General features: G+C 41.3%; 3 protein-coding genes across 5 annotated transcripts in view; 2 read left to right on the forward strand and 1 right to left on the reverse strand.

Annotated features, from left to right (window-relative positions):
• Window positions 1–17,283: 17,283 nt before the first annotated feature.
• On the forward strand, window positions 17,284–27,794 carry tbx20 (T-box transcription factor 20). 3 transcript variants are annotated; one of them, XM_070912259.1, is made up of 8 exons: window positions 17,284–17,413; window positions 18,302–18,539; window positions 19,617–19,781; window positions 21,217–21,325; window positions 23,692–23,850; window positions 24,265–24,341; window positions 26,849–27,000; window positions 27,466–27,794. In XM_070912259.1, exons 1-8 carry the CDS (start codon window positions 17,284–17,286, stop codon window positions 27,792–27,794), a joined length of 1,359 nt encoding a protein of 452 aa, XP_070768360.1. The 3 variants fall into 3 exon arrangements, with proteins under 3 accessions (XP_070768360.1, XP_070768362.1, XP_070768361.1); XM_070912261.1 differs by having other exon boundaries at window positions 26,888–27,000; XM_070912260.1 differs by having other exon boundaries at window positions 24,265–24,340; window positions 26,881–27,000.
• A 9,754-nt stretch (window positions 27,795–37,548) lies between these two features.
• On the reverse strand, window positions 37,549–46,058 carry herpud2 (HERPUD family member 2). Its single transcript, XM_070911685.1, has 9 exons — window positions 45,980–46,058; window positions 44,174–44,563; window positions 42,630–42,707; window positions 41,761–41,868; window positions 40,763–40,923; window positions 40,065–40,190; window positions 39,547–39,885; window positions 39,249–39,354; window positions 37,549–38,441 (listed from the first exon to the last, which is right to left on the reverse strand). Exons 2-9 carry the CDS (start codon window positions 44,318–44,320, stop codon window positions 38,238–38,240), a joined length of 1,269 nt encoding a protein of 422 aa, XP_070767786.1. The 5' UTR covers window positions 44,321–44,563; window positions 45,980–46,058; the 3' UTR covers window positions 37,549–38,237.
• A 25,182-nt stretch (window positions 46,059–71,240) lies between these two features.
• Window positions 71,241–72,089, forward strand: part of ankmy2a (ankyrin repeat and MYND domain containing 2a) — an 8,398-nt gene continuing 7,549 nt past the window's right edge. The window contains exons 1-2 of the mRNA XM_070912306.1: window positions 71,241–71,307; window positions 71,770–71,834. Coding sequence (XP_070768407.1) covers window positions 71,241–71,307; window positions 71,770–71,834 — 132 coding nt within the window. The remainder of the gene's footprint in view (window positions 71,308–71,769; window positions 71,835–72,089) is intronic.

The following is a 72,089-nucleotide window of genomic DNA, read 5'->3' on the forward strand; positions in this document are numbered from 1 at the left end:
AGTGTGTCTGGAGGTGGTGGGTTGTCCTAGGGTTGCCGTGACAACAGCATCATCCAACCCACGGGACGGAGAACTGGAGGCTTATCACTCTGAAAAGCTTTTAAAACAGAAAAAAAAGAGAGTTGAGGCTTTGGGAAGCAGAGCCTGATGGGTAAATAAGTTAACCAGGATCCATCTCCGCCATTTAAGACCAGTTCCCGTATTCCCTGATTACTAACCGAATACTGTGTGAGTGGGCGTTTGTGTGTCTTTGTGAGGTCCAATTTAAAAAACAAACCAAATGCCACAGTTTTTAAAGGCCTTGCTCGCCTACAGCTGTTTGCAGTTGTAAGTTGATTGGACTTTTGCTCAAGTTGAAGTTGAATGGAGCTTTGATGGCAGTTACATGAGATCACCAGACGTGCATTGATAAAACCAAGTAAAGTAAAATACCGAGTCCAACTAAGGACCGAAATAGATCAAACGTGCTACATGTTTTTCCCGAAGGCACTTTACATTTGTGCGATTCTGAAAAACAGAGGTGCAGATTTTCTGCTGGAGCTCTATTTTAACTAATTAATGCATAGTGCATTTTTGAAATCCCTGCACAGTCCCACATGTGTTATTCTGGCCAATAAGACCTCTGCTCAGGTTGAAGTTCACGGCCACCAAACACCATGTACTACATTAATAAGACAAAGTACAGTCAGACCGGGTCTCACCCTGTGAAATTAACTAAATAAATGTAGTAAATGTTAAATTAAGTAAATGTTAAATTAAGTAAATGTTGACAATAATAAGTAACGACAGTCTCGTAGTTTCCAGAGTAATCAGAGTACTTTCTCCGTGTCGTTACCCCAGTCATCGTTTGCTCTCTCTCTTCCCTTTCTCCACGTCGCCTCATGTCTCCTATCCAGCCTGCTAATGAAATCAGGACTGACAGCGCGCCATGACAATCTGCAGCTCTGTCGTCTCATTGGCTGATAAACAGGAAGTAATTTATGCATCGAGTTTTTACAGAAAAAACTGCATTAAAGTTCAGAGCCCTGATTTTGGGGTTATGGGTCATACGATAAAAAACACCTTGAGTATGTGAACAGACACACACACACACACACACACACACACACACACAGTTTGTTAAAAACACACACACCATCCAGACCTCCCTCCTTATCTCTCAGCTCCTTGGCTGCTTCTTGACACAATAACCATGTACAAATATGGAGTGAGCAAAGCACTGTCAACACCATCCCAGTCATCCCAGTATGGACCAGAGCAACGGGACTCTCCAGCCTGCACACACCCACATAAACACACAAACACAAACACACACACACACACTCTCTACAAAGACATGTACATGAGGACAGACAGGTGCAGACAGGGACAAAGATTTTTAAATACTCATTAACTGATTATGAATTTTCACACACACAAACTCGAAATATAGACAAACACACGTGCACAGAGGCCTTTCCTGCTTTAAACACACACACACACACACACACACACACACACACTTGTGAATACACAAAAGCACTCACTCACTCGGGTTGACTCGCTCATACACACAGCTCTCTCTTTCCTACTTAAATGCTCAGACACTTTCACTCTCACAGTTATAAACACACACACAGTGATCCAGACCTGCCCAGTCCTCCCCCTCCTCCCTGGGAAAGGGGTGAGAGGACAGCAGGCCGTCACTGTTAGCGTTACATACCACTCAGAGCGCGCTCAGATAAGACAAGCAGAGGAGCCGAGTCCTTCAGAAGACCACGACCAGATCCTGACCGAGCTGCTGACGAGTCAGCTCAAATATTAAATAACTGTTTTTTAATTCAAGGCACATAATTGATTTATTTTCTTTGCTTTTCAGTTGTAAATCTGCTCACACTAGACAGTCCTGCCATTTATGCCCGCTTGTCTGATAAAACTCGACACCCCCTCTCGGTAAACTGCCTCCAAGGACTTTCCTACTATTAGTCTGCGTTTAACTCCTGTCGCCATTTTTTATTGAACCTTTGATGCGTCAGTTACATCAGGCCCGTTAATGTCCGATCACCAGAAGAAAGAAACATGTAATGTCTGTCTCAGCATTGTTGGAGCGTCAGACATTACGTGTGATTAAAAAAAAATAAAATACGCTGGATACAGAAGTACAATGTCAATCAGACATCTGCATGTTTTGCCTGTTTTTCTGAAAAGGTAAATAATAATTATTTTATTTTGAAATTGATCAACACTATTTTGGCCTCCAGAGGAACTTTTCCTGCAGGGACCTGATTGGGTTACTGAGGGAGTGTGTGTGTGTGTGTGTGTGTGTGTGTGTGTGTGGGGGGGGTTGTTGACCAGAGTGGTGTGCTGATAACGGAGGGGAGACGTGTTGTGTTCACTTGTTCACTAATTTAAGACGTTCTCTAATTGTGGCCCACTAATGGGATGTACAGCTATTATTAGCACCTGTGAGATAATTTATCTATGAACTGACCTGAGACACTGATACACAACCAGTGGTGGAATGTAGTACAAATACTGCAAAAAAAGTACAAATTTGAGAAATTTCAGAGGGGAATATTGTACTTTCTTACTCCCCTACAAGTATTTGACAGCTGTAGTCAGATTTTTACATATAAAATATGTTTAGTTATACATTAAACTACAACTAACAGTTTATACAAGTACAACTGAAATAATTAGTTGATTGAGAGAAAATACTTTCAAGACTAAGTACATTTTCAATGCAGGACTTTTACTTGTAAGAGAGTATTTTTACAGTGTGGTATTAGTACTTCAGTAAAGGATCTGGCCTTTCAGTCTGAGTATCAGACTCTTAAATCTGCCTCTCTGGAGGTCCAGCGGTGTGGAGCTCTGAGGGTTTATCAGAGTCCAGGGTCCTGCGCAGGGGGGTCAGCAGGTCACAGTGGGAGGCCTGAGGGTTCAGGGACAGGCTGTCTGTCTGTGAGCTAATCCTCGAGCACACACACACACACACACACACACACCCTTAGACGTGACCTCTCTACCACCAACAACCTTGCGGACTGAACCAGGAAGCCAAGTGTGCGTTTATATCTGCGTCTCGATGTTTTCATAAATCTGTCCTTTGTGTTTGTGCATCTGTGTGTCACATCTGAGACACATATTTCACTGTGTGTGTGACAGTGTCCATCATCCATCGCCAGGCCGGTTTCCAGTCTGCAGGCTGCTGCTGCTGCTGCTGAACGGCTACAGACAGGGAGGCAGGGCCGGGGGTCAAAGGTCGCAGAGAAACAGAAGTCCCTGGCCACATCTATCTATCATCACTCCATCAGTCTGCACCGTCTTCTTCAGGGCAGTGCAGTAATGACAGAGCTATCAACACTTCATTTCTTCATTTTAAACACACTGAATACACTTGGCAGCTCAATAAAGTCGTACACAAAGTTTCTGTCTCTGTTAGAGGCTCGTTTTTAATAGTTTTTGGACAATAATGGAGCTCTGTGGCACAGAGGAATAAGATATAACCGGCTTTGATGACACAGACAATAGTCAGTACGATCTATTCATTGTAAGTCATCATAGAACTGTTGACAATAAGACAAATAAAGAATATAAGAATATAAACTTATCTTTTAACTCAAAACTGAAACAAAGCTGCTGTTCTGCTGTCAAAAACTGACCTCATGGCTGAAACACAAATGCAACTTGCAAATCAAAGCGTTCACCTGTGGCTGAACTTCATCTGAATTTTAAAAACTACACAGGACTGGGCACTAAGTGTGTTGCTGATGCTTTGATTTGATGTTTGTGGTGCGTTTCAGCCACAACATTGTTGAGGACGTCGCCTTCTTGTTTGAATAAACTTTATTGGAATTGTCAATAGGCAAAGCCAAACAGGGGTTCAATGTGAGCCGTGCAACGAGGCAGATTAAAACATGTAGCACGAGTTAATATAATGTACAAGATTATATAAACAACCCCACAGGCAGGAGGGAAGCACATTAAGTCATTTAAAGGCATGAAATGATCAGAAGTCTCCCCTCTTACACTCACCGTCTCTGCATCTTTGGAGGTGAAGCTGGAGAAATCAATCGCGGATGCTTTTAAAACCTGATAAAACACGATTCTTATGTTCATGATTGATTTTCATTCCTCTGCTCGGAGAGACGGCGAACGCATCGGCTGACAAAATGTACACAATTTTTATTTGTGTCGGGAGTTGAGCTGCAGGGATGTGTGACAGTGTGTATGTGTCATCCGACAGACTGAGTTACAGTGTGTGTGTGTGTGTGTGTGTGTGTGTGTGTGTGTGTGTGTGTGTGTGCAGATGGGCGACCATTCAGAGGTGACACTGTGTATGTTCAGTCCTCCATAGATTTTAGCAGCAGTGTGTCCGCTGGGCATCGCTCGGTCTTTAGCAGTTAGTGTTTCTCTGGGGGGTTGGAGACAAAGTGTGTGTGTGTACATGCATGTACAGTGCAGTGTGTACAGAGCGTGCACATGCACATCCCACCGGACTGTGAGGATTTTTATCTTTTTATGAGCCTGTAGTTACACACTTCACTCTCTAAAATAAGAGAGACCCGATCCAAAGGGGACCAGAGCCGACCCGAATAGGACAATTAGACCCGATCCAGCGACAGTAATATAGCTTAATAATAATGTCCTGAACAAATAAAGTCATAGAAGCTAATAACAAAAATGAGAGCAGATACCATGCGGACATACATACACAGACAATCAGACCTTGCTGTCATATGTGATCGGGAAGGAGGTGCATGGATCAACGTTACTGTACCAACAACATGTTTACGTGCTGTCTGTCTTTAGTCTGCAGAGCGGGGTGAGGGCTACAGGCTACAGTTTGCAGTTGTGCATGGAAGAGCGCTCTGTGCTCCTGTGCAGCGTCTTTTTGTTGGGATGTCGTGAGGCTCAGAGAAGGAGACAAGAAGGAAGTACACGCAGGAGATAGAGCATGGATGTGCTGCGTGCCGGAAAAGCAAAAACAAAAGAAGGTGATGCAGGTTGGATGTCGGCTGCCGGAAGGGAGAGAGTGAGCACATGAGCCAGCTTTTGCAGCTGGTCAGGCCCAGGTGAACCAGATCAGCCGACGACCCCCCTGTGTCAGCCGACGGCCTGCTGAGTTTGGCCAGGTGAGCCTCCAAGACAGTGGGAGGGGCGTTAAACACGACGCAGGACACAAATCTTTGCTCCACGTCTGTCAAGTTGAATTCATCATTGCGTGTCTTAATATAACCTGACAAACGTTCTCTATTTTCTTTTACTCTTTTAAATCTTATTTATGTGTCTTTTTATATTGTCTTAATATCTTTTTTCTGTCTTACGTAGAGCCCTTTGAACCGCCTTGTTGTTTAAAGGTGCTACAGTATTTTATAGACTCATGTAGCTGCTATTGCTGCTGAGGAGTGAACTTGTTGACCTTTGGTCGGTCACTGTCGGATAGAAACACGGTCCGTTTGGTAAATAAAGAGTTTTAGTTTGTTTTAGTTGTAGATCTAACTTCTAAGGAGTTAAATGTTTAAAAAGAACTGTTGGATGCCCTTTCTGTTATACTGAAACTGTATTATTTCAAGTTCACCTTGTTTGTATTTATGTGTGTATCTGTTCTTTGTGTACTTTTATATAAACACACACACACACACACAGATTCAGGTCCACCCTCGTGGGACGGCAGCAGTTCTTAGCGGTTGTTTGGTGTTTATGTGACACCTTTTCAGGGGTGCTAATGCTGGAGAGCCGTTTAACAGCCAAACAGCCAGGAAACAGTAATGGATGGCTGGACAGCGACTCAAGGGCGGGGGGGAGAGGAGAGGAGGGGGTGGGGAGCAGTGGCGAAGAAGGGTGAGGGAAGATGTTGTTATGAGGGGGTGTTTCTTATCCCGATCCCATGGCGGCTCCCCTGCTGCGCTGGATGAAAGCTCCCCGACCAGCCGTCGTCGCGGTAACTAATTTGCTGAGATTTTCTGCTCGACTGGAGGCACGAGGAAGAGGCTCCCCTCCCCGCCCAGACCCCCGCCCTCCCACTCGACCATGAACCTCCCCTCAGCTCTCCCTCCACACCCACAATCGCCTGACTCCTCTTCAGCTGGAGAGCCCTTCAACTTCATGAAAAAGAGTTTTACAAGGATAAATATCTGTTCTCTGTTTGTGAAACTGCCCTCTTTCCTTACTGACGTCATATCAGATTAACCTGAAATACGAGCTGCCGAATGTTTGCTGATCTTTATTTTCCTTATGTTCCTTTTCCTTTTGTAAATGTTAATATTTAGATTTTATTTTCTTCCTACAAACAATAAACACATTTAGGAAGAGAGCAGTTTCAGCCAGTAAAGAAAAGTTAAATCATCTTGACCTCAAACTCTACTTGAATATGAATATGCATAATATCTAGTAAAGTTTCCTTTCTGATACATTTCAATTACTGTATCTCAGTATAATCACAACACCCGATTTTGTAGCAGCTGTGTGTCTCTACCAGGAAAAAAAAATCATGGCAAACAGTGATTGTTCAAAAAGTACAACTGGGTAAACTCCATTTGCTGATGAAAATCATGTGAGATAATCAAGAAAGTCCAGAACAGCTACTAAATGGAGCTCGTGGTGAGATTTGTTTTCTCAGCTGCTGTTTGAAGAATAAACTCAAAAGCATTTCTGTTGGGAAAAAACGAAAAGCAAAAACAATAAATGATAAAACAGGTTTGTTTTTGTTCATGTTTGTTTATCAATAACTTTGGTTTGGTTGGTTTGTTGTTTTTTGGTTTTCTTGTGCTGTTGACGTTTCTTCAAAATGTATATATACATACAGAAAATGTATATCTATAGATTTCTTTCTATTGTAAATGTCAACATCCATTATTTGTGCAGTGTTTTGGCGATACTGTATTTCACCAATAAAGCTATTTGGATTTAAATTTGATAAAAGCTACAGCTCTGTTAGGCTGTAAAGTCAGAGGATCACCAAAGCGATTACAATTCATCCTGAGGGGGACATGAATGTGTGTACCAAACTTCATAGCAATTCATCAACGAGTTGTTGAGATATTTCAGTCCGAACCAAAGTGTTGGACATCCCTGAAGCTAGCTGCTAGCATGGCTAAACATGTACATACAGCAGCTCTCTCTCTCTCTCTCTCTCCCCCTGTTGAGTCTCAGCCACGTCATCTTGATAATATTCCCTAATCACCGCTGTGGCACCCTTTAGGGTTCAAACGGGTCATTGGCAAGAAGCCATAATCCTCTTCTTGAACTCTGACCCGCGACAGCCATTTTAATGGGGTCAAATACTGAAAGCGGATCACATCACATCCTGACCAGCGCCCGAAAAACTCTGACGTATCGGCTGCCGGAGGTGAGAGGACGCGGGGCTCTTTATGCCTTTCACACTTTCGGGAATTCAGCAATTATGTACCTGAAGCGGATAAACATGAGGATTAAAGGCAGGAGGATCGATAATATTGACGGGGACTCAGCGGGAGGTGATCACTCGTCGTCAGTTCATGAGCCGTATGAAAACCCTGAGGGAGCCAACATCTGCATTAACAAACGCATGGGAACGAAACTTAGCACTTTGTGGCGTACAATGTCGTGCTTGTATGTGCACGAGTCTCTACGTGTGTTTGCGCATGTGCCTGCGTGTGTTTAACTGTGTGTGTATGTGCATTATGGTGAAACTAAGCGCAGATAATTCCAGGCAATAACAACACTTGGACAACAATAGACCTTTTCTTGGGGCAGTTTGGCTCTCCTCCAGTTTCCTCTGTGTTGTTTTAGCAGTGATGCTAATCCCACTTCTGCCAGCGTTCAGTCTGTCCAGCAGCCAAGACGAACACGGGCCTTGAGACCACAAGACTACAGCTTATAGAATGTTTTTTCTATCCCCCACGTAGTCCATAACATTTCTGTAGTTCGCGTAAGACAAACGTCTGTCCAGTACTTGACCCAGTTTGGCCGTTGATTTCACATCTTTAACTTTACTCGGGCTCGCTTTGGCCACTACTGTTATCTAAAAATGGCTATTTTATTGATCTTTGGTTTATTTTTCCTCCCTCTTTCATATACAGTTCACTGAGCTCAGGATTTAAACAGATCACAGAAAACTGGAGAACGAGAACAAGCCTGAACAATTTGGGCATCGAGGTCTTGTTTCTTGTTTTCTCTGACTCGGGTTTAAATTGTGAGCACCAAACTGATGTGAGTTTAAAAATAAAAAGTCTTCTGAGTGAACTTGCAGACCATGAAGAGAGTCTGGACAGAGTGGGGGTGAGGAGTAGGGGGTGGCGGGTGAGAGAGGGTTCTCGGGGTTGTTGGGGTCTTTAAGTGAATAAAGGTTAAAGTCAGCTCTACTAACAGGGGCTCTTTGCACTTGCGGCGCCTTTGCCTCCCCTCGCTGCGCCGGCTGTTAGCACCCTGCATCCCTCTGCAGCCTGCAGCCCCCAACCACCCCCACCAACACACACACACACACACACACACACACACACACAGATTTATTGACACAAAAAGCAAACTAATCTGGAGTGAACAAGTGTGATCACAAATTCAAATTATTGCATGATGCAAATATTTGCAAACTTTATGCATCAATACCCAGAAGTCAACTGATGTCAACCCAGTAAGAACAACATGGTCAGGTATATAACTCATGTGGTACTGAGAGGAAACTAAAAGGGCGCGTTAACGTCACCAACCATCACCAGAACTTTATTTGAGCTCATAAAAGCAAAGTTGCCGCAAATTGTGGAGCTAAAACCACCAGACTAAATTTACCTGGGCAGGTATCGTGACGATTTAGAAATGTGTCCCCCAAGTTTGCATTTTATGTGTTGCAGTAAACGTGACATAAAACACTTTGAAGGCTCAAAGATTTTCTCTGGATAGGATTGAAATGAAAATTAGTATCTTTGAAATGTTTGATGTGATGGATTTAAGCTGACTCCTATTTCTCTCCATGCTTAATAGCGACTGTGGATGAGTTCTCGTCTGTATTACAAAACTACAAAATTACATTCTTCACCTGGAAAAAATCCTATATTTTAATTACTATGGTACTGAATCACTTTGGACTTATTTCTATAATCTAGACTGTAAAAGGCCACGACAAAAGGGCATTACAAAAAGGCAAAGATGCAGTACATGTTTCACATATTCAGGACCAGATACTTTCACCTTGAAGGTACAAATAAAGTAACGACACAGTTAAAAGAAATACTTCCTACAACTTTATAAGTTGTACAATGACCTTGACTTTGACTTGGACTCTTCAGCCTCGGTGAGCAGATCTCCTTCTCTCTCCTTGCCAAAGTGAAAATCTGTGGAGCTGAAGTGTGGAGTTCTGAAGCTGAGGTCAAACTAATAGAAGGACACAGAGGTGAAGTCCACAGTCTAACATGCAGAGATGACTCCCCCCCCCCCCCCCCCCCCCCCTCGCTCTGGCCATATTTAGAGATGTGACTCTCGGCACATCTGAGAAACAGCCTCCCCCGGGGGTCAAGAGGGTCGATGCGGTCTGCAGAATCACAACACAATTACAGCACTCCTTCTTAAAGAGATGTACAAGGAGGCTGGAGCGCAGGGTGGAGGGGTGCATTTTGTTAGCTTTTAGCACCACAGCCCCCCCCTCCCGGTCGCTAAAATCTCGTGGTTGTCCGTGCTATGCTGCAAAAAGGGTTTGGGTGTCGCAGTAAGCGTGTTATTAGCCTCTCGCTGTCAGTGTCTGTCACGCTCTCTCAGGACGCCCGTAGATGTGCATTAATCTGCCTTTTCTTTAACCACCGAGCTCCTCAATTATTCAGAAGCAGTGTGGAGTCAAACATTCCCATTTAAAGATCTAACACTTGTTTGACCAGCTGAATGTCCGATAGTCGTGTAGAGACAGACAGGGCAGATGGCTGGGCGAGGGGCGGGGAGGACGGACACGAAATCAGTGTGTTTAAAGACATTTTTGCAAAAGAATATAAAGTCAAGAAAAGCCATGTCTACTTTCTGATGGAATAAAGCCTTCTCCTGACTCACCGCCTCCTGTGGCGATAAAAACGTGTCGGTCAACAAGAACATTCATATTAGACAATTCTGCAAAATCCAATGATGATGATCCGATGTTGAAGTTGCCTGGCAGGTCGGAAATGTGTCTAAAATGTTGTGCTTTTGTAAAACAGTCGGCTGTGTGATGTCGTCCTTCAAAATTAAAGTATTTCGAGTCATGAGATCGTCTCGTCTCTGAGAGTTAAATGACGTCTCCTCTCTTGACTCCCTCCCAAACCTCCGTCTCACAGCATCAGCAGTGTTTGTGGCTCATCAGTCCCCTGATCCATCACATCCTCGTCCCTCTCCTCCGCCCACCCACCCCCCCTCTTTCTTTTTTCATTTGACCTATCCTTCACCAAGGCCCAGTGTAATCCCATTGAGTTTGGGCAAAACAGAGTTTAAGCTGGAAGGAGGGGTTGGGGTTGGGGGGGCGTTAAGGAAATCTTCTCTATAATCCAAAAGTCACAGACGTGATCCTGCAGCTATAGAGGAGTGTTTGACAATCTTTAATGGCAAACAAGGAACTAAAGGAATAAAAATAGAAAGTAAAAAGTACATAAAGTTGATAGGATCATAGTTTTGAGTTATAGCAGTTATCGGGGCTGTGTTGGTGGAGGCGCGTTGCTTGAGGTCAGGCAGTCTGGCTTTCCTGACTGGAGTGACGTTGGCATCCTGTTCGTAGAGATCAAACTTGGTGTGTGAAAATGAGTAACTTTTGGTTGTTATGCTTTTACAAATGATGGAAGAAACATCAGTTCACCAAAAAACAAAACGCTGAAGAAATAATGTGACTCTGGTTGTGATCAGCGAGACTCTGAAAGAAGATCAAACCACACCTGGATGGATTAGCTGCTCAGCTGATCTGTAAAGCATTTTGTGACAAACCTGTTTGTTAAAGCTCCTCATGGGGGAGACGAGTAGAGGTGGGCAGGGGTCTGGCAGGGCGAGGGGGGGCGGGGGGAGGGGGGGGGGTCCTGCATTTGAACTTAACCTGGCTGTGGCCCGGGACTGACGCAGCAATTAGCACCAGGGATCAGCATCAAAAGGAACGGCGCAGTGTGAAGCTGGTCTAATTAGTCATATGAACGGAGGCAACAGACCGACCACTGCATGCCTCAAGTTCTGGAGGGTGGGAGGGTGTGTGTGTGTGTGTGTGTGTGTGTTGAGACTGACTCACTGCAGTCAACGGCAGGTGAATAAGAGTCCACGTTAGTGAAGACGTGCTTCAGATCAAAGCTTTGTTATGTCAGCTAATGTGTGAGCTGATATGATCTGTTTCTGAAATAAAAGGAAAACATCCCTACTGCTTCTCTGCATGTCGTTTATTTCACATACATCAATCCCGCAGCTGATCCCATTAACAATAAGAATCCATATCAGAAAGTGTTTTAGCAGAAGACGTAAAACTGATTGATCTGTTCCTGTTCACTAGGAGCTTTTTGAAAACATTCTCCAAAGTCAATAAATCTGGAAAACGTGTGGACGTAAAAACAAATTGTTTCCAGGATGATGATGCATTGCTGCTCGGACAGAAATGTTTTTGTTCCTCTGCAGCTCTCAGTTTAAAGTATTCAAGCCCTCCTGTTATTGGCAGGCTTTTAATGTGAAAAATCCACGAGCTCACAATGACGATGCTGACATGCTGATGTTTACCGTGTTTGCTATCTTAGTTTAGCGTGTTAGCATGCTAACGTTTGGTAATTAAGACACAAATAAACAAATACTAAAATATTTTTGTTATAAACCAAAGTATTGGACAAACTAAATGAAAGTCAGTCTATTTGTTGTTGAGATGTTTCACTCAGAACCTCAAATGTCAACCTCATAAAAGATTGGCTGAGTGGTGGAACGAGAACGTAGTTTACATCACAACAAGCAGTTCGGGCTGGTTTATTAGAATATAAGGAAATCCATCAGTCAATAAAAAGAAAGGTGAGTCTGGGCCCGTGAGTTAATTTACAACCAATGAAGACAAAACATTTCAATGTAAAAACAATAAAACATCATCATTCCAATTGTCCTAACATATAAATATTAACAGTATAGGTTGTTTAGGGTACTTTAAAAAGACGAAATGATTACCCCCCCCCCCCCCCCCCCACAGATCTATTGGATGCAATAAATAATATGGTATGCATAAAGTTAAGGGGTGACCTTAGTCATTAGGATAACCATGAATGTCTGTAAAAAATGTTGTGCCAATCCCTCCAGTAGATGTTGAGATATTTCACAGGATATGTGTAAACTTTGACCTGTTGGTGGCGCTACAGGAAAAGTCAGGGGATCCCCAAAGTCTTTCAAATTCTTTCTCTGGAAACCACGAACGTTTGGACCAAATTTCACGGCAATCCATCCAGTAGTTCAGCTTGTGTGGCCGAAAACTTGTTTTAATGAGCCGCCGTTAAAGTGCGATCGTAACTGTAAACCCCTCGGTGGCCCCCGTCAGCCCCGCAGGTGAGCGCAGACATGTAATATGCAGAAGTATCTGTGATAATGGGGATTTACATTGGCAAAACAAACCTATGCACATATATTAAATGTATTCCTGTAGGCAAATAGTCGCCCCTGCTGCCTGCCCTGTAATCTGGTAAAAAATCGTCGGGGAGGTGAAAGGGTCGGGTCACGACAACAGCCATTTCATTACTGTGGCTCAAATGTCCCAGGATTCAATTCAATCACGGGGCGATTATTTTTCCTCAGATTCCACTCTGCAGGGAATTGGCTGTCGTTTGTTGCTGACCTTTTCGCGCTGCAGCCATTTATCCAGAGGAATAATTGTTCAGATGGTTTGGGCGTCATATCCCTGAGTGCTGCAGCTTGTAGGCTCTCTATCGCCTATCCTGTTATCTCCTGCTGCTGAGAAATACTGATGTGCGGCGGGAAGAAGCGCCACACGCTGCAAAATACAAGTCTATTGTAACAAGTCCTTTAATCCACTCAGATAGAAAACAGTTTTTCTTCAAACAAATGTAAAAAAAACTGAATATAAATGATTATTTTCAGAGGTTTTCTTGAATCAAGTGTCTTAAATGACCTGAACAAATCAATATTTAATCACTTTTAATGATCTGGCATAAAATAATTTGACCTACTTTGAATTTAAGTGTTAATTAATTTCCTTAAAGCTGGTGTCTTTTTCCTGATGGTAATGCATTATCATCAACATTTATTCCTATCAATCTTAGAACAAGTTGAGTCATCTAGTTATCAGATGTACATCCAGAGAAATAATACTTCAAGACTTAACACGAGCAAAGCCGACAGAGGAAAAGTCAAAATGAGGATATTAAAGCTCATAAGGATGAAAACTAGAGTTAACCAGTAAAATGTTAAAGGCCCCATCAGTGTTTTATACATAAATTACAGGCACTTCCACATTTCTGATTGTAAATTGTTTGAATTGTTGATGACATTTCTTTGTTTCTAAACTGCTCACGATTTAAAGAGCACGTTACTAATGTAAACATACATTTAACAGCATCAGTAAACACCATGTACACAGTAGTTTACAACATCTGTCAGTTTGGGAGTGATGGCAGCTGTGCTTCGAATTTTAATTAGGGTTCAAATATTTAAATATTTCAAAACTGATCACTCTCCTTTAAAAAGTAGCCCAACATTTGTTTTGATTTTGTTATTAATCGTCTATTTTTTTCTGTGTCATTTTTGGCATCATTGGACAGCTGCTCTACAACAAAGGTCCAGAATCTAACGGGAGACATTTTATGGTCTGTGTCTTATCCAGTTGTCCACCAGGACACACTGCTGTCATCAAATTAAAAAATGTATTCAAATGAAACTTTTGACTTTCTTACAAAAAAAATGTAAATAGTAAAAGACGAGGAATTGAGGTAGTTAAATATCTACATTAGCTGAAGTGAATGAATGGAACATGTTTTATTTATTGTAACATAACTTTATTTATACATCATGTAGAGACAAGCTGAGAAAAACAGTCTGTAAAACATTAAACTAAAATTTTGATTTAGAAAGTTGACAGTAAATAGACTGTATTTTAATTTATTTCTTATATTTTTCTGTTGTTTAAATAGTGAAACAGTATTTTTATTTTTTTTTACAACCTTTAACTGTTCTATAATAATATTTGAGTGATTATCACTGAAGATTTGTACATTTTTAAAGGCACCTGTGTGATTTTTTTTTTCTTGTATTTTTGGTTCCTGGGAGCTTTAAAGTTAAATTGAGAACAAGCGAAGTCAGACCTGTGAAGGACAACATGCATGTGGAGTCAAGGACAGTTTAAAACGTGCTAAAGAAAGACAAAAGAACTGTCTTAAAATGTCTTAAATGTTGTTTAAACTCATTAAGGAAAACTGAAACACATTAGTAGGTTTGAACAACTTATCCAGTACTTATTATAAAAGTTTTTTTCATCCACTCTCAATCTCACTGTGTTTTTGAGTCAGTTGGCTGTGAACCATCAGTGATTACTCAACTTTTACTCCTCAGTTTTCCTGTTTTTTTTATCTGTGACTCATCCTGTATTCAGCTGTGAAAGGCACCAACACAAACCGCCATCTGTTTCTTTAAGGCTGCACCGGCCCCTCAAAGTGTGAATAATATTCAGTAAGGAGTAACGCTTAAGTGGGAAAGCTTTTAGCACATTATCCACTGGCAATTGCGGGGTAATCTCATTTGCCAGCGCAGGTCTCTTATTAAATATCTGCAGCAGCGGATTTGCATTCAGGAGTCTCCTAATGGGTTTAGCTGCTCCGCGGATCTCTGGCTCGGTGTTTATGTGAGCCTCCATCTCAGAGAGAGGAGAGAGAGAGTGAGAGAGAGTGACATTGAGGACACACACACACACACACACACACACACACACACACACCTCTGGAAGAAATCTGAAGTCAGCGGTTTTGTAAACATGATGCCTTCAGGTGCTGCTCGTAAGATTCGACTTGTTTCTCAGCATCAAACATTTTGATCACAACAAAAACAAGACATTTTTAAATGGGGTCTGTCGTGGAAAGCGGCCTCTCTGATTGGCTGTTGTAAACTAAGAATCCTTATCAGTCGTGTTGAGGAAGAAAAAAACATTTTTATCGTGATAAAGACTCTTAGGTGACGTCTAGACCGGATTCAGTTCCTATCGAGTTAAAAGGGAAATTAAAAAAAGAAAAATTCTTTAATCAGTCGTGAAAGCTTTCTTCTTTGATATAAGATTGAACGACGGACTAAAGACGGTAATAAGATGATAACAGAGAGTCTCAGCCTGGAAAACTGCAGTACAGACTGCAGGCTGGTCTGCTGTCACCATTAAAACCAGCTGGGCTGCTACTATTACTGTTACTGGTAGGCCTCGTAAAAATAATGTGCATTTCCTGTTGTCACATGAGAGCTGTGTGTGTGTGTGTGTGTGTGTGTGAAAGATTAGGCGCTCACTGGTGTGTGTCACAGAACGGATTAACCCAAGACTGCTGCTCAATATGGTTCCCGTGTGTGTGTGTGTGTGTGTGTGTGTGTTGTAAAGGCATTTCTCACAGTTTCTGAGGGCCTCACACACCTCACATCACGTAATGAGGGCAGAGTCGCCCAGTGTGTTCAGTCTCAGTCTGTTCATGTAAAATAAACCCACAGATGTAAATATCAGCCCGTCTCACACACACACACACACACACACACACACGCACACAGACTCGCTTTTCACTTGAGACGGTCATTTTAAAGCTAATGTAGTCACAATAAAGATGTGTGTCTGCTCAGTGTGTTCACACCAACACTAGAAAGTTTTTTCTAGAATCCTGCACGCTGTCCATCACCTGTTCTCACATTATTAGTTAAGTCAAGTCCATTTTATTTATGTAGCCCGATATCACAAATTTGCCTTCACAACCTGCACAGCGTGCACCACCTTCTGTCCTTACACCCTCGAACCCTTCACCACGTGTTAGAATCCCCCTCCCAGGACGGACAGACAGGAAGTAGATACACTAGAATAGCAGTAAATTACAGTTTGGACAATCGGGGTGACAAACGTATAGATAGAAACAAACGCTCGAGAGGGATGTTGACGACGTTCACGACGTCCTCAGACCTTCATCAGGCAGAGCTGATGTAGACAAACGGCTCCATACATATCTACAGGCTGTAAGTTCTCACCCAGGAAAAACACGCCAATCAGAGGGCCTCTAGAGGGTCCGTATTGATTGATTTGATTGATAAGACTTTTGGTACAACAGGTATCTGGCAGCATCTTCCTCAAGTGCCCTTGAACAACATGCTGAAACCTAAATTGCTCCTGATGTGTGTAATTGGACTTAATACACCTTTACAATATCAGAAATGACCAAGTTGCATCTTTTATTACACACGATAATAATGTAAGCTTCACCTGGATTGTATTCATTATAATGAAATAAAATGAACAGGCCAGGGGTCTGTATGTGTTCGATCAGAAATCAACAGCTGGTTTGACTGAAACGCTTCAATTTCTAAACATTTAAGATTATTCAAGAGATGATATTGAATCTTGAATGTGTGAAGCTGTCATCACCATCATCATCATCATCATTAATTATCAGATAGCACCATCTTGGGCAAACCTCTCTTATGTTGACATTCTGGGTTTGTGATTCCCAACATGTGGTCTGGGGGCCCTCCAGGGGTCCATGAGAGGGCTACGAACATAAAGTCAGTTTCACTTTTTAATATTGTTCAATGAGAGCAAAGAATTCCATTTTCCTATCCATGTGTTGGTCACTTCCCACTGTCATCACCCAGCAGAGACACAATGAAGTCATGAAAACATCACGTCTTATTCCTCTTCAACCACAAACTCTCTTCAGAGTCTTTAGCCTGAAAAAACAAAAGCTCCAGGTTTTTTAATTGGCTGCTTGGTATCAGAGCTGCTGTGGGACAGTGGGAGCGTGACGTGGAAGCAGAGGCCGTGATTGGAGGGCAGACTGGAATTATAAGGGGAGGGTGAATCGGACCGAGGCTTCCCAAAGAGCAGCCGGCCTCAGATCTGACACCGCAGGACGCGCGCAAGCCAGTGGAGTCAGTCGTCCCGCTTCCTTCAACATGCATCCAACGAGACTGACAACTCGGCAGTGACAAGTGCTTCCGAAGTGGCGAGTATTTATCCGAGAGAGCGAGCAGATTGTGCGCAAAGAGCGAAATCCAGGAGAAACTGTGCGTATTTTCTTTCCCTCCTGCGCGTCTTTATTTCCTCCGCTGGGAGACAAAAAACAGGCGGATTTGAGCGTTTCTGGAGGATTTTTGGTGGAATATTTTGGTCCAAGCCTTTTCACCGACATGGAGTACACGTCCTCCCCGAAACCGCAGCTCTCATCCCGGGCAAATGCTTTCTCCATAGCCGCCCTGATGTCCAGTGGGAAGTCCAGTAAGGACAAAGAGACGGAGGAGAACACCATCAAGCCTCTCGGTAAGGATGGAGGAGGGCCGGACCGGGGAGTAAAACAGAAAACTTTACGCGAGTTTGATTCAGGTGAAATGGCGCGTCACATTACAGCTGTTCAAGCTGTTTTACGCAAACATCCCGAGAGTTAAAGAAGGGCTGAGGAGCAGAGGAGAGAACAGATACAACTTGAACAAACAAGTCCGAAAATGCAAATAAGTGAATTAGGATGAAGTGATGACCGTGAGGCAGAAGACGGAGGGTCGAGGCTTTATACAAAATGACAGCAAAAGATCGTAACACCCCCATAATAAGTAGCTCGTTGTGTTTACGTGATTGTTTAATTTGGAGTCTTGTTACTATTTTTTAAGCTACCGATTCTGATTTAAAACACGACGTGGAAATTAGAAAGGGGGGGGGGGGGGGGGGGAGAAGGTGTCTGAAGTGTCTGCTTTGGGATCATTGACATTTTACATCAAATAAACGGGAACACACGGAGCTCCACAAACCGTAGATATCAGCCTGAGTGTTGTTTTATTTTATTCGATCTCTTATGAACGTGTGTGTTATTTGGAGCTTTCGTTTTGCAAAAAAAAAAAAAAAAAAATCAACTGATCATGTGTTTTAATTTGTATGTCTTTTTATTTTTAGAATTTGAGTGAAATTGTAAAACGGGTTTACCAAACACCAAAGAATAAAATAAAATGTTATTCCCTTTTATTTTCCATTGCATTGGAGACAGTCTGGATAATGTAGTAATAATAATGACAAGAATAAAAGGAAATATAAAGACGCTATTTTATTAAATTGGTAACGTCTGCATGTAGTTTACAGTTTCTCTTTGCTGCTGCTGCTTTCACTGATGACAACAAGTGAAAATAAAATGAAACGCTTCTGTTTATTCATCAAAACCAGAACAATTTGTGGAGAAGTCCTCCTGCAACCAGCAGTCTCTGGCTGACCTGTCCTCCCTGGACGGCCACGGGGACTTCGGCGGGAGCGCGCCCGCGGTGTGCACGGAGCCGCTCATCCCCACCAATCCCGGCATCCCTAGCGAGGAGATGGCGAAGATCTCGTGCAGCCTGGAGACCAAAGAGCTGTGGGACAAATTCCACGAGCTCGGCACCGAGATGATCATCACCAAGTCTGGAAGGTAAACGGTCTTTATTTCAGTTTAATTATTGTGTTTTTCTCACGCAGCCTCATACAAGAGGATTTAACAACAACAATAATACCAATCAAAATAAATGAACGTAACATAAATGCTTGATTATTGGATCCCATAGGTGATCATTTACTGTTACAACAAGTTTATTTTCGTTAAAGAGTTTTTGATGAAAGTCCTGCTGTGGCGTTCAGGGTCACCGTCACATCTGCAGTGTGTTTGTTTGTTGTTGAGCCTTTAAAAACATATGAAATGAAGAATAAAGCTCAGCTGCAGCTCTCCAACCTGTGAACTGTGAACTGCAGACGACCTAATGCTTTACTCACCTACAGTCCGGTGAACAAGCTGTAGGTTGCGGCCATATAAGGCCACGCAGCACCGCGGCTTGAAGCGCACTTCAAATCATTTAAGAATTAAAAATAGATAATGTGTTTATGTCCTTAGAAGAAAGCATATCGCTAAGACTGCATAAATATGTAGTTCTGTAAGTATTTCTGTGATAAGCCTATCTTTCATAAAGTTATATAACATTATATTCCTGCACAACGTGGCCTGTCTGTAGCCGAGCTGAAGGCAACGAGGTCCTGCAGTTTAAGCGACACACAGTTTAAAAGAAATGCACACGACAGGTATTTATTAGGCTCATTGCAGTCTTTTTACACTTTAGTTATCTGACTGATGATAGATTAAAGATTATTGTCCCACCAGAATTTTATCCCCGCGAAGGTTTGAGATTTTCGCCATTTTAGGAAATAAAAGTTGCAAATAATTGAAGAAGAAAAATATGAAAATTCCAGGAAACTAAAAACATCTGGAAACGTTTCTATTTGTGTCGCAGAGCGACGACGTGACGTCAGTATTTCTAGAAATTCTGGCTAATAATTATTTGATTTGATTTGATTTGATTTGATTCTATAAAACAACACACACACTTGATTATCACCGAGTCTGGAAATTAATCGCTTGGTCTTTATTTTATTTTAATTATATTTGTCCAGTCCCACATAATAATAATAATAATAATAATAATAATAATAATAATATCACCTGTCATTTCTCCATCAGGAGGATGTTCCCCACCATCCGGGTCTCTTTCTCCGGAGTGGACCAGGACTCTAAGTACATCGTGTTGATGGACATCGTTCCAGTAGACAATAAGCGGTACCGGTACGCCTACCACCGCTCCTCCTGGCTGGTGGCCGGCAAGGCCGACCCCCCTCTGCCCGCCAGGTACAGAGACTCACCCTGCACACCTCTCAGAGCCCACCTGAGCAGAATACTCAATGAATCCTCAGTGAGAGACCACGACCCTGGTTTTAACACCATGGTCTTACAGGTGACAGAAACGCGTTAGTCCTAAAAGGATTTTTTTTTCATCACTGTAAAGAAAAGCAAAGAGCAAGAAAAAAAAATCGAAAACCTCCAAATCAAAATTCAAACGAGGCAAACATCATTTGTAATTATTTATTTGATCTCTATTTAACAGGAGGTCTGGCTTTGAAGATGAAAAGGTTGATATTTCCAGTTAACTCACACAGTGTTCAAAAGCTGGTAATGTGAGGACCAAAGCTTCCTCTAACCTGAATAATAATAATAATAATTAAAAAGTGACAACTGTGTGAATTATAGCTGAAATACATGCGTGCTATCTCGTTTTAATGGAGGGATGAAGTCGACATGATGTTTATGATATAAGGGCCGTCGTGATTCTGCACTCCGGTATTTTGTTACCTGGCTGGATTACTTTGCCCCAGATGTTGGTGTTCAAAACGTGTATTGCTGGCAAACACATTCTTCAACCTTATATTATTAGTATTAGATTTTTTTCTTCTGTTAAAATGAACATCAACAGCTCGCGACGAAAAAACTGGAGACCAGCGAGCTGCGCGAGGCCACCACCGTGACTGAGACGAATGAAATAATTGAATCTGTACCAGGAAGCATCTGGGAACATTCATACCACGCTGACTGGTGTCATGAACGTGTCGATTCAGGCGGTGGACCAGCTGAAGCTGTCGGTAAAGGCCCTGCACCCAGGCAGTGACCACGAGGTCAAGTCAGTGGGACGTTTACGTCCTACAATTAAAACGTTTCCCACGATGGCGTCTTATTTATTTATAGATATTTCTTAGACCCAATACATTCAATTACAAAAAAAAAACTATTACTACTCCACCAAAATGTTATTCCTGGCTTTATGTTGGGAAATCAACTACAAAGAAAAAAAGAAGGAGACTCCCTTTTTGTGTGTCTGGGTGGGGTCATATTATTAAGGGACTCCTGACCTCAGTTTTTCGAAAATCCTGGCTAAGGCCCCGCATGCATGTGGTCTAAACTACAATTCCCAGCATTTCTGGTACAATGTTCAATATTAATCACCACAAGCGGAGTGACAAAGAATTATGAATTCATTTAGTCAGAAATGATTTTAATCCTCATCCTTTTCTTGCTCTCCGATACCGAAACACGCTCAAAACCCCCTAAAAACCCTGAAACAATGTTTTCCCCGCTCCGCAACATTCACGCGTTGTTTTACCGGAAGGCAGAACGCCGTTGCTAAGCGACTTGTAACTTTGTGCGTTGATTGGGTGGCGAACGTTCGCTTCGAACGCCTCTCAGCCAATCACAGCTGAGGACGTGAGCCGCTGTTCTTCTTCTCCTGCAGGCTGTACGTCCACCCGGACTCCCCGTTCACCGGAGAGCAGCTGATGAAGCAAATGGTTTCCTTCGAGAAAGTCAAACTGACAAACAACGAGCTGGACCAACACGGACACGTGAGCACTTCCTACTTCCTGGACTTTATTCCTCTTTTGTCTCCAGATTTAAAATCGTCGCGTGTTTACCCGCAGTGTTGCTTGCAGAGGCTTTATTCTGACGAAACTCACGCAGAGTTAAGCAAACTGCATTTCAGGTGCAGAAACAGACTCAAGGCAACGTTTATGAACGTATCCGGCAGTCAACGCTAGCTTGGACATGCTAACACTTAACTATACAGCTGTATCTGAAATAACGTTGTCTTCCGGTCAAAGGTTCTTGTCTGGATTTGTGAGTTAGTCTGTTACATTTAACAAGTTGTAAGTCTGGATATCGACCAAATTGCATGTGAAAATATTTAAAAAGGGTGATTCTGCAAAAACATGTTAAAGTTAGTGAGTCATGTAGAATTTCCATGAAAAAGCTTAAGTCTCTCTGTCAGGTTTTAAAGGCCTGTGTGACGTTATAATTACGCGCCTGACAGAGCAAACTGCTCTTTTAATCCTCCTTTCACTGAAGGCATCATGCCAAACACAAGCAGGGAACAGAAACCCCCCCCCCCCCCAAAAAAAAACCATTTAACTTTTATCCATTAATTAGCCAACAGTAAGACACAGCCTGGGAAACAAGGTCATTATTATCCTGAGGGGTGTGTGTGTGTGTGTGTGTGTGTGTGTGTGTGTGTGTGTCCAAAAATAGCTTCCTGACACTATTTATATGCAAGTAACCAAAACAAATACACAACGTTCAACTGCTGTATATCCCTCTATTCTTTTTACTTTTGTCAGATACATATTCTTTCTCTGATTGATAGTAATACCTACAGTGAATATACAGTAGGCTGTACAAGAGACACGTAGCAGCAATATTTTGAATTAATAAATACTAAAGCTGCTTGTTTTAAGAAGAAATAATGCATTCATACCGAAAAGAGATCACGACCATCTGTTTTTAGCCGTTTTGAAAAATAAAAGTCTGTAATTATTATAATATAATAATATAAATGAATAATATTTCCATTATTTGATGACCAGACAGACATTTTTTTCTTTGTGTAATCGTCAGTGCTGCCGAAGCCTTGACATTTTGAAAAATATAATTCAATCTTGAGGCACAATAACAATACAGGCAAGACGTTTACAATTATAATAATTTATAGGCCTACCAGTCATGTATGAATAATTGAAATGAAATAATTGTGTACTCCAAAGCTGCACATTTTAAAATGGAGGTAACCTGAAAGCAGCACAAAATAAAGCATTACTGTGTCCAGAATAAATACAATCAAAAATGTGTATTAACGTTCAGAAAAACAAGCAGCTAAATCCTTTGATAAAGGAGAGACACGTTTGTTAATACTAAAAATAATATTACTCTTTTTATAATAAACAGAACGTTTTTTATTTTGCTTTATCAGCTGAAGTAATCAGTCACATTAGCAGAAATGAAAGTAGTGCATTTGGTGCAAACATGTTGCTGAATTTCATTTAGCACTCATTTGTGTCTGTATTTCACTTCAGATTTAGCGTCCTGAGTCAGAGGTTGAGAAAGATTAATATGAACTGTTTCCTGGGCTGCAGCCAGACGGGAACTATTGTTGGATATTGGAAACTCTCACCTGCAGCTGCTGCAGTGTTAACAACTTTATCTGTTCACACTTGTCTCTCTCTCTCTCTCTCCCTGTATTCACTCTGTTCCTCCCTCCGTCTTTTTATTCTTCTCTCTGCGCTGCATCCCCGTCTCTATCTGTCATTTTACAAGATCACTTGTTTTTTTTCTTTTTCTTTCTCTCCATCTTTGTTGTCCGTGCCTTCCCTTTCAATCAAACCAGTGAGGCGGTTTCGATATGTTGGATATTTTCATTTCAAAATACACGCAAAGCCGCACAAAGTCAGGATCAATCAAGAAACGATGAGGCATTATGCCATACTCAGAGTAAAAGGTCCCTAATTTAACATCTCACTTACTGTTACTGTTGTAGATTTATTTATAGATTTATTTCTTTTCTTTTATTTGTTTGTTCATTGATAACATTGTGATAAATGTGTGTGCTAAATATCAGGAATAAATTGATAAAGTCCTGGACCAAACCTTTAAATGTTTTAAAGCAAATTTGAGAAAACGAACTCAACGCAGGGTCCATTTAGTTGTCATGGGATTGTTGTGCATTTGTTGGAGACTTTTTTCAGCCGCAGATCAGCCTTTTTCTACCCACGTGAGTTCGCAGCTATGAAGATTATACCAGTTGACCAGACCTGATGTATTTATGCCGGTTAGACTGTATGTCATTTCAGTCTGTTGCTTGTCCCTGACAGTCTGACTGTTGAACCTGCGCGTTCACCCTGTCTCATTGGTCGTCACTGATTCTGGCCGTTTACCTCTGCAGATCATCCTCAACTCCATGCACAAGTACCAGCCGCGGGTCCACATCATCAAGAAGAAGGACCACACCGCCTCGCTGCTCAACCTCAAGTCTGAGGAGTTCCGCACCTTCGTCTTCGTTGAGACCGTCTTCACAGCCGTCACGGCCTATCAGAACCAGCTGGTGAGTGATTGACGGCAGACGCGGGCCAATGGGCATTATAGGCCCACGTGTCTCGTCTTTGTCTTTAGATTAAGTGCCAAACTCTGCTGTTGGCTCCCATGAGACTTAAAAACACTGTAGCTACGAGCTCCATTTAGTGGAGCTTCTGATTGTATCACACAACCTCCATTAGGAGATTTCCCAGTTGACATGGACGTGTCGATGTTCAAATTCCCTTTTTTTTGACGGCTTAAAAGTTGAAATTGAAAGTTCATCCTTGACCTGAGGAAGATCATGTGAAACAATGTGAGAGCCAATCAAAATCCAACAGCTGATCGCTTCAAGTCAAGAGTCAAACATTAATGGCTGTAAACAAACGGCTGGGTGAATAAAACGTTACAAACATTTACAGTTTTCTCTCCTGCTGTTTCGCAGATCACCAAACTGAAGATTGACAGCAACCCGTTCGCCAAAGGTTTCCGGGACTCCTCGCGGCTGACGGACATGGAGAGGTACAGGGGATTCTGGGTCCTGCACAGTTTGTTTACCCTTGATAAGATACACAGGGACTGTCTATGCGTGCATATATTACTCACATTGTGGGGACTCGCCTTCCCCATAATGTAAATCATTACATTTCTGGGTGAAGACTTGGTTTGGGGTCAGGGTTAGGTCTAGGCAAGGAGTGGTTAAGGTTAGGGTAAGTGTGTAGGAAATGGATGTAAGTCAATGTAATGTCCTCTGAAGTGATGGAAACATGACTGTGTGTGTGTGTGTGTGTGTGTGTGTGTGCAGAGGGGAGTGTTAGATATCCTGCAGCTCATTAGTAAATACAGTTTACGTCTCCGTGTTTGTGTCAGAATGAAACAGATAACAGCTTCATCATCCGTCTTTCTTTCTTTATTGTGTTTCAGTATTTCCATCTTTTCTCGTCTTTCACCATTTTCTCCTTAGTATTTCCTTCCCTCTTTATTTTCCATCCTTCTTGTCCTCCTTTCTAACCTTATACTTTAATTTTTCCTTTCATTGTCGTTCCTTTATTTGCTTTTTCACATATTTTCTGTCTCATCTTCTTTCTTTCATTTTAGCCTTCTAGTCTTCTGATTTACTTCCTTCCTTCTTTCCTCTGTTGTCTTTCTTTGTCTTTTATTCTTTGTCTTTTATTCTCTTCCCTTTAGTCCCTTCAATTGTTCTTTCCTTTTCAGTCTTTCCTACTTCTCGTGTTCCCTTCTTTTCTAATTGTCTCTCCATTTTTCTGTCATTCTTTCCTTTGTTGTTTCTTTCTTTCTTTTCTCCCATACTGTAGTTTTATTCTCTATTATATTATATTCTCAGTGTTTTATGTATTGTACCATAATGTGCATGAGACAGATGCCTCACACACACACACACACACACACACAGTTCAGAGGACATATTGTTTATATTTAGAGGAGTTTTATATTATTTTACCTGAGCCTGTGCTCCGCAAGCTACACCCTTGGGATGTAGACCGCCTCTCTTTTTAACCTAACCGTACCCCAAACTAAGTCTTCATATGAATTTAATGATTTATGTTTGGAATAATTTACATTTTGGGGACTTTTGTCCCCAAAAGGACGGTGAGTCCCCACAATGTGACTGTGTAAGCAGATTTGTCCTCACAACATGAGTAATACACGCCCTCACACACACGCGCACACACACACACACACATACAAATCCCCATCCAAAGAATTTTTATGGACGCTGCCAAAACACACACTTCTCGTAATTCCTGATTCCGGCACTACGGCCAAAATCAGCTGACAAAATCAAACCATCTGCCCATTTCCCTCAATCAAACATCCCAAACCAGAGACGTCCGAAACACAGCCAGACACCCCTCCTCCTCCTCCTCCTCCTCCTCTCCTTCTTCTTCTCTGTCTCTCTCTTTTTGAGGGCTGTGAATTAGACCTGATCAATTGATCTTCGGGGAGCTGCAGAAATCACATTAGTCTGGAGTCGGCCACTGCACTAAAACACACTGTAATTCAATTGGCTGCAGTGACTGATTGAAACCAGCATGCCCCGCCCCGCCCCCCCCCCCCTTTCGCCTCCCTCCTGCCCTGCCGTGCATTGTGGGAGTTTGCTGTGGCCTCTGTGCCGGAGGGGGCCGCCGCTGATAAAAACACACACATTTGTACTCCTCTGCTGACAGATATTGCACTTTCCTAACCTAATTGGTGGGGCTGCAGGGGGGAGGGGGGGGCTGCTAATGTGGACGCATGGCTCTCATGATGCAGACCACTTGCCTGTCCACCCACACACACACACACACACACACACACGCTCACTACCTCCCCCCAACAATTTGTGTCACTGTGTTTGAGAAGTGCGATCTGACAAGACTCGAATGAGCTAATGCACTTTGTGGGATAGTGAACACACACACACACACACACACACACACACACACAGGCCAAAATCTACATGCATAGTTTACACAAACATGACAACAACTACACAAAGAGTGGACACACACATTTTCAGACATGTAAACCAAAATACTACATGAACGCAAGGAGACACACTAAAGTGTTCTACAGGTAGCTGTAATAACAACTATCAAAATATACGACTTTGTGAAAACATGAGCCTGTGTAATGTGTTTAAAACATTATTTTAAATATTTCAAACATGTTTTTGAAAATATAAATAGGTTTAAATTGTGGAAAAAAGTATGTAGATTTAGATAAATTTCTTTCTATTTATTTGTGATTTTTACCGTTTTTATTTGTTTAATTCTGATCTTGCGACATAGAGATATTTCTGTTATCTGTGTTATTATTAATCTCAATGAGGCTTTCATGAGCAAATAAAGGTAGAAAAAAGTAAAAGTCACAGAATTTGACGGGTCACAGATTTCAGTATAACGTTGGAAGAGCAAGAAAATGAAAAGTGTTTTGTGTTTTTAAGTGCTGGATGCAAATATTCTGATGTACATTTAAAGTGTGTGTACTGTTGTTGTATTCGGGTGCCACTACAATGGGAAAAAAAGAGATTTATTTTGGGGCTCTCTCTTCGGCTTTTGCTGCAGGGAAAGTGTTGAGAATCTGATCCACAAGCACTCGTACGCCCGGTCGCCGATCCGAACCTACACCGGCGACGAGGAGAACCTGAGCGAGGACGGACTCGCCGCACACGCCAGAGGTGAGCGGCCGCCACACCCACGACAGGTCATGTCAGCGTAGATACAGGAGATGAGCGGGATCCTACAAAAACAATCAAATAATAATAATAATTATTATTATTCTGTCCCATAAAAAGACCAGAAATCTGTTTCTTTCTCACTCAGTTCCAGGCCAATGGTTCCTACTGAATCTTTAAGTACAGGCTACAAATATATGTCCTGTTTAAAAAAAAAAAAAAAGAAAAGAAAAGAAAAAGGCTCAGTAATTTCCTAAAACAGCTGGGCACTGTACTTTTCTCAAACAGAAGGAAATAGTACATTTGTTGGGAGCATTTGTCTGCAGATGAATCCACATTTGGTGCTCTGTCGAGTATTTCCTGCAGCAGTGGAACACGTTTGTTTTGGTCTTTTCATTGGATTTGGGGACAAAATAAAGGATATTTCCAGCTTTGTCCTTTAACCTAATTATGTGTTTACTTCTGCAGGCTCTGCGTTCACAGCCTCAGACAACCTCTCCCTGAGCTCCTGGGTCACCACAACTTCAGGTTTCTCTGGCTTCCAGCACCCACAGACCCTGTCGGCCATGGGCACCGGCACCGCCTCCCTGCCCCACCCCATCCAGGGCTCCCTGCCCCCCTACAGCCGGCTGGGCATGCCGCTGACGCCCACCGCTCTGGCTGGAACCATGCAGGGCAGCGGTCCGTCCTTCCCTTCCTTTCACATGCCCCGCTACCACCACTACTTCCAGCAGGGGCCCTATGCCGCCATCCAGGGACTACGCCACTCCTCCACAGTCATGACGCCCTTCGTATGACTCCGTCCTGGGGAGGATCCTCGCTCTGATGCTCATCCCCAATCCAGTGCAACCAGTTACGTCTCCACTCTGGCTCATCACGCCTCATCCTGTTTGTATCTGTCCCCCTGGTCTTTGTAAATAGTTCCCCTCACCCCTGAGTGAGGTGAGGAGGATGTGCCATACTGATCCAGAAAATCCAGAAAAAAAAGAAGGACTGTGGCGTCTCCACAGGACCTGAGGACACATCGATAGGTCCTGTGGTTTCTATGAACTCTTTAGCGACATTGTACAAACACTTACAACCTCAATACAAACTATAAAACCTAAAGCGAGACGCTGAAAGGAGCATGTGTGGTCTTGGCCCTTGAAGAACAGAAAGTGGATCCTCAACTCAAACTCATTTTAACAAATATTTAGAAGACCCTGTCTCCCTCTAAACGCTTGACAGTCCCTACAGGGTCTCCACCGAGGCTTTAAAGATGGCAGGTTGCTGTGTGATCCTTCAGAATGAGGATTTTTGGAGAGACTCATCTGTTGGGACACCAAGACTCTTGAGTCTGTGGACATTTCAGCGCATCAGAGTGGCCGTCTCAGCTCTCCTCTGTTTTCTAGAAAGGCAGCCATATGTACAGTTCAAACTTCACGCTCTGTTGAAAATAATGTCAAAAACAAACGTTAAAATGCATTGTACAAAGATGAAAAGGCAACATTTACTCATTTAAAATTCTCACTGTAGAGTGCAAAAAAAAAAAAAAAAAAAATCATAGGACGCATGCTGACCGCAGTAGACAAACACGCTGGGTGAACTTTATATGGAATAATATGGGACGAATAAGCTGACCTGCAACACGGTGAAGGCTTTTTGCATACTTTAAAGGCTCGGTCATACCAGCATGTGATACGGCTAAAGTTTGCGGCGAAATAAATAAATAAATTTAAATGCAATCTGTGGATTGTAAAATGTTTCACTTTGGTGAACTTTGACATGCAAATTCATGCCACATTGAACAATAGCAAGCCACCAGGGAGGCTTGAGAGTCCAAGATGGAGGAAGCTATCGTAGCTTAGTGTCTGTGGTGCTCCATACGTTTTTATTTAACTTCCTCTGTTGGATGGATTACCGACCGTTATGAGACGATATGGAATTGATAATGCAAATACGTCTTTTGCATAAACTGTGTGAGCTCACTGTTCCGTCAGCATCCCAGCTAACCAGCGACTGAACTGACAGTTAGCATGCTAGCTAGCACAAAGAGCTTTTTATCCCTCAACAGAGAAAGTACAAAGAGTCCCCGGCTTGTTAGCATGTTAGCCGTTAGCTCACAAGCTACAGAAGTTCATTAATCAATTTCGCCGTTACTTTCTGGTGCGACTGGGCCTTCACTACCAAAACGTGTTGAGTTCAAATCATCCGTTTTAATATTTGAATTCACTGTGTGAAAGTGGCCATAAATCTGTTCCCGCCGGTCTTTTATGTCACGACATCCAGAAACATTTGAAGGAGAACAGCATCGACAGTGTTGTCGACTTGTCGACTGCAGCCTTGTAGCAGTTGGTCTTTAACGGGTGTTACCGAGCTGATTCATGGCAGCATCGGAGCGTGTCGACAGGGCATCCACACCTGGAAATAATGGCTCTCTGCTGTCTCATTTAAAACACGCAGGGAGGAAGACGGAGGAAGACGCTGGAAGCTGCTGGAGTCGACTCAGTAACGGCGCAGGTGCATAAAAATGGCAGCTCACTGGAGGAGTAGTTTATTTGACAGTTATAAAGAAATACAAATAAAATAATAATAAAATACATTTTATTATGAGGAGCTCCACAACAAAAACTCTCCATCTTATCAACTGAGTTCTTAACGTATGTCGGAAGATAAATAACAACAAATTACAGGACAGAAATAAAAATATGTTAAAGGTAGTTTAGAAACGCTGAAACATTATACAGTTTGTCTTTCAGAGAGAAGTTTAGTTTTCTTTTGGTGCTGCAACAAACTATTGATTAGTTTTTTAAGCTAAACGTGACAAATTAAAATTGTTTGTTGTTTTCAACCATCTGTCCAAAACCCCCCAAATATTCAGTTTACTATCACATAGAAAAACATAACATTTGAGAAGTAGTAAATTAATAATTTATCAAAATACCTGCTGATTAGTTTTCTGTTGATGGACTAATCGATTTAAGTTCGTAAATCTTTACTGAGCAGATTTATGGGATCCTTATCAAACATGTTAGTTAATGCATTTATGAAACAAATATCAGCTGACACATCCTTATCTGATTGTTTTTAAACTTTAAGATATTGATATCGGTATCAGCCTCATAAATCCAGTATTGATCAGGCTACTAAAAACCTTTTTGTATTTTCTAAACGTGTGAAAAAGTCGACCATTACAGTGGGATTTATTATATAATAATATAATATAATATATTATAATATATATTCAACCTGCTTCCAACACAAATCTGCTGGAGTCTCTATTCTTGATTGTGGTGCAGTGAGAAAATAACTCATTCAAGTGGGATTATTTTGGAAATACGCAGTAATTGATGAAATGACGGGTTGTGATGGAGACTTTTTCCAGTGAGGATGTCACGTTTTATGCACAAAATCCAAAGAAACACGTTGGTAAATATTTAAACTTCTTGCACCATGAAAGAAACCTCTGATGTATCAAAAGTGGGGCGTTATGTTGTTCCAGGTGTGTGAAATCGATGATGAAGACACTTTGATTGCTGCTCTGTGGAGGCAGAATTCAAACAAATGTATAAAAGTGACACACAAACACTGTAAATGTCCCAGTTTGACTTGTGCCACATGATGATTGTTCTGCTCTGACCCCTTGCATATCATTAATGTGCAAGCAGTTCATTCGATCTCATCCGTTTATTGAGGAAAGTCAAAACATCTTGTACTTTGACCTTTTTTTTCTTTGCATTGGAAATCAAATCTGGGTCTTTTACTGATGTGCACCCTGAGCTTTGTTTGAAAGGTGCGCACAAATGAACTGAATGTTGAATCAGTGTAAATGTAAAACCATACGCACAGTCCCGATTTACCACTGAAAATAATCTCTTTTTAAAAAAAACAAAACTGTTTTCTTTTCTTTTGTATGTGATAATATGAGTATGACACCGAACGAGATTGTGTTTTGATGATTTTTAAGTGCAATATATTTATTTTGCTCTCTGGAAATAATGTGTAATGTACTATGCCGCATTTAAAAATAGTTATTTGTAAACCTTGAGAAATATATATCACCACCCAAACTCTTTCTTTTTTTCACTGACTGACATTATGTACGTTTTTCTCTCTCGATGAATCACAGATTGTCAGAAATAAATTAAATCATGAAATCATTTAAAAAAAAAAACACAACTGAAACAGACATTTTCTACTTCTATTATTCTATTATTGCCTCAGGAATTTCCTCAGAATTCACGAAGCCATTCAAAGACTTCTGTATCTTGTATCATGAAATATTAAATGTTAAGAGGCTGAAACAGCAATGAGTTGCCGGGACGTTCAGAGTCACCGAGGAAGAAAACAAAAACACAAACATAATTCTTCCATTTCTGATTTTTACTGCCTTCACATCACAAACATGTCTTACAGCACCACCTAGTGGCCAGATGTGTCCTCTACATCTAGTTACTTGCATCATGTCCGTACTATTTTAAACTTCCAGATGTTTTCAGGCCAATCACATTACCAGGGATATTAATGTGAAACACTTTAAAACAGTCCATCAGATGCACCACAAGTCGTAATAATAATAATAATAATAACTCGTCTTTACTGCTAAATTATCAGATTCATTTTGAAAACCTGTTTCAGAGCTGCAGAAGAAATTGTCATGGGTTTCAGGTTTACTGTACATCCACCTAGTCAAAAGAAAATCTACAAATGTATAACTGCAAAAGTCAGCCAGACTCCATGTCAGACAAGGTTGTGAACTGTTAACAAAAGGTTCTGTCTTTTAATTTAACTGTAATTTCGCTTAAATATTGAAATCAAACATCTGTCACAGCCATTAAACGTGTGAAAACTCACAGTGATGTGGCTCATCAGTCTGATTTGGAACTATTTCTTGCAACCAAACACTTTTACTAACTTCAGAACAGCACTTTGTACTTCATGCAGCTTCTCCTAATCTAATAATAGAATGTAATAAATGGTTGCCAATGATTCAATTATCTTATAAACAGGTGTTTACCTGAAAGAGGAGCTCACATGTCTGGACATGAAGCGGTTTCCATGTGGGTTTGTAAATGATGGCACTTCATCAGCAATGGCGTATTAGGACAACGATCATATGTATAATCCTTCTAAACAAAAGAGCATTAAAAAGTGAAAGAGAAGAACAGATTCAAATATATGTATATGTAAATAATAAAAAATAATGATGGCTGAATTCCATTTAGCTGCTTCAGTTTCAGGGTCCTGATGTCTTACTTAGGGGTCAAAATGTCTGCTGTGAAAAGGTCTGATGATGCTTGGACAGAGATAAAGTTTATTTATTGTAGTTTATTGTAAAGGAGGAACATCGAGGTCTCCTGAACTGATGAGCACGTTGGTTGAATCACTGAGGAGTCGTCACAGACAGCAAGGGATTCATTATTTACACAGGACAAGTCACATGTAACACTAATGGTTTGCAGGATGATGTGAGATACGTCGAGATTCTGTCTCGAGATCACGACTTTATTTTGTTACCGCTTTTGTTTTCTTGCAGAAACAATGTATTTAACAATATGACGAGATCATTAACTCTTGATCTCAACATAGTAATAAAATGATTGCAAACTTGGACATCTTTCTGGAGTTGGTTTTGGTCTTTTCTTGGGATTTGTTGACAATAATAAATAAATATAGAACAGCAGCAGTCTTATCATTGTCTGACTGAAGATGTCTCCTGCTAAAAGTATGAGAAGGTTAAATAAAAGAGTCTGTGATCCTGTCAAAAAGGACTAAATGAGACGGATTGGACCAAAAACATCCCACTCAGAAACTCTGAGGAGCTGCTAAATTATTAAAGCCAACTCTGAGGTCATATATCATAATGTGCTCTAAAGCTAATCAACCCGCTGTATCTTCAAATGGGAGCCCTGAAATGTTGTAGATTTACATTTTAGGCCTTTTGCCAATGCTTTTATGAGCGTATCAGAAGAATATGAGCGTAAACATTACAGGCGAGGAGCAGCACTTGATGTGGATGTTTGAATGGGTCAAAAAAAGATCCATTCATTACTAAAAAAAAAAAAAAATAAAAACAATGTCAGAAATGAAAACAGCTCAAAATAATGTTCTTATAAGCCTGGTCAGTGTTCATATGAACTTATTCAATTCACACACACATCTGCACTACAAAGTGCACACACACACACACACACACACACACACACGCTCGTCTATCACCAGAACCATCACCCGCCACCGCAGACGAACTGACGGATCGATGGCTGGACGTTAGTCACCGTTTCACCAGGAAGAAGGCCCCACTTCAGCCCTGATAAGAATCGGTTACATCCTTCGAAAATAAATAAATAAACAAATAAATAACATCCAGTGTGGCTCTGATTGGATTAAAGGGAGAGGGGAAGGGCAAGACAAGCCACCATGAGGTATGGCCCAACAAATTGGAGCTAACAGTCCGGCCAGAGAGTCCATTTTGGGGCATAATTTACACAGTGAGGAGCATGAGCTGAATCTAATGTCATTTCCATCAATTTTGCATTTTGGCCCTCTTTTCCTTCCCTCTGGCTTTTAGCGGTCATTTGAATCGTCTGGCGGAGGACAGCCGGAAAGCATTACGATGTTTAGCACAGCAGCAGAGTGAGAGGTGGTCCTTTATGGTGTGGTGACTGGCTGCACAGCGGCAGTGTGCATCCATCGCTGCACCGTCGTGCAAATGGCTCACAATATGCTAATAGGGTAAGAGTTCAGAATCGGCCCCAGACGAACCACTTAATGGATGTTTTATCTGCAGGTCAAGAGTCTCATCAGCCGCAATCTCTCCTGACAAGACGTGCCAAGTCAAATTTAGCGATAAAGTGCTTTTAACAAACAGGCCACACAGAGTGGATCAGGGAGGACAGAGGACACAAACACACAGAAGAGTTCGGGGGCGAAATGTGAAACCTGTTGGCAAACAATGGAAAACCGTTTTAGGGGAAATCCACCTTGAAAGCAAAGTTGTCTGAGGACAAAGAGACGACAGGACTTCCTGCCAGAGCTCGAACTCATTTCACTGCTGCTCAAGTATAAAAAGGTATATAGTCTGACATGAAGGCTGCTGCAGTGGTTTCTGGATGACTTCTGATATTTATGAGGCCTGAAAATGTATATATGAGATATCAGTGGTGAAAAGTACAATTTTTATTTTTTTTGTTACATCACACCTGTTTTATTTATGTCTCCACCTTTTTAACTTTTGTTAATCTGCAAACCCAGCGTTTAATGGAAGCACGCGTCGAGTGGCAAATAGTCAGCACGAGAATACAAAGTTGAAGAGATTAGCTCCACCTCGACCAGCAGAAATATTAAAAAAGCTGCTTCACTCTTAATGCCCCAGAAATAATGATCCAATATATAACACTATGAAAAGAGGCCATTTTTCATAAAAAGCTTAAACCAGCATTAATCAATTTTTGGCCACTTGAGGGCAGCGTAACAAGCTGTGAACACAAACATATTGACTTCTTATCAGCGTAGAAAGTTATTACGGCAAACAGCAGACGTGGAGCAGCATTCATTTGAAGCCGTTTGAAGTTTGTGTCCATCTAATGACTCTCTCATTTTAGCTGCTGAATGCTCCGCTTTCTTCACCAGCTAGTCGCCAGCTGTGTCTGTCTGCTGTTCGGTGCTGAGCAGTAAATGTCCAGAGGGTTTATCAGAGCTTTATAGCTGAAAACAGCTTCCTGCAGAGGCTAGAAACAAGGCTGATGAGAGCTGTGTGGAACCAAAACAGTGAAGTTGATGTAAAACCAACTGTGGTATTGCTACTTTTACTTCAGTAAAATATCTGTACGGCTACAAACTCTATGCACCAAAACTTTAAATGTCAAGTTTGAACTCTGATGCAAAATTACTGGGTTGTTTTGATATGCATGCAGTTACGTTATGGAATTGAATCACAAGATAATCACGTTAATCAAAACATATCTCGTACGTGTTTTTGACAGTAGTGAGTTGGAGGATTACGCTGGCCAAAAGATCCAAGTAGTACTTTTCCTTTCAGTGTCAGACACAAGGAAATCCACTTAACATGTTATATAATATTGCCTCTGACACATGCCTGAGTCTATACTGGAGTTTTGAAGCTGATACGAATATACAAGGGTCTAACTTCCACCTGGGATGTGGGGAACGTGTCCCGGTCACTTTTCAAAATCCTATTTTTGACTGTCCAGCTGCCACAAAAATGTTTAGATCCTGATTTGAGTCGCATTTAATTGTTACCGTGCGTTCACAACAATTAAGATTTATGAGCAGAAATGTGTGCTTTTCGCCCTGGGTTTTGCCTCTCAGGCTACATAGAGGTTTCCCTTTCTTATTGGTGGAAGTTGTTGAGGCCGAATGCTGCCTGAGCAAGACTGCAGACTGCAGGGCTGGAAAAAGTATTTCTCCTCTGCAGGGTTCTCCCCCCCATTGACATATTGTCCATAACTAATTTTCTCTATTAATCGATTCCACTTTAATGCACATTTTCAATTTTGTGCATAAAAAAAAATCTGAGTGGAAACTCCAGAAAACTTAAACAAAGTTGAAATATTGCAAATAAGTTGTTGCTCAGGTGGAAAAGTTGGTGTGTGTTAAAAACAAAATGCGACGGAAACGGACAACTTTGTGAATAAATCATGACGTATGTGAAGCATGAGACTTTAACATCTCTCAAGCTACATTTTCTTGTGTCTTATTGGCTGACACGCGGTATACATCAATACCAGTATATCTGTGATGAGCAAAAATCAGCCAATAATATCGGCCTGCTGGTGCATCGGTCAGGTTCCAGTCTAAACTTTTACTGCTGAGTCAGGATACTTTTACTGAAAGCAGGTGCGACAGTGCATCACCATCCCGTCCTCCCAGGTGTCACGCACTCTATCTCTCACCCCCATCTTTTCTCTGTTTACCTAATAAACTCAGTCTATCTCTGTGGCATGTGTCCAGCCCAACTGCTGCCTCTCCAAAGACAACGAGGCCTGATAGCTGGGAAACAGGAGAGAGCCGGCCGCATAACAAGGACTTATTATGATGATGAAATGTCCTACAAGACCCCAAACACCCTCTTAAAGAAATCTCTCCCTCCGATAAGGGGAGTCTAACCCTCGGCCCGGAGCTACGGGGAGAGAGAGGCGACGGGGGCGGGGGGGGTCCTAACCTGATTGGATCGGCGGCTCGGAGGGGGTGCGTAATGAAATCAAATGGCCGTCAAGCCGCTGTCATGCATAATTAATTGGGCCTTCTACGACCAACTACACAAAAATCCATGGTCATTTGATTAGGGGGGTTTGGAGGACTCTCTGAAGTGCATCGCTGTCTGAGCTGCTTCCCTGCAGGCTAACATGTGCAGGCTAACGCCGCTCTGACAGTGTGTCAGCCTGCACATGTTTAACTTTAACATCCAACACAGACTAAATTCAAACTTTGATTAAGGTTCTTTTAAAAGTTGAGGACAATTTGATGTTACAACTACTTCATAAAATCTGTGTTTTGGTGAGTCTACAGCCATGCTAGAAACTCTGTGAGGCAGTGCTTTGAGCTAAATGCTAATGTGCTCACAATGACAACGCTAACATGCTGATGTTTAGCAGGTGAGGTTTACCATGTTAACCACCTTAGCATGTTAACATTTGCTAATTAGCACTGAACATGGGATACTGAACGCGACATAATTAGCACTGGCTGATGGGAATGACGTTAGTATTGGACAAGTTAAAGATTTGACCTGATGGTGGCGCTAGACAGGGCACAAGTCAGTCATCCTCAGGGGACCATGAGTGTACTCAAGTTTCATGGCAATCCATCCGGTGGTTGTTGAGACATTTCAGTCTGGATCACACCGACGTTTCCATCCAAAAAAGATGAATGAGTGTGAAGCCTGATGCCGGGAAATAACCACACATATTTGCTCTGTGAAATCTGAAACAATGAAAGGTTTTTATGCCTGCATAGTTGTTCCTATACTGTATTGTGCAGTTAACACACAGTTACGCATAATGACAGAAGTTAAAGCAGCCAGTATCATCTTTTATATCTCGTCTTAAAACATACCTTTAACAGACAACTTTTCCAGTTCATACTTATATTTCTATTAGAATGTATTTAGTTGTCTTTTTATTTCTTTTGCCTTAATTTATTTTACTCCAGACTTTTAGCCCAGTGTGTTTTTTCTTACAACTTGCATTTGTGTTTTAGAATTTGCTCTTATTATCGTTAATTTGTTGTGTGAACGTGAAGCATTCTGCAACTTGCTTTTTGTAAATGACTAAAAAGATTATTGTTATCATTAATATCATTATAATGACATGCTATGAAAATGATCAAATGGGACATAACAAGAAAAATTATATGCATGTAATTGTTGCAAATAATTGTTGAATAAAAACAATTTATATATAAGTCCTATACAAGGAAGTTCTATCAGGCCAACCTCAAACTACCTCTCAACTCTGAGCCACAACATCTGAGTGAATACCGCCACCTGCAGGACATCAGAGGAACTACAGAATAAACAAACAGGAAGTAAACCACAGCTGACGAGTCAAACCGCAGCAAGATTTTTATTCAAAAAAAAGCATATATTCAGGAATTAAAGATGCATATACTTACATGTGTAAATAGATAATGTTCAAATACACAAAGTGGGAAAACAATGTGCTTCAGTAGCTGCAATGTCAATATGCACGTCGTGTGCATACATGAAAATGTCTTCAGGGATGTGGTTTGTCATGGTTTGTTACGGACACACATCTCCCTTTCATTTAGGGAGGTTCCTGATTTTTTTTTTTTGTGGTCTGGGTCATATCCCTCATTGAAAAGTTTCAAAAGCGTGACCTTATTAACTGCTTAAAATGGAAGACGGCTCCCTCCAAGGTGTCTCACCATCGCCACGTCTCAATGAATTCACAATCGATGAAAAAAAACACAACTTTCACTGCTCAAGCATTTACCCCGTTAACACAGCGTAATATTTACTTTCTAAATGTTCGTTTATTCTCCTTCCTCACGCTGCATCGGCTCTTAAAACCTCCGAGGAGCCTGTTTTAAGCATCGGCCCGTTTGTTGGCAGCATGTAGGAGGAGGTTTGTACCGGCGGTGTGGGATTTGTGGGGGTATCTGAAGATGGTTTTGGGGTATTAAGGACAGTAAAGATGGGAAGGTGGGAATTTGTGATACTTCTGTAGAGCGGTACCTGCTGGCAGGAGGAAGAGGGGTATTTGAGAGGTAGGGTCTGCCTAGTTGGCCGGCTGGGGTCGCCCCTCTGGGATGAGCGAGGTGAAGAAGGTGCTGATGAAGGACCACGCGGTGGTAAAGAAGTTTGGCTCAGGTAGAGCAGCAGCAGCAGCAGCAGCAGCAGCCTGGTCCTGGTCCTCGGGTGGTCCTCCACCTCCTTCCTCACCGCTGTCGTCGTCCTCCACCCCCTCATCCATCAGACGTTCCTGGGACACAGATGGGAGTCAGCCGTAATGCTATATTCTGATCTGATCATTATGTTTTCTCCAAAATGATTTGATTTTCATAAGATTTGGTGGGAACTTAGTCCAAGTCCTAAAGAAAACTATTCCACAAACAAACTATTCATTGTTGGTGCAGATCCACATCCAGGGACATATCCAATTGCTGCTTGATTTTCTGAGTGCATTGTAGTTTTTCTAGTATGTTTCTAGAATCTGAAAAAAGCTGGCCTGACCCATAAAAATGCAGCTCAAATTGAGAGCTAAAATGGATTCCTAGAGTAGTTTTGCGTGAGCTCTATCCTTCGACTGTTGTAGCGCAGCTGCAAAAATAGGTGGCAGTGTTGTAGAATAAGACACAACACACAGCTAGAGCACAGGGACTGAAGCAGGAAAATAAATATGTGCTCAGCTTTTCTTTTTAAGTTTCACCGGCATGTATTTGACATGATGCAGCTTAAAGTCTCTAAATGCAGACAAATTATATCTGGTCATTTGTCAACCTTAGAGGTCGCATTCGGAAAAACAAAAATCAGATCTAACTGCTGTCTGCAAGTTAGACAGACAAGTAAGAGCTGTTGCAAGGTTCTTGCACCAGCCTCCGGAAACGCGTGTGCAACTGCAAAACTCCGCAAACATGTTATTGCTGCTGGCGTATACTGGTCCACAGCGCCCATTACAGTGTCGGAGAGTAATGGCACAGAAGAGAGCATGGCGTGTGCACACACCTGCAGCGGACCATGCTGAGAGCTTAAAACTAGCAAGGAGGTAGAGAGACGTTCTCCAGCTCACCATTTCCTGTATGTCCTGGTGTCTCTCCGCTTCCTCCTGAGGAGCCCTTTCTCCTCCTCTAAGGTTCTGCTGCTCCGCCCTGAAGGGAAACCAACCAGCCTGATGCCTGGGGGAAAAACACAAACATAAGCATACTGTTAGACTTTGGTTCAAAGCTTTTATCTTTAAAACAAAATAAATTCACATTGACATATTGTTGGAAACTGATTTTGCCCATAAACACACATTCAGCAAACTGAATACAAGTTCAAGCAAATGTAAGAGACGTAAAAATACGTATCTGTAAAATATAACTCACAGGTAGACAAGCAGCATGGCGCCGATCACCATGACGAAGCGGCTAAAGGAAGAGTAGAAGTAAACGATGCTGAGCAAGACGCCGGCGCGAGACACCGTGTACAACCAGTCCAGCCAATCGCGGTTCAGCTCGTCGTCGTTTAGCACCGCCCCGCCCTGCGCGTTCATCTGGATGTTGGGGTTGGCCGGCTGGTTCTCTGGTAAAGGGTTGGGGTCCGGGTTCGGCCCCAGCGGGGGCTGCACTGCTTCGTTGGGCTGGGCTGGTTGATGGGGCGAGGAGGAGGAGGGAGAGGAAGGAGGGGGGGTGCTGGGAGGCTGGGAGGCGGCTACTGCTGCTTGACTGATGAGAGGAGGCAGAACAGGGGGTTCATATATTTAGAAGACGATACAACAATTTAATGCAATTTAATTTAACTTCAAGTCCTCACTGTTATTATTAATCTTCACATGGTAGCAATTAGAAAACAAGTCAGCGTATAAACAGCGTTGACCATTTACAGACACATTTCTTTAACTTACTATTGCATGTAGTAGTGGCGTGCGTACATCTGCTGCCACCACAGCATCTGCATGGGCATATACACGGGGTGGGGGGGCATGTTGGCAGGGAGGCCACCTTGTAAAGGGACCTGGGCTCCATCTGGCCTGTGGAAGAATGTCATGTTTGATAGTTAATGTATTTACACTGTAAACAAACAAACAGTCTAATGACAACATGGTTTTCTCTCTTGATTGTCTATATTGGAAATGTTCTTTCAAACTTATCGTCTGGATGTTTAAACTGGCTGCTTGTGAGGTAACAAACACAGATCTCAAACTTATTCCACAGCTCTGGTTTCAGTGTAATGCAATCCAACGCAACGCAACCACAAACGAAAAGAATGACAATAGCGTTGAATCAGCAACTCTCTAACAGTCTCAAAAAAACCTGATTACAAGCTAAAATGTCTGATTCATCATGTGCAGTTCATTTAGTATTTCAATGTGCATTTACTACAAACAGATTTCCTTTAGCGTGTACATTTAAAAACATTTTATCATCAAATCACAGTCATTTCTTCTGATTAAAACAATCATGATTATCTAAGTCACAGGCTGAGCTTTGTGTTCAGTCGGTCACAGAGACGCCACTGCCGTCATATTTTGAGTAAAACACTGAAACGTCAATGAAAATGAGTTGTATATCAGTTGGATTGTGGCGTCAGAGACTTGCTTACCACTGAGGGACACCGGGGGGGCTCTGGGGGAAACCGCCGCGATACCTCAGGCCATCGTAACTTCCTGGGACAGAAGAGGACGAGGAGGAAGAAGAGGAGGCTGGCTGACTGTCCTGATTTGGTGTGGAGGCAGGGGAGGCGGAGCCTGCGCTTTCTGAACTCTGAGTGACGAGATGTGAACACCAATCAAAAGCTGAGCTGAGCACATTGCTGCAATTTTAAATAACCAACGCAGAAAAAACTGAACCCAAAGCAAGTTTTAGAGGCAGTGTGACTGCAGGCAAAGATGCGTTTGCACAGGTTAAAAAATCTTTTCTTATCCCGAAGCTTAATGATTCCACTTCATGAATGTATGGAGACATGGCGCCTGGTAAGTTTTGAGATCTGTCAAGAATCTGAGCCGTCACACACATACAGTCACACGCGGTCAGTGTTACGTTACGGAGCTGCAAAGCTAATTACTACAGCTAACTATGGATGAACCAAGCCAACCTTTATCTCTCCTGATACATCAACCGCCAATACAGAGTACCAATCCAATACCATGTGCTTCCTTTTCCCAAATTTAAAATCTGTACTCATGTCAGGTAACATGAGGCCGGCATCTGCAACTATACTACAGCTAATATCTGTACAGTCGCTAAAATGGCTTAAAACAAACACTCCAATAGTCAAAATAAGGTGAATAAATAAACACTTTTCTTCCCTAAACGATGTCTTGCAGTGTCACGATGAGAACTTTTTTAACAAAGGTAGTCCTAGTGAGAATAAAAGCATGCGATGCTCTACCTAATAACACCCACATCAAACACCTTGGCTCTACAGTGGGTTTCTGTTTGTTAGGATTCAGCTGTGTAGATTAGCTGCTAACACTTAATATAAAGCACTAAATCAAACAAGTGGAAGTCACTGTGGTTCACCAGCTCTCATAAATGTTTGACTAAGCATACACAGATTGTTTGAGCCCTACAGGAGGAGGTCTTCGTCGGTCTACTCACGCTGGAGTCAGAAGCAGAGGAGTTGGCCATGGAAGGGCTCCGAGGCATGGGCGAGGCTGGGGGGCTGTGAGAGGTACACACTAGATGCATCATGTGGTATTCATCCTGCTGTGGTCGACAAGGTCAGGGCACGAACAGAGGATGTGGGAGGAAGAGAGAGAAGAGGAGGAGGAGGAGGTGGTGAAGGCAGCAACAGAGCAGAGAGACAATACAAGAAACAGAGAGAGAGAGAGAGAGAGAGAGAGAGAGAGAGGAAGGATTAGTGTGGAAGTGGCCAGAATTCAGACACAATGGTCACCCTTTGTTGGTAAAACACATCAGATCAGCTATTGTTCCCCAGTCAGCCTGTTTCAGCTCTCTCACACACACACACACACACACACACACACACACACACACACACACTTTGAAAAAAGTCAGCCAACTACCTGTCAAATACACACACACCCTTGACAATATGGTTGTGGCTGAAGGCTTTATGCAAAATATTCCTTCCCAGGAGCAACAATTAGTCAATTCATCTGTCAACTGACAGAAATTTAATTGGCAAACATTTAAATAACTGCATAATTGTTTTAGTCATATTTTAAGCAAAAATGCCAAAAAAATGTGCTGGTCCCAGCTTCTAAAAGGAGGAGGTTTGATGCGTCTATTTGTCAAACATGATTTTGAACAGAATATCTTTGAGTTTCATCAACTGTGGGAAATGATAATTCACCATTTTCTGACATTTCATAGACAAATTATTTATTGTTTGTTTATTGTTATAACAAGATGTTCTACTTCATGCTGGGACAGTGTGAAGCAGTGTAAATGTGTGTGCCAAACTACATTGCACATGCATTCACCTACACTACAGCAGCTCTTACCTTTCTAAGCACATCTCTGAGCTGTAGGTGGTCTTGAAGGAGTCTTCCTGAGTACACCAGTCGCTGGTCTTTGGACAGCTACAACACAAACAGCATCGTATGACGAGACGAGGAGATGACCAGTACAGACAGTGTGAAGCAGTGCAAATAAGCTTTCTTTTATCTATTAAAAACACAGCACCAGGCAAGTGCACTTAGATCGCTGTCTGGCCCATCTAGCTCAGCCATCTAACAATCCTTTCTTTATAGTGTTACCAGATAAGTGTGTCTTAGCCTCATAGAAAATACATGATTTCAAATTTGACCTGAGATCTTGTGGCTCGTCCTCAGACATAAACTGCAACATTGGGTGGAGCCGAAACTGCAAACCTGGGTCTCAGAGCTAAAATTAACCTCAAACAAGTGTTTCCAAGGTCAAGAATGAACCTCAGAAGGTGCGCAGGACAAATGGAAATTTAAACATTTACAATTCCATGACAACTGGGCAAACTGATGAAGATCATCTGATTTGATCTTAAGCACCAGAAGAGCTAGAAAATGGACCTTGTTGTGAGACTGCTGTTTTGAAGGTCAAGAATGCACATTGAACATCATCAACAAATCAGGACACGCCCTCAGCTGCCTCTCTGTCCTGAGCAGCCCACTGTAACCCTGCACACTGACGCAGAGCAGAGACATCAGCCTTTCGAATAAACAAATGTTTTCTAGTTGGCTCTAATGTTTCTGTTTCCAGCCGTGTCCTGTGTGAAAGACCTTGTTGTCGTGTGTAATGTTATAACATGAGATGTCGAATCTGTAATGTGTGTAAAGTGATTGGGCACCTTTGGATTAGATTAGATTGCTGGGCTGGATTAGATTTCAAATCTTACTAAAAGCATACCCAGCGTGTACGATCATATTCTCTGTGCTTCACAAGGCTTTGACTTTCAGTATGTAGAAATGGTTGTATTTATGTGTGCTGTGCTTCTTTCTCCTTTTTGGCTGCATGATCTGATCATTCTCTGTGTTGTTAGGGAGGAAGAGGAAATGTCTCACCAACATGCCTCTGTTGTTGCAAAGAAGTCAAATGAATGAGCACTTCTGTACAGAGTATTTCGTACTTTGTGCCTTCAGTTTACTCTTAAAACCAGGAGAGTACTTCTGACTGGGCCTTTAACTGGGGCGCCCCTCCAGGTGGAATTTCAGTTCAAGAACTTTGCTTTGCTCTTTATATCTGCAGCCTGTTTTTTTTTTTTTTTTTATCATGACAAAATAAAACAGACAAATTTGAAAAGGCGATGTTTTTCAGTCTGCTGGTCATCAGTATCACCTGGATAGCGGATCAGAAACAGTGTGCTGCTCTTTTGACTCACAACTTCAGTCACAATCTGCTGTAGTTTAAACTGGGCAATGCTGAAATATTTCATTTTTTGTTTACCTAAACATCCCCCTTTTGGGATTCCCTCCTGGTCCATGAGCCAGTTTAAACTCAGTATATTTAAATCAACCAAGTAGATCCAGAATGTAGGCAACAAAGAAAACCATCAAACAAGAGAGCCACTTACCGGCTTGCTGGGGTACACGTTGGAGATGTGACTTTTCAGCCTCTCCACGGTCCAGTTGAGGAAGCAGTTAATAGTCTGGTCGTCATACTTCTGGTTGGGGGCCTTAATGACCAGGGTTACAGGACTATCAAGTACCCCAGAGTCCATGGCTCATATTACTAGCAGGGTGGGCTCTGAAGAATCTGAGCTCAGCAGAGCTTAGTGTCACAACTCAGGACTCACCTGAGGAGAAAGTTCCCTCAGATTCTCTCCATTCTGGGCTCAGCTACACACCTAAAACAGTCCCTGCTGTGGGTGGGTGGGTGGGTGGGAGGGTGTGGTTCCCCCTCTACAACATCTGCCTCATCTGTGGGGGAAGTCGGTGGATTCCAACTATCTTCTGTGGGGTTTCTGGTGAAAAGAGAAAAAGAGTCTGTTTGCTGGGAAGGAAGCTTCTCTTACACTGTAGAGGGTGGTGGGCTGTCATCACAGAATAAAATCATCACATGAAATAATTTCATATCTGGCTATTTCTATTATTTGAACACCCATACACTTGACATGTTTTTATGTTTTGGTTTAAAGTTTTGGTAGTTTTGTGACACTGGTCCTCAGAGAAATGATACCTTACTTCATACTTTTTATATTTCATATATGATAAATAAGCATACATTCTGTTGCCAGACACTTTAGAGGCTATAGCTTGGTGTGAGAGGTGTTTCTAATATGTTGTCCATCCCATTTATATCAAGAAGACAAAATATTAGAGACACTTCTCAGTATGACAAATCACAAACCATAGCTTCCAAAATGACTATAAAGTTGAATCACAACCTCTCTAAAACTGATTATAACCTTCATGGAGGTAGAACGTATTGCAGGGTTGTTGTCTTTGAATGTATTGGTTTTTGTTAGATGTACCCACTAAACTGGGAACTGAGTACTAACTGCCAGTAAACCCACAAAAAACACAAATTTAAAGCATAAGCAGATGATATTCTGTATTTTTTTGTTAAAAAAGACTGAAACCAACAACGTGTTTGTCTGTCTCTAACTACTTTCCATCTGTCTGTCTTCCTAATTAATGCATTTGTTGGGGACTATTTTCAGCCATAGATATGGTGCACTAATGTCACCCAGTACTGCAGTATGTCAGAGATGTGTGACGTGTAGTTTTTAGTAATAATGGAGCTCTATAGCACAGAAAAATAAGCTACAGTATATTAGACATTAGCTACACAAACACAGTACTTTAATTAATTGTTGGTTTTGGTCTTTACATGGGATTTATTGACAATAAGGAAAATATAGAATATCACCAAGCAGTGGAGAGCATGCATACAGCACATAGAAGTTATACAGCTAATAAACATCATGTACTTCTGTATATCGTAGGCAAGTATCAAAACAAAAACTAACTGCAGCTAAGGTAGGGGTCGTGAGTTTGAGTTCCCACTTCCTGACACCTGCCATGTTGCGTCACCTCTACAGTAAACTGTCAAAACAACTGTAAATCATCCCGAGTCAAGCTAAGCCAGGTGACCCATAGTTACATTAGCTAAGTACGCTGTTTATCAGTACAACCCATCATGTTCACAAACGTATAAAATACACGCAGGAAACTAGCTTGACGATCACTTCGGGCAGCTCTGACTATGTTGTTGACCCTTCTCATGAAGCCAGGGTAACGGGGTTAGCTTGTTGGCTAACGTTAGCTTCGCTGGTGCTCGCTAGATATTCGGCCGGCCTGCCGAGCTGTTTCCGCGGTGACAACACATTTAACCACTGACGCCCGATGAACGCGTCAAAGGAGCTTTCGTCTTGTACCTGTTTACTCTTGTGGTACCGTCGTCTCTTCGTCCCAGCTCGGCTGGCCTCCTGCCCTGTTGTTGTAATGTCGGGTGTGAGACCGGAAACCACGTCATCGTCCTCTTCACAACAGCTGATCAGGGAAAAAAAACCTAAAGCTGATAAGCAGCCAGACCGAGGACATTTAAACGGCGAGTCTTGGAGATGTTTAATTTGTAAATCATAATATGAAGCTACTGTACTAACACTAAAATCACTGTTGCCATAAACAGTGTATGTTAACGTTAGCGAGTTATTTAGCTAGCTAGCTAGTAACTGTTTTTGGTGACGTGGTTGCTAGGAGACAACTGAGGACCTGCTGAGTGAGGGCAGGTGTTGCACCAAATTCTGTGACTTTCAGCACGTACAGCCACTGTACGTGATTAAGAATGACACAAACACATGCAGTAATAATGTAGCTGACAGTCCTAACCAGGACACACAGAAGTACCTGGACAAAAGTAAAGGTATTTTATTGTAAAGTAAAACAGGACTGCAACTAACCACAACTGCCACTGTCGAGTCATCTGTTGATTGTTTACTCAATTCATGTTTAGTCTATAAAGTGTCAGTGTCCATCACTGCAGCTGCAGTATAGGAAAGAAAAAGCCAAGTATTTTTCACAAACTTTTATTTATCCAGAAACTGTTTGATAAGCATGGTTCACTGCACGCAGGTGAAGACAGGACATATACATATACAGATTTCCAGGTTCAAACTGGTCACCTTCCAGCCACACGCTCAGTTCTCTGGTTGGGTTTTTGGTTCTGGTTGCAGTTTCAGTTTGTGCAGAACCTCCTTGGTCAACTGTTTACTGTACCGGTTGATCTTCCAGTGTCCAGGCATCCATCCCAGCAGAAAACGATGAAAATCTGTCCAGGCGAATGCAAACATCTCCCTCCACTCTTTCTCTAGGGCAGCAAAGTCCACATCTTTTTTCATAGATAACTTTAGTTCAGTGAAATAGTAGTCCAGTAGGCCTGGTACCCTCTTTTCACACTCCCTCTCCTCCATGCAGCTTCCTAAAAAATACACAACATCTTTCATCCCACAGCCCCCACCAACATACTGAAAGTCTACAGCTGCCACATCCTGTCCACTCTGGGAAAAACAGAAGTTGGCCAACTTAGCATCTCCGTGAACGACGGTCTTGAAGCGACATTCGTTGAGTATTCTGTCAATGTCACCGGCTGCTGCTTTGACCTCGGCATCGTCCGTGGCCTCCAACTCGTCTGGCCGGGTCTCCAGGTGCCAGTAGGTCCCAACAGACCACAGGCCCTCTGGTGCCGCACCCAGGAAGAGAGCATGGAAATGGGCAAGCCAGCTGAGGCAAGCCTTAATTTCTCTGTCCTTAACGCTGGTCCTAAAGAGAACAACAAACATTTTTATTTATCCAGCATGAAATCTCTTTATCCTCTCATCATGTCTCACTCTCCTCCACCTTTCACCAGGGTTGTAGCTGCCATTGAGGACAAAGACAACATGTCCTCAGTATTGTTTTGGGAAATTTTTAACTATCTGAAGAATAGTTCACATTCTGTAATTACACAAATATTGCACATGGTGGATTTTGAGGGCTGAGTTTGATAATTTTTAGTCTAACTATCTCTAAAAATCGTACTTTTTAAAGCAAAAATGTATGTACTTTGTATTTCTCCACCAGAATTATATCCCGGCAGTGTGAAGAAACTTTGAAACAGTATTTAGACCATTATGTAGGACACTAACATTTACAGAAAATATTATGAAACATATAAATAAATGTCTTTTTTCAGCACCTACAAAACGTTAAATAGCGTAATTTTAATGGAAATTAAGAATTTGTCCATCCCTTTGATGCCCTAGACTCTGCAGCACTACAGACTACCTAGTGTGTCATACAAAATGTTCTGCGGTCACACCTTCTCTGATCATAACCAGCCACATCCAGATCCTCCAGCACGATCAGCATCTCGTCTCCATGGGAACAGGCAGCCAGGCAGGCCGGGATCCGGCAGCTCTGATTGGTGGAATAGTTCTGGTACCAGTGTGTCTCCACCTGGTAGGATCTCACTTTGCGCCTGTGGGAGCGGTCTGTGTTCCAGCCGCCAGGGTGCTCGGCCTCTTCTGGAAACTTGACATGTTTGACGACCACAGAGGGCCGGTCGCAGCCCTCGAGGTGCAGCCTGACTATCTCCCCGTAACCGCTCCACAGCGTCTGGATGTTTGCTCCAACACGCAGGGATGAAGCACCACACGCCTGCAGGATGAGATCCTGGTGCTCCTGTTTCATTTCAAGTCAGAGCTGAACTATAGTAAAGAGGAAGCACAGTGTATGTTTGCAGCAGCCAGTGGAATGTAACTAAGTACATTTACTTGAGTATTTCCATTTTATGCAACTGTATACTTCTACTCCACAACATCTCAGAGGCAAATGTTTTTCTTTTTACTCCACTACATTTGTGTGACAGCTTTAGTTACAAGTTACTCATCAATGTATTCTGATAAACTGAATTGAATCAACTGTTCCTTTATAGGTTGAATACATTCTCCTCCTTCTTCAGCTAAATAAACTATTCAACCCCCCCCCCCCTTGGATTAGCTGGAAAACGCATCGTCACAAAGCTGAAAACAGGGCTGTTTTTCTGAGCCCATGAAAAGTTTAGAGACGTGGTTCTCACAGGACAGCGACGCTAGAAACATGATGATCTTATAGAATATGATGTATTGCTGTAGATTAAACGACCCAACAGTATATAACGTAGTTAAGATTAGCACAACCTTAAACATCTACAGCAGTAAAATACAACAGTAATATTAATCCAGAAACATCAGATATAATAGCAAAACACTGACAGGGACCATTTTACTGCATTAAGTGTATTTTGCTGATATTACTTACATACAGCACTTTTACTGAAGTAAGGTTTGGAATGCAGTACTTTTACTTGTAGTGAAGTATTTTCACAGTGCGGTGTTGCTACTTGAGTAGAGGATCTGAATACTCAACAGGTCCAACAACATCAATTCTTTTCTACACACATCTGGCACATAATGTTATTGCTGCTCACCGTTTTATAGTGTGTCACTTACCTCACACATAAATGTTGTTGTGCATCCAGACAGCAAAAACGTTTCTCACACACACACATTTGGAGGATGCGACATTGACATATAAAGTTCAAGGCAAAATACTATAGAGATTGTAAGTGTGTAACAGTAGCTGTCTCAAATATACCAAAACACTTCGAACAGAATGCATATGCTTTATTTTACCCTCAGGTTCAAGCCAAATGTATCTCAGTGGCCTGATAACAGGAAGTACTCTCCACAGCCTTCGGTGTGGTGTTTAAAGCTACATGTATGAAATAAAGGAAGTCAAATGAAACAACTGCCACCTGCTGGACAGGAGTGCATCAACTTATTTGGTCTGGTTGATATTATTTTTAATGAACACATGGAGACCTGCAGGGCCTGGACACATCATCAACATCCGTACAATGTAATGCAAACTGTTGAAGAGGGGCGTGGAGGGAGAGATGGGTGCATGCAAGGCTGAAAACGAACTTCTTGTAGTTTATTATATCGTTAAGGGGAGTCTAATGCCATCAAAATTTGAATTTGCGTGGTTGGTAATTCAGCCGTGCATCTCTCTGCCACAGTCTGTAATATTGTCTTTGCAATATCTTCCAGTGCAAAAAAATAAAAATTAGTTATTCATCTTCAGTCTGTGCCTTAGCATGTACAGAACTTATTTGCATAAAGAGAATCAGGATCAGAATCAGAAATACTTCATTGATCCCCAAGGGGGAAATTATACAGTACCGGTGCTCCCATTCAAGAGTGGAAAGTAGCATAAATTTAGAAATGAGAGTATGTACAAAAATAAGATATAAAAAAATATACACATTTACAATATTTAAGTGGAAAAATAAAAATACATACAAAAACCATGTACAGTGCATCCGGAAAGTATTCATACCGCTTCACTTTTTCCACATTTTGTTATGTTACAGCCTTATTCCAAAATGGATTCAATAATTTTTTTCTCTCAAAATTCTACACAGAATACTCCATAATGACAAAGTGAAAAATGTTTTTTTAGACAATTTTGCAAATGTATTAAAAATAAAACACTCAAATATCGCATGTACATAAGTATTCACACCCTTTACTCAATACTTTGTTGAAGCACCTTTGGCAGCGATTACAGCCTCCAGTCTTCTTCTATGATGCTACAAGCTTGGCACACCTGGATTTGGGGAGTTTCTCCCATTCTTCTTTGCACATCCTCTCAAGCTCGATGAGGTTGGATGGGGAGCGTCGGTGCACAGCTATTTTCAGGTCTTTCCAGAGATGTTCAATGGGGTTCAAGTCCAGCTCTGGCTGGGCCACTCGAGGACATTCAGAGACTTGTCCCGAAGCCACTCCTTTGTCATCTCGGCTGTGTGCTTAGGGTGGTTGTCCTGTTGGAACGTGAATCTTCGCCCCAGTCTGAGGTCCAGAGTGCTCTGGAGCAGGTTTTCATCCAGGATGTCTCTGTACTTTGCTGCATTCATCTTTCCCTCTATCCTGACTGGTCTCCCAGTTCCTGCCGCTGAAAAACATCCCCACAGCATGATGCTGCCACCACCATGCTTCACTGTAGGGATGGTATTGGCCAGGTGATGAGCGGTGCCTGGTTTCCTCCAGACATGACGCTTGACATTCAGGCCAAAGAGTTCAATCTTGGTTTCATCAGACCAGAGAATTTTGTTTCTCATGGTCTGAGAGTCCTTCAGGTGCCTATTGGCAAACTCCAAGCGGGCTGTCATGTGCTTTGTACTGAGGAGGGGCTTCCGTCTGGCCACTCTACCATAAAGGCCTGGTTGGTGGAGTGCTGCAGAGATGGTTGTCCTTCTGGAAGGTTCTCCCATCTCCACAGAGGAACGCTGGAGCTCTGTCAGAGTGACCATCGGGTTCTTGGTCACCTCCCTGACCAAGGCCCTTCCCCCCCAATTGCTCATTTTGGCCGGGCGGCCAGCTCTAGGAAGAGTCCTGGTGGTTCCAAACTTCTTCCATTTACGAATGATGGAGACCACTGTGCTCTTTGGGACCTTCAATGCTGCAAAAACTTTTCTGTAACCTTCCCCAGATCTGTGCCTCGAGACAATCCTGTCTCGGAGGTCTACAGACAATTCCTTTGACTTCATGGCTTGGTTTGTGCTCTGACATGCACTGTCAACTGTGGGACCTTATATAGAGGACAGGTATGTGCCTTTCCAAATCATGTCCAATCAATTGAATTTAGCACAGATGGACTCCAATCAAGTTGTAGAAACATTTCAAGGATGATCAGTGGAAACAGGATGCACCTGAGCTTAATTTTGAGTTTTATAGTAAAGGGTGTGAATACTTATGTACATGCGATATTTGAGTGTTTTATTTTTAATAAATTTGCAAAATTGTCTAAAAAACATTTTTCACTTTGTCATTATGGGGTATTGTGTGTAGAATTTTGAGGAAAAAAAAAAGAATTTAATCCATTTTGGAATAAGGCTGTAAGATAACAAAATGTGGAAAAAGTGAAGCGGTATGAATACTTTCTGGATGCACTGTATATGTATGTGTATATATATATATATATATATATATATATATATATATATATATATATATTGCACTGTTTAAAAGAAGGTAGTATATGGCAGGTGACGTAGGTCCAGATTTTCAGCGCTTTGTTGTACATTTGGGAGGAATGAGTCTCCCACTGAATGTGAGTGTGGAAGTGCAGTGTTTCTTTTATTATGCAAGTATTCACCTTTAGTTTGCCCTTCAAATGGATTATAATAAAGTTTGCATTTGTATTCATTCAGGATCTGCATGTCTTTTACATGCTGAGGGAGAAACATTTCCATAGATTCACGGGTGTGACGAACACAACAAAGAAGAACTATTCAAATTCATATCTGTGTTAAAATTGAGGAACTACAAATAGACTGAAAGCTAAAAACAAGTCAACAAAGCTGAAGAAGGAGAGGTAAACATATTACTATTATGTGCATACATTTATTTCCACATTTATTTATTTATTTCCACATTTATTCATTTATTTTCTGTTACTTTTGGGCCCTGACAGACGGTGGTTTAGGGCTTCTCTCTGGTGTGAATCAAGTGACTACTACTTCTAGTCCTTCATGTGTGGAAACTACCCATAGAGATCCAGAGCAAAGCCATATTTCCTGTGTAGAACATCCATCTGTATCTAAAATAGGTGGTGCTCAGACAGAGATCTAGCAGAGACCTCATTTGGTCTGATGATGTTGTTTAAATCTTGTTGTCATCTTGACTTGTCATCACCAGCGGCTCATTTGGGATGAAGGTGCAGAGTGATGTGACATTATACGAAGCATGATTTCATCTGCTCGCAATGGGAAAATAACCCACTTAACAAACAAAAGTAACAGTGGATATGTTTATTATCTTCATGATAGAAATCAATCAGCAGGTAATACAGAACAAATTCACACTTTTATTAAAACTAAGGAAAGGGACTGAAGATTAAATCCCACTCTGTCTTGTCTGGTCATGAAGAACATAATAAAACGTTTGTGTGTGTGTGTGTGTGTGTGTGTGTGTGTGTGTGTGTGTGTGTGTGTGTGTGTGATCACATCAGGTCCCATTGTGAGGTTAATGACAAGGAAAGATCAGGTTTTTTAATAATTCAGGAATGTTATCAGCATTAAGGGTTCAACCTTTGTTAGCCCTTCAAATGGATTAACATAGTTAGAATTTATCTTAATCCAGGGTTTTGACACGTTTTACATATGAAGGAAAAAACATCAGCATAGATTAGTGGACGTGACAAACACACACTGAACCTGCCTGAACCAACCATATGCTCTACGACACCCAGGTGTGCAGCACCTTATACCACAACACTGCCTTGTGATTGTCACAGCTAAGTGCTGAGATTGGACCAATTCTGGCAAACTGTGTATAACAAGTGCACAGTGTAATCCGAGAAAAGAGACATTTACAAAACTGAAATTGGGGAACTGAAGAAGGATCAGTTGGAGATAAATACTAGAATACAAGTGAGGGGGAGAGCGCAAACGCCACAATCTGCGAACAAATCAAGACTCACCAAACATTAGGTAAGTCTCTTCTACAGTCTCTGCCATCACATACAAACTCTGCATGATTTTGTTTTCTACTCCATTTATTGATTTTCATGATATTGACAAACACCTGTATTTACAGACATGCTAAAAAAGATTAAAGCATACATGAGTGTCTCATGTTCGAAGTGTTGCAAAACATCGTTGTTCCACAGATTGTGTGTAATCAATTGACAAAACAGGAAACGTCTCTGAAAGCTGAAACAGTGGAGGAGAGAGGGGACTCCCCTGTCTGGTACTTATTTTTGGGAAGAAACATTTTACCCACACACTAGCAGTTTATACTTTTATTAATCTATTTCATGACGGATCCCATTTACTTCAGTTACAGCATTGCAGCAGCTTAATTGTTATCAACATCTACTAGATTAAGGGGCACGTAAAGATGTGCATGGGGGAAAACCTTCGAGCTTAACTCACATTTAATTTAACCATTTCTGCAACAACAAACTAAAATTTGAATGTGAAATAAAATATAATTTTAGATTAATAGATCAATAAAGTAGTTCTGATTTCTGATTCTCATTCTGATTATTATTCTTGGCTCCTTCTAAAAGAATATTATGGATTTATTATTGGAGTATAAAGAAGTAAACCCCCCCCCCCCCCATTTTTTCATTCTTCATAACAGCTATGGAAGGGATCACACATCTAATTCTACTCATTTCAGGTCAGTGTTACTCCTTTTATTTTGTGTGAGTGTAAATCCATGTTAGTGTTTTGAATATATCCGACAGCTAAGGATCGTCTCTGAGTTCCTCTTCAAAAATCTCTTTGTCAGTTTCAGTGTATTTTCTACGTTCTTCCTTTCTCTGTCTGTATTTTATCACTGAAAAGCAGCGTCAAAGGTTTGATTTGTATTTCACTGTGCGCTCATTCTCCATGACTTTCCTCCCACAGGGCTGTGTTTTCTGTCCTCATGTGCCCCCCAGCACCAATACTTTTTAGTCAAGACCCCAAAAACCTGGTATGAGGCACAGAGCTACTGCAGAGAGAATTATCTTGACCTGGCCACCATAGACGACATGGAGGAGATGGAAACAGGTCTTAAAGCTGTCGAGGACAAATACGACGATGCCGTGTGGATCGGACTTCGGAAAGGGGGCGCTCGGAGGTGGCACTGGTCTCTGGCAGACAAAGACTTCTACAAGGAGGGAGAAAGAAACTATCTGATGTGGGGCGAAGAAAACACTTACAACTGTGGGTCTCACAGAAACGGGAAATTGTATTCAGCGTCCTGTGACAAAAAAATATATTTTGTTTGCTTTGATGGTGAGTGTCATTAATTTGTAAGCTGGTGTCACACATTCAAATAGCAAACAGAGAAGTTTGTATACTGTATACACTACACACACACACACACACACACACATTCAGTCTGTATGAAAACAGAAAACTGATCACTGTCTTGCAGAGATTTGATGTTTTCTTGCACACATGTACAGTTACATATAGGAACATCTCCAGTCCGTGACCGAATGTATGTGTGTGTAGCTGAAAACAACAGAGATGAAAAATAGGTCCTATCGCCTCCAGTTCTCTATTTTGGTGTTTGGTGACAATGATGAGAAATTTATAAAAGGAGTCATAGAATTAAAGTATTTTATTAAGTTTTCACTTATTTCAACAGATGTCTTCAACAGCTGGTTCCACTGAACCCAAATCCTCACAACACATACATTCAGCAAGGAGCAAAAACACTACAACTGAGACTTCTTTCTTTTCTTTTATTCAGGAAAAAAACTTGGAAAAGAACAGTATGTTCTCGTTACAGAATCCATCATTTGGAGAAATGCTCGGGACTACTGCAGAACACACTACACAGACCTGGCCAGTGTGAGGAACGAGGTGGAAAACCAGAGAATTCAGGAAGTAGTCGGTACCTGGACGGTGTGGATTGGCCTCTTCAGAGACCCCTGGGAGTGGTCAGACCAGACTTACTCTTCGATGAGATACTGGGGAGCAGACCAGACTGTTGGGACTGACCTTAGTGAAGAAGGATGTGTTGCTTTGTCAAAAAGTGAATCTGGTAGATGGGGAGAACTGTCCTGTCAAGAAGCACATCCGTTCCTCTGTAACTGTGAGCAAAGATTTCATTTAGATTCTTTCTACTCTCTTTTGTTTAAAGCCTTTGATATCAGCTCATAATCTAAATGACTTGTGATGTTACAGTGGAGATGTTTATTATCTTCACGATAGAAATCAATCAGCAGGTAACATCAAACAAATTCATACCTGTGTTAAAATTGAGGAAAGGGACTGAAGATGAACAACTCACTTTACATCTACTCTGAAACGTGTGTGTGTGTGTGTGTGTGTGTGTGTGTCATTACATCAGGTCCCAATGTGAGGTTCATTAAAGTGAGGATCAGCTCACAGGACTCGGTGCTGGGACGAAACGAACCTGCAGTGCAAGATGACGTCTTGGAGCAAGTGAGTCAAAGGTCCCTTTTACATTTCAAGTGTCTCGTATCGTGCTAAACACATGCTAGTTTAGCATTAAGGTTGTTGTTTTTGTGATATTGGTGTTGTATATTGTCCTGAATAAAGCAGAACATCCTATATTAAGCTTTTAAATGTGTAAGCCTTCTCTTCCGTTCCTCAGATCATGGAGGAGCTGAGGAACAGAAATGTGACGGGTGCTTTCAAATTACGATGGAGAAAACAACCTGATGGAAGAGTTTTTATCAAGCAGCCTCACTGAAGTGGCTGAAGAGAGAAGAATCAGGGAGGCACTTTTACTGGAACTCACAAAGTCACACAAAAACAAAATACTCAGCTATAAATGTACATACTACAAGTCTACACATCAATGTTAATATTAGCAGTGAACAGGGATATTAACAATGACGGTCTGCAATGTAAACCTGGTCTAAACTATGCTACTGTGGTCACTTATCTGCTGTACAGCAATTCTTGCTAGATTTAATATATGTAAGTGTGTATTATCATGACCATGAGCCCTCACACACACACACATGCTGCGCACAGCCTCTCCCAGTGCACAGGACTTACACATCATTGTTATTATCATTGTGTTGCAGTTGTGTTGATTATTAGTATATGACATTAATCACATTTTAGTTGTGTTTTTATGCAGTGAATCACACGTTATCTTTTTATTATCTTTCCTTTGTGGAAACATTTGTTTCCAAATGTGTAGGTGGCACAGCGACATATATTCACTTAATCAGTTGATGGTTGTGTGTTGTCAGTGTGTGGTACTTTATATTCTTATTGTAAGACTTACTGGTCACTGGAGCAATTAAATACAGGACACTACTGTACTTACATACATGATTGTGATTACTCAATAAAGACTTGAAACCGTAAATAGTCTATTGTTTTGCAGCTTTCGAGCCACAACTGTGGTACATGATGTAGTTTTAAAATAAAACATTATTCATCTTGTTTGCCAAGAAGCCAAGAAGGTTTCCAGGCTTCCAGCGGCGTTCAGGTTTGCCACTTGAGTGATCAGTTCCTGCTCCAAGCCCAGCCCCAGTGCCAGCCTACGCTTCTCCTCCAGCCAAAAGAGTGTTTGTGTGAAGATGAATAGAAGAAAAAAGTTCCAGAGGTTACACACCTGACCTGTTGACTCATTCACCTCCAACACTTTCGATTTCCTCAAAAGGTCACTGAAGTCGAAGAAAAGTATCTTTGTGTATGAAAGGAGAAAAGCAGAGTTTTCATTGACACGACAGATCAGAGCCTGAAAAATTAAAGTTTTATACTTAGAGCTGACGAGAATCTTCATTTCCTGGATCACTCATAGATTTAAGGTCAGGGGTCAAAGGTCACAGCAGCAGAAACCATAGACTGTATAAAAGAAGTGGACGTGGACGTGACCATTGTTTTGGGCCTACCGGTTTGAAGCCTCAAGTTTGGCATTTTGGCTGTCGCCATCTTGGGTTTTGGAACCAGAAGTGACCATATTTGGACACAAGGGTGGAGCTGAGGATCGGAGGACCCAAAGACAATATGCACGTCTACCTATTCCAGCAACCTGACTGCACCTGGCCCCTGGCTACACCGTGAAGCAGCTGCTAACAAAGTTAGCTTGTAAATGTACTTAGCGAACCCTTAGAGTGTCTCCTAGTAAAGCCGCCGCTATGCTGATTGATAGGTCACCGCGGTAGCGACATGAGCATATCCTGCTTTATTTTACTCTAAATGGGATCATAATTTACAAAATGAACATCATGCTGTATTGAAGAAGACTTGAAACTAGAAAAATGTTTACTGTTAACTGTACTTTTCAAGTGAAAAGTAGCATCATTTTCTCATAGACTTCTATACAATCAGACTTCTTTTTGCAGCCAGTAGAGTCGCCCCCTGCTGGTCATTAGAAAGAAGGCAGGTTCCAGGTTTGTGCTTGGTAGAAACAGATGAAGAAGGATCATTAATAAAATAAAAATTAACTTTAAAGCAGGAAACTGAAGCTGACGATTAAAGAAAATCATCAACAAAACAGTCTCGCTATAAAGCTGTGAGAATTTTAAAGGAGCATACTGCGTATTTATGCAGATTTCAGCCCAATAACTTAAAATGTATTTGCTTTGCATGTCTGTTCATCATTTTCCAGATAATAACAATAAAAATGATTTACATAATGCATGCATAGTTATTGCATGCATAATGAATAGGCTACTTATAGGGACATTTTCAATACCACCAAATAAGTTGCCAAACATGAAGCATTTCTGAATTATTCTCTGTTAATTACTTACCAAGTTTTAATGGCAAATAAAGTTTATTGTGTTATTGTATTATGAGCTAATGTGAGATGGATCCACTTCTTTGGTATTGATCCTATTGACTAGTATTGATACTCAAAACAAGACTTGGATTGATAGTATGGACACTTTTGGTAAAAAAGTGAATTACTCATCATGTTTGATGTACTTATTTGTACTTAACAAAGAATGTGAAAGTATTGTATTTTTGATGTTTTTGCATCACGGATGTATCTTTAGCTTGTCATTCAAATTCATTAGCATACAGTTTGAATTTGTCTTACGTAATACAGGGTTTCCATGCTCGGTGCTTTCCATAGAACAATTTCTGAATCAACAATTGTTTGCTGCCTACCACATCACAACCATATCATTGTCATGAGGTGATGAGAACGAACCAAAACAAGTGCAGAATTTCACCCCAAAGAAGTCTCTCTGTTGTTAAACAGGCTGTGAACAAGTTGAGAGTGTGCTGAGAGGGAAACAGAACAACAAGAGATGAGCAGCCTTCATACATCATATCTCTCGAACCCTCTCTAATGAAACCACGACTGTTTGCTGAGATTCAGCCTCTCCTCCTCCTCTCTGTCTCTCCTGTGTGTGTGTGTGTGTGTGTGTTTTCTCATATCTGTGTGAATGGTGTGCTTGAGTTTTGCCTCTTGTGTGTTTGTGTAGTCTGTCCTCCTCCAGGTCTCCATGGTGGAGAGGAGGTCGTGTGAGTCAGGTCTGTTTTGCGACATCGTAGGCTATAAATGCTTCGTCTACATAAGTTAATAAAAAGACCAACTATTCGGTCAATGAGAAGACACAACAAGGTCGTTATTATTCCAAAATGCATTTAGTTTAACAAATTAAAAAGTAAACAATTACATGAGGCCAAGGCAGCCCATCAATATCCAAAACTATGAAATAAAAGTAGAATTATTTAGGCTTATCTGAATATTTCATCTGCTTCCAGCTTCTCACTGTAGATAATATTTAAATCCCTACATGCATGCTTGGCTACGGCCACTAGGGGGTTCAGTGAGCCCCCTGAGCCAACGCAACCTGCCCCTGTGAAAAGATGTTATTGTTATTAATACTAAGTTCTTGTACATCATCCATGTTGCTATGAGCATTGGGTAATCAATGAAGTCTGGAGAAGTCTGCACCCCAAACAGACTCTCTGGAAGTCCGCAGACGGTGGACAATCCTCTGCACTTCAGGACTTCCTGTGGACACGCCTGTTGATTCTGAGTCTGTAAGTGCGGTGAGGTCCAGACATTTAGATTCAGTCAAAGGAATAAGCAAATATCTATGTACCTCCTGAAAGATTTGAATACATTCAAAGGGAAATGAAGATGAGAGAGAGAGCAAATGCAATGACCCATAGACAGATCACGACCCACCGAACAGGCAAGTCAGTTTATATTGTCTTCCTCACATATTCATATGTGTGTGTGTGTGTATATATATTTATCATTGATGAGTTGGCATATTCATCAGTTCTTAGTGTCTCCTGAAATTTCTGCTGTGTTGGATTTGCAGCATTTCTGTGTTTACTTGTGCTTTCTGTGTTTGCAGTGTGTGTCTGGAAGAATAGAATAGAATAGAATACAATAGGATTTTATCGTCCAGCCAGGGCAGCAAATTTGTCTTTGACTCACTAATATATGAAGATGATAAGCTGTCCAAATTCACAGAGTAGATTATAACGACGAAAATACGACTAAACTAACACAAACACAAGCCTAAAATAATCAACTCTCCTGGCTGAAATGTATATTTAGAGTTTCCACAGCTTCTCTTGTGTTTTTATTCATGGGGTATATGTTATTTGTGTTGTTTGCTGTTTGTGTCTGATACAGAAATGATGACAGAATGACATCCACAATAGATGACCTGCACCTTCATGGAACTGATGGGAACAATCACGGCCTCATTTTAGGTTGAATGTGAGCTTAAGAGTCACGTCTGTCTGGAACAGCAGGTAAGTCAGTCTGTTTGAGACTGAAGTTTACTTTCTTAAACTGACTTCCACCCAGAAACATGAATTATGAACTAGCTGTAGACTGTTTACAGCACATGTATTAAACATGTATTTGTGTCGTTTACAACACGTATGCTGTGTGATGTGTATATTTTTAGCACAGCTTACAGACACTAAAATATGCAATGTTTCTTAAAGGGGTATTCAGCATCATCTTCAGCCCCACAGACCGGCGACATTAAAAAGCTCTTATCAGCTTGCACATGCATTCGCTCTTAAGTTCTGCTTTGGGAAACTGTCAGTGATGTATTGTGGCAGATTGAATTGTCTTTTTTCCAACAATTTTCTGATCTTTACGGCAGCTATGGAACAGATCATACATCTACTTCTACTTCTTTCAGGTCAGTGTTATTTCTTGCATTCAAGTTAGGAAAATAACCTTCCTGTCATCATTTTATCACTGAACAGTTGCCCAACATTTAGCTTTTTACTGCACCGTATGCTGGACAAACTCTCATTTCCTCCCACAGGGCTGTGTTTTCTGTCCTCATGTGCCCCCCAGCACCAATATGTCTTAGTCAAAACTCCAAAAACCTGGTATGAGGCACAGAGCTACTGCAGAGAGAATTATCTTGACCTGGCCACCATAGACGACATGGAGGAGATGGAAACAGGTCTTAAAGCTGTCGAGGACAAATACGACGATGCCGTGTGGATCGGACTTCGGAAAAAGGGGCGGACTGGGAGGTGGCACTGGTCTCTGGCAGACAAAGACTTCTACAAGGAGGGAGAAAGAAACTATCTGATGTGGGGCGAAGAAACACCTAACAACTGTGGGTCTCACAGATACGGGAAATTGTATTCAGTGATCTGTGACAAAAAACTATATTTTGTTTGCTTTGATGGTGAGTGTCATTAATTTGCAAGCTGGTGTCACACATTCAAATAGCAAACAGAGAAGTTTGTATACTGTATACACTACACACACACACACACACACACACACACACACACACACACACACATTCACTCTGTATGAAAACAGAAAACTGATCACTGTCTTGCAGAGATTTGATGTTTTCTTGCACACATGTACAGTTACATATAGGAACATCTCCAGCCCGTGACCGAATGTATGTGTGTGTAGCTGAAAACGACAGAGATGAAAAATAGGTCCTATCGCCTCCAGTTCTCTATTTTGGTGTTTGGTGACAATGATGAGAGATTTATAAAAGGAGTCATAGAATTAAAGTATTTTATTAAGTTTTCACTTATTTCAACAGATGTCTTCAACAGCTGGTTCCACTGAACCCAAATCCTCACAACACATACATTCAGCAAGGAGCAAAAACACTACAACTGAGACTTCTTTCTTTTCTTTTATTCAGGAAAAAAACTTGGAAAAGAACAGTATGTTGTCATTACAAAATACTTCATTTGGAGAAATGCTCGGGACTACTGCAGAACACACTACACAGACCTGGCCAGTGTGAGGAACGAGGTGGAAAACCAGAGAATTCAGGAAGTAGTCGGTTACTGGACGGTGTGGATTGGCCTCTTCAGAGACCCCTGGGAGTGGTCAGACCAGACTTACTCTTCGATGAGATACTGGGGAGCAGACCAGACTGTTTGGACTGACCTTAGTGAAGAAGGATGTGTTGCTTTGTCAAAAAGTGAATCTGGTAGATGGGGAGAACTGTCCTGTCATGAAGCACATCCGTTCCTCTGTAACTGTGAGCAAAGATTTCATTTAGATTCTTTCTACTCTCTTTTGTTTAAAGCCTTTGATATCAGCTCATCATCTAAATGACTTGTGATGTTACAGTGGAGATGTTTATTATCTTCACGATAGAAATCAATCAGCAGGTAACATCAAACAAATTCATACCTGTGTTAAAATTGAGGAAAGGGACTGAAGATGAACAACTCACTTTACATCTACTCTGAAACGTGTGTGTGTGTGTGTGTGTGTGTGTGTGTGTGTGTGTGTGTCATTACATCAGGTCCCATTGTGAGGTTCATTAAAGTGAGGATCAGCTCACAGGACTCGGTGCTGGGACGAAACGAACCTGCAGTGCAAGATGACGTCTTGGAGCAAGTGAGTCAAAGGTCCCTTTTACATTTCAAGTGTCTCGTATCGTGCTAAACACATGCTAGTTTAGCATTAAGGTTGTTGTTTTTGTGATATTGGTGTTGTATATTGTCCTGAATAAAGCAGAACATCCTATATTAAGCTTTTAAATGTGTAAGCCTTCTCTTCCGTTCCTCAGATCAAGGAGGAGCTGAGGAACAGAAATGTGACGGGTGCTTTCAAATTACGATGGAGAAAACAACCTGATGGAAGAGTTTTTATCAAGCAGCCTCACTGAAGTGGCTGAAGAGAGAAGAATCAGGGAGGCACTTTTACTGGAACTCACAAAGTCACACAAAAACAAAATACTCAGCTATAAATGTACATACTACAAGTCTACACATCAATGTTAATATTAGCAGTGAACAGGGATATTAACAATGACGGTCTGCAATGTAAACCTGGTCTAAACTATGCTACTGTGGTCACTTATCTGCTGTACAGCAATTCTTGCTAGATTTAATATATGTAAGTGTGTATTATCATGACCATGAGCCCTCACACACACACACATGCTGCGCACAGCCTCTCCCAGTGCACAGGACTTACACATCATTGTTATTATCATTGTGTTGCAGTTGTGTTGATTATTAGTATATGACATTAATCACATTTTAGTTGTGTTTTTATGCAGTGAATCACACGTTATCTTTTTATTATCTTTCCTTTGTGGAAACATTTGTTTCCAAATGTGTAGGTGGCACAGCGACATATATTCACTTAATCAGTTGATGGTTGTGTGTTGTCAGTGTGTGGTACTTTATATTCTTATTGTAAGACTTACTGGTCACTGGAGCAATTAAATACAGGACACTACTGTACTTACATACATGATTGTGATTACTCAATAAAGACTTGAAACCGTAAATAGTCTATTGTTTTGCAGCTTTCGAGCCACAACTGTGGTACATGATGTAGTTTTAAAATAAAACATTATTCATCTTGTTTGCCAAGAAGCCAAGAAGGTTTCCAGGCTTCCAGCGGCGTTCAGGTTTGCCACTTGAGTGATCAGTTCCTGCTCCAAGCCCAGCCCCAGTGCCAGCCTACGCTTCTCCTCCAGCCAAAAGAGTGTTTGTGTGAAGATGAATAGAAGAAAAAAGTTCCAGAGGTTACACACCTGACCTGTTGACTCATTCACCTCCAACACTTTCGATTTCCTCAAAAGGTCACTGAAGTCGAAGAAAAGTATCTTTGTGTATGAAAGGAGAAAAGCAGAGTTTTCATTGACACGACAGATCAGAGCCTGAAAAATTAAAGTTTTATACTTAGAGCTGACGAGAACCTTCATTTCCTGGATCACTCATAGATTTAAGGTCAGGGGTCAAAGGTCACAGCAGCAGAAACCATAGACTGTATAAAAGAAGTGGACGTGGACGTGACCATTGTTTTGGGCCTACCGGTTTGAAGCCTCAAGTTTGGCATTTTGGCTGTCGCCATCTTGGGTTTTGGAACCAGAAGTGACCATATTTGGACACAAGGGTGGAGCTGAGGATCGGAGGACCCAAAGACAATATGCACGTCTACCTATTCCAGCAACCTGACTGCACCTGGCCCCTGGCTACACCGTGAAGCAGCTGCTAACAAAGTTAGCTTGTAAATGTACTTAGCGAACCCTTAGAGTGTCTCCTAGTAAAGCCGCCGCTATGCTGATTGATAGGTCACCGCGGTAGCGACATGAGCATATCCTGCTTTATTTTACTCTAAATGGGATCATAATTTACAAAATGAACATCATGCTGTATTGAAGAAGACTTGAAACTAGAAAAATGTTCACTGTTAACTGTACTTCTCAAGTGAAAAGTAGCATCATTTTCTCATAGACTTCTATACAATCAGACTTCTTTTTGCAGCCAGTAGAGTCGCCCCCTGCTGGTCATTAGAAAGAAGGCAGGTTCAAGGTTTGTGCTTGGTAGAAACAGATGAAGAAGGATCATTAATAAAATAAAAATTAACGTTAAAGCAGGAAACTGAAGCTGACGATTAAAGAAAATCATCAACAAAACAGTCTCGCTATAAAGCTGTGAGAATTTTAAAGGAGCATACTGCGTATTTATGCAGATTTCAGCCCAATAACTTTAAATGTATTTGCTTTGCATGCCTGTTCATCATTTTCCAGATAATAACAATAAAAATGATTTACATAATGCATGCATAGTTATTGCATGCATAATGAATAGGCTACTTATAGGGACATTTTCAATACCACCAAATAAGTTGCCAAACATGAAGCATTTCTGAATTATTCTCTGTTAATTACTTACCAAGTTTTAACGGCAAATAAAGTTTATTGTGTTATTGTATTATGAGCTAATGTGAGATGGATCCACTTCTTTGGTATTGATCCTATTGACTAGTATTGATACTCAAAACAAGACTTGGATTGATAGTATGGACACTTTTGGTAAAAAAGTGAATTACTCATCATGTTTGATGTACTTATTTGTACTTAACAAAGAATGTGAAAGTATTGTATTTTTGATGTTTTTGCATCACGGATGTATCTTTAGCTTGTCATTCAAATTCATTAGCATACAGTTTGAATTTGTCTTACGTAATACAGGGTTTCCATGCTCGGTGCTTTCCATAGAACAATTTCTGAATCAACGATTGTTTGCTGCCTACCACATCACAACCATATCATTGTCATGAGGTGATGAGAACGAACCAAAACAAGTGCAGAATTTCACCCCAAAGAAGTCTCTCTGTTGTTAAACAGGCTGTGAACAAGTTGAGAGTGTGCTGAGAGGGAAACAGAACAACAAGAGATGTGCAGCCTTCATACATCATATCTCTCGAACCCTCTCTAATGAAACCACGACTGTTTGCTGAGATTCAGCCTCTCCTCCTCCTCTCTGTCTCTCCTGTGTGTGTGTGTGTGTGTGTGTGTGTGTGTTTTCTCATATCTGTGTGAATGGTGTGCTTGAGTTTTGCCTCTTGTGTGTTTGTGTAGTCTGTCCTCCTCCAGGTCTCCATGGTGGAGAGGAGGTCGTGTGAGTCAGGTCTGTTTTGCGACATCGTAGGCTATAAATGCTGCGTGTACATAAGTTAATAAAAAGACCAACTATTCGGTCAATGAGAAGACACAACAAGGTCGATATTATTCCAAAATGCATTTAGTTTAACAAATTAAAAAGTAAACAATTACATGAGGCCAAGGCAGCCCATCAATATCCAAAACTATGAAATAAAAGTAGAATTATTTAGGCTTATCTGAATATTTCATCTGCTTCCAGCTTCTCACTGTAGATAATATTTAAATCCCTACATGCATGCTTGGCTACGGCCACTAGGGGGTTCAGTGAGCCCCCTGAGCCAACGCAACCTGCCCCTGTGAAAAGATGTTATTGTTATTAATACTAAGTTCTTGTACATCATCCATGTTGCTATGAGCATTGGGTAATCAATGAAGTCTGGAGAAGTCTGCACCCCAAACAGACTCTCTGGAAGTCCGCAGACGGTGGACAATCCTCTGCACTTCAGGACTTCCTGTGGACACGCCTGTTGATTCTGAGTCTGTAAGTGCGGTGAGTCCATTTAGATTCAGTCAAAGGAATAAGCAAATATCTATGTACCTCCTGAAAGATTTGAATACATTCAAAGGGAAATGAAGATGAGAGAGAGAGCAAATGCAATGACCCATAGACAGATCACGACCCACCGAACAAGCAAGTCAGTTTATATTGTCTTCCTCACATTTAGAGTTTCCACAGCTTCTCTTGTGTTTTTATTCATGGGGTATATGTTATTTGTGTTGTTTGCTGTTTGTGTCTGATACAGAAATGATGACAGAATGACATCCACAATAGATGACCTGCATATTCATGGAACTGATGGGAACAATCACGGCCTCATTTTAGGTTGAATGTGAGCTTAAGAGTCACGTCTGTCTGGAACAGCAGGTAAGTCAGTCTGTTTGAGACTGAAGTTTACTTTCTTAAACTGACTTCCACCCAGAAACATGAATTATGAACTAGCTGTAGACTGTTTACAGCACATGTATTAAACATGTATTTGTGTCGTTTACAACACGTATGCTGTGTGATGTGTATATTTTTAGCACAGCTTACAGACACTAAAATATGCAATGTTTCTTAAAGGGGTATTCAGCATCATCTTCAGCCCCACAGACCGGCGACATTAAAAAGCTCTTATCAGCTTGCACATGCACTCGCTCTTAAGTTCTGCTTTGGGAAACTGTCAGTGATGTATTGTGGCAGATTGAATTGTCTTTTTTCCAACAATTTTCTGATCTTTACGGCAGCTATGGAACGGATCATACGTCTACTTCTACTTCTTTCAGGTCAGTGTTATTTCTTGCATTCAAGTTAGGAAAATAACCTTCCTGTCATCATTTTATCACTGAACAGTTGCCCAACATTTAGCTTTTTACTACACCGTATGCTGGACAAACTCTCATTTCCTCCCACAGGGCTGTGTTTTCTGTCCTCATGTGCCCCCCAGCACCAATATGTTTTAGTCAAGACTCCAAAAACCTGGTATGAGGCACAGAGCTACTGCAGAGAGAATTGTCTTGACCTGGCCACCATAGACGACATGGAGGAGATGGAAACAGGTCTTAAAGCTGTCGAGGACAAATACGACGATGCCGTGTGGATCGGACTTCGGAAAAAGGGGCGGACTGGGAGGTGGCACTGGTCTCTGGCGGACAAAGACTTCTACAAGGAGGGAGAAAGAAACTATCTGATGTGGGGCGAAGAAACACCTAACAACTGTGGGTCTCACAGATACGGGAAATTGTATTCAGTGATCTGTAACAAAAAACTATTTTTTGTTTGCTTTGATGGTGAGTGTCATTAATTTGCAAGCTGGTGTCACACATTCAAATAGCAAACAGAGAAGTTTGTATACTGTATACACTACACACACACACACACACACACACACACACACACACACACACACATTCAGTCTGTATGAAAACAGAAAACTGATCACTGTCTTGCAGAGATTTGATGTTTTCTTGCACACATGTACAGTTACATATAGGAACATCTCCAGCCCGTGACCGAATGTATGTGTGTGTAGCTGAAAACGACAGAGATGAAAAATAGGTCCTATCGCCTCCAGTTCTCTATTTTGGTGACAATGATGAGAAATTTATAAAAGGAGTCATAGAATTAAAGTATTTTATTAAGTTTTCACTCATATCAACAGATGTCTTCAACAGCTGGTTCCACTGAACCCAAATCCTCACAACACATACATTCAGCAAGGAGCAAAAACACTACAACTGAGACTTCTTTCTTTTCTTTTATTCAGGAAAAAAACTTGGAAAAGAACAGTATGTTGTCATTACAAAATCCTTCATTTGGAGAAATGCTCGGGACTACTGCAGAACACACTACACAGACCTGGCCAGTGTGAGGAACGAGGTGGAAAACCAGAGAATTCAGGAAGTAGCCGGTACCTGGAAGGTGTGGATTGGCCTCTTCAGAGACCCCTGGGAGTGGTCAGACCAGACTTACTCTTCGATGAGATACTGGGAAGCAGACCAGACTGTTTGGACTGACCTTAGTAAAGAAGGATGTGTTGCTTTGTCAAAAAGTGAATCTGGTAGATGGGGAGAACTGTCCTGTCATGAAGCACATCCGTTCCTCTGTAACTGTGAGCAAAGATTTCATTTAGCATCTTCTTACTCTGCTTTGCATAAAGCCTTTGATTTCAGTTAATAATCTGAATAATCTTATTTACTGTTGCTAAGCCTGTAAAGCTCTCCATTCCTGTATTGCATACATGCACTTTACATTGAAAACTGTGGCAGATTATTGCTTGAAATTCCACGTAAATTTTTTTATTACTTCTTGATTCACACAGAGGTAGACAAAAAGAGCCAGTGACAACTTCAACTAGCTAGCTAATTAAGCTAATATTCCCCCCATAGAGTTAATATTATAGACTGTATATAAAGATCCCCTAAAGTGATGCCAAAACATCTTGATCGCCCCCTGGTGGCTGGCTGCAATAAAGGTCATAAACCCCTCCCCCTCCATGTTAACGGATGGCACTAAAAAATCGAAGTACATGTCAAATACATTTTTCCCAAAGATGGTTTCTGTCATTTCAGTTAGTTCTTATCACTATTATCATGTTTGTTCAAGTGTTTGTTTTTTCTGATAAATTTGGTTTTAATTAGTTATTTGATGCTATGAAAACGGGATGAAACGTCATGATTGACAGCTGAGATTGAATATGTGGTGTGCTTGCGATTGGGTCGGGTGGGTGTGTGGGCGGGGCCTCGCACCGCTGCTCCACTCGCTGATTAGCCCTGCGCAGACTCTGGCTCCAAATTACGTCACCTGTGCAAGATGGCAGCACCCGTATATTTTGGCTTCATTTTTGTACAGTGGGAGAAAGTGGAGACGTGTTGTCCATCTTTATATACAGTCTATGGTTAATATTAATTAGCTAGCTACTTAGCAAATGTTAATTAACACTAATGCTATTCATAAAAACTCTGACTGACTTCATAATGTTTCTGGCTGACTCATTTTAAAATGAGAACCCTGTAAAAGACCTGATGATGATCCACGTTGAAGACATTGACATAAAGGAGAATTGTTCTTTTATTGCAGTGTGGCTAGTTAGCTCTAGCATTATAGTGCAGTATGATGAAAATGTAAGTAGATTTATGTTTGTATTGTCACTTTTTCAAGAGAAATCGTGGAGGTCGTCTTCTGATTCTGCCATGTCCGCAACTTGTAAAGTAAAAATTCGACCGCAAATTGCCAACCATATTTCGCCTAACAGGGGTCATGTGATAATAGCAGTCCCATGAAAACTGGCATCTCTGTGATTTTCAGTTTTCAATTTTGTTTTAGTTTTTTGGTTTTCTCCGTGCAGTTTATCTGCCTCTTTCCCGGTCGAGAATTATGGAGGCTGCGTTGGCAACTATGAATGGAAGTTTTGACAGCATTTGTGTGGTTGTGAACCGTTTGATGAAATTGTTTTTGGTAACGTGGTTCACCCACACAGCAATCTCTCCATGCGTCTAATGCCTGTTTTTCTTCTTAGCAGCCATTGCTCTTGTCCTTCAGGCAGCGGATGTTATGCTGAGCCTGTCTGGGGGATAATGTCAGTAAATCTGAGTAAAATACAGACTTAGCTTATCTTAATTTCTGAGTCACATGGTGATACTCGTCCTGGGCAAACAGTCTGATATTGGTTTGGAAATTCCTAAAGAACGCCACCACCCTCTAAACTATTTAGAATAATCTCTCTCGCTACAGTCCCACGAACACCACTTCAGCATGTTAAGAAATCCTAAGCTACACACAACAGCTGTACCTGGTTACGGTTGCTAGGCTTTGATTGGTAAACCGCAGTTTGGAAGGTCAGTTAGCTTAGCAACAGCTGAGTTTACATCCTGCTCTATCACGGATTGTCATGATGAAAATAATGAAATGTGTCTGTGTTTGTGTGCCTCTTTATATCAGGTCCCATTATGAGGGTCATGAAAGTGAAGATCAGGTCTCAGGAGTCAGAGTTCGATCTGAATGATCCTGCAGTGCAAGATGACATGCTGAAGCAAGTGAGTCTCACACAAATCAAAATTAAAAAATGAATTAACTCTCTGATCCAGAGTATAATGTTGATAACGTCAAACCCTCCTGATGAAGTAAAGTCAGTCTAATTGGTTTTGAAGAAATAGCTTAAGGAAGATTAAAGTAGATGTAGTAGGATAAATGCATTTAGCAGCGAAGGAGTCAGATATTTCCCTCAGAAATTGGTAGAGACCAAAAACTGAGCTAAACAACAGCTAAAAGAGAGTGAATATTGAACTTATATTTGCCAGTTGGCCAGAAACATGACTCCAAATGAATGATAATGTTTCTCTGTAACTGCTGGATGTCTAAAGAAGGAACTGTTTACTAACTAAGTTCAACTAAGTTCACCACATCAAGTTAAAGAGTGATGATATGTCAAGGTGGTGTCCTCAACTTATTTCTGCACCAAAGTGGCCAAAAAATTAAGCTTTTAATTTGTTAATTTTCTCATCTGTTCCTCAGATCAAGCAGAAGCTGGGTAACACGAGTGGGACGCATTATTTCCAACTACGATGGAAAAAGCCTCCTGATGGAAGAGTTTTTATCAAGGAACCAAACCGACGTGGCTAAAGAGAGACAAGAAGCAGTGTGAAGCAGTTTTAAGTCTAAACTCTGACTTGAAGAATTTCTATATGTAGACGTACAAATGTGTGTTTAGTTCTAGCTAAGTTCTAGCTCTAAATAGTTAGCTCATTGTTTTGGTTTTTCAGCAAATTTAATGTATGTTTCAATGTCAGTTATTTCACCAACCCTCTTTCCAGCAGCAACATGTAGCTTTTTTCCATTAAAAAAAAAAAGCCCTGATCACTAGACAGTGTAAACACAAAGCTAGCAACTAACTTGGCTGGTGAAGGAACTTTAGCAGCTACAGATCCCAATGTTTTTCTCAGGTGTTGTTGGAGACTGAACCAGATCTAAAAGGAAGATGAATGTTGATCTATCAGGTGGCCAGAAACACAACTCCTATGAATGCTATGTTGCTTTATATGTGCTGATCATGCAAGCCAATTGTTTGTTATTGTAACACGTTAGCTATGGGAACTGTGGTAAAAAAAAAAAATATATATATATATATTATATATAATTTATGCAGCTTTAAGCAGAAATAAATGAATGGCAGTATGACATTTTAGAAGTAAAACTTCCACTTCCATTTCCCACCTTAACCAGATGCAACATAAAAATCCTGCTTAAATAAATTAAATAATTTCTGCATTATGAGTACTTTTGATACACACACACACACACACACACACACACACACACACACACACATATAGTGTTGAACTCTGTTCATGTCGTTCTGTATGAACTTTCTAGACTTCCGTGTAACTGATTGTTTCAGTGAAAGAATAGGGGGTTATATCCGTTGTGATTGTGCAAATTTTAAAGTCTTGGCTGTAAGTAATAATTGTTACTATTACATATTCTGTATATACTTTTGAATATATCTTGGTTATGTTATTTTAAAGAATCTGGTCAGGCTGCCGGTATACATTTTGAAGTGTTTTTTGGTTGGAACCTACCACGCCCCTGCTAACAGAACGCAGTGGTACATTCCAAATGACAGCTCGACCCGAGCTAGCCTTCATGCCCCAGCATCAGCAGCAGACTGCGAGAATCACGGAATTCAAAGTTTAAATCAAAAACTCCGTGTTTTATTTGTGCCGGTATAGTCTAATCTCAAACTATTAATCACCAGCATGTCTGCTCCTAAGAAGGGAGACTTGTCTTCAAGCGAAAAGGACTTGTTTGAGGTTATTACTGCAGGTAAGCCTTTTCGGCTAATGCTAATCCCTGTAGAACCCACACGGGTTAGCTGTTGTTAGCTTGTATGATAAGTTATGCCACAAATATTACGAAATGATGTCAGTCTTACACTCCCTACACCCTATGACAGCCATGTTAAATAATAGCAATTAACTTAAATGTAACTTTGCATGCTAGGCTTGGTAATAGCTAACGTTAGCTAACAGCCAATATATCTGTGACAGCTAATGATGTGTACATGAGTAGCTTACTTCTGATAGCTTGCTATATTTATATGCCCACCTCAGTGAACTCAACTTGTAGGATAACATGTATTTTAACATTGTGTCAGTTTGTATTATGTAACAATTACGTTATAACAGCTCAAGTCATGCCAAAATCTTTAAAACATCTCAGAATAAAGAGATGGGTTTACTCTCTCTTGTATTTAACCTGCAATAATACTGAATTTTATTGACTTAGGAAATGTTCAAGAGGCCTCAAGGCTGCTGGGCTGTAAGGATGTGCGAGTCAACTGTTTGGATGAGGTAACAGAGCATTTCCGACAGGAGTAAACTCTCAAAGCGGGTTGACACTTGATGATAACCTTAATTCACATGTCATGATGCTTTGCATTATTTCCAGTTAGTTAAGTTAATTTAACAAACATGATACATTCAAGGATCAACAAAATAATTGTGCCCAACCATTTTATGTCTAAGATTAATACCATTGTTAAGTCATACCTAATTATACTTTTGGTATTTTCAATTTGTTCATTTCTGATTAATTTTGAGGCACAA

This window comes from Enoplosus armatus, chromosome 9 (genome assembly GCF_043641665.1).
Source record: "Enoplosus armatus isolate fEnoArm2 chromosome 9, fEnoArm2.hap1, whole genome shotgun sequence".
Taxonomy (NCBI): Eukaryota; Metazoa; Chordata; class Actinopteri; order Centrarchiformes; family Enoplosidae; genus Enoplosus; species Enoplosus armatus.

Coding starts and splice junctions, on each gene's coding strand:
- tbx20 (XM_070912259.1), top strand. CDS start 17,284: ATGGAGTACACGTCCTCCCCGAAACCGCAGCTCTCATCCCGGGCAAAT. Junction 21,326..23,691: donor AGCTGGACCAACACGGACAC/GTGAGCACTTCC, acceptor TTACCTCTGCAG/ATCATCCTCAACTCCATGCA. Junction 24,342..26,848: donor CGGCTGACGGACATGGAGAG/GTACAGGGGATT, acceptor TGGGAAAAAAAG/AGATTTATTTTGGGGCTCTC.
- herpud2 (XM_070911685.1), bottom strand. CDS start 44,320: ATGGACTCTGGGGTACTTGATAGTCCTGTAACCCTGGTCATTAAGGCC. Junction 42,708..44,173: donor ACGTGTACCCCAGCAAGCCG/GTAAGTGGCTCT, acceptor TTTGTGTTGTAG/CTGTCCAAAGACCAGCGACT. Junction 38,442..39,248: donor ACCAGGACATACAGGAAATG/GTGAGCTGGAGA, acceptor TCTGTGTCCCAG/GAACGTCTGATGGATGAGGG.